At 35.7% G+C, this 71260-nt stretch overlaps 5 protein-coding genes, 1 long non-coding RNA gene and 1 pseudogene across 12 annotated transcripts; 4 read left to right on the top strand and 3 right to left on the bottom strand.

Moving 5' to 3' along the window:
- Positions 1-39: 39 nt before the first annotated feature.
- Positions 40-4566, top strand: LOC126610864 (uncharacterized). Of its 2 annotated transcripts, none has more exons than XM_050279014.1 (5): positions 40-181; positions 1155-1250; positions 3373-3457; positions 3970-4091; positions 4166-4566. In XM_050279014.1, exons 1-5 carry the CDS (start codon positions 92-94, stop codon positions 4202-4204), a joined length of 432 nt encoding a protein of 143 aa, XP_050134971.1. In that variant the 5' UTR covers positions 40-91; the 3' UTR covers positions 4205-4566. The 2 variants fall into 2 exon arrangements, with proteins under 2 accessions (XP_050134971.1, XP_050134972.1); XM_050279015.1 differs by having other exon boundaries at positions 4540-4561.
- Positions 4567-18908: 14342 nt separating this feature from the next.
- LOC126610870 (uncharacterized) lies at positions 18909-23734 on the top strand. 2 transcript variants are annotated; one of them, XR_007618634.1, is made up of 2 exons: positions 18909-19482; positions 20087-23734. It is a non-coding gene; the product is annotated as an uncharacterized LOC126610870 (long non-coding RNA). The 2 variants fall into 2 exon arrangements; XR_007618633.1 differs by having other exon boundaries at positions 20079-23734.
- Positions 23735-42432: 18698 nt separating this feature from the next.
- LOC126612150 (mannose-6-phosphate isomerase 1-like) lies at positions 42433-45855 on the top strand. Its single transcript, XM_050280477.1, has 5 exons — positions 42433-43168; positions 43291-43458; positions 44593-44805; positions 44934-45200; positions 45315-45855. Exons 1-5 carry the CDS (start codon positions 42806-42808, stop codon positions 45627-45629), a joined length of 1326 nt encoding a protein of 441 aa, XP_050136434.1. The 5' UTR covers positions 42433-42805; the 3' UTR covers positions 45630-45855.
- LOC126612151 (uncharacterized) lies at positions 45805-53039 on the bottom strand. 4 transcript variants are annotated; one of them, XM_050280479.1, is made up of 9 exons: positions 52607-53039; positions 50035-50079; positions 49775-49904; positions 49166-49235; positions 49021-49069; positions 48575-48672; positions 47731-47869; positions 47440-47606; positions 45805-46080 (listed from the first exon to the last, which is right to left on the bottom strand). In XM_050280479.1, exons 1-8 carry the CDS (start codon positions 52967-52969, stop codon positions 47448-47450), a joined length of 1053 nt encoding a protein of 350 aa, XP_050136436.1. In that variant the 5' UTR covers positions 52970-53039; the 3' UTR covers positions 45805-46080; positions 47440-47447. The 4 variants fall into 4 exon arrangements, with proteins under 4 accessions (XP_050136436.1, XP_050136438.1, XP_050136437.1 ...); XM_050280481.1 differs by having other exon boundaries at positions 45805-46067; XM_050280480.1 differs by lacking the exon at positions 45805-46080 and adding an exon at positions 47218-47302.
- Positions 53040-56572: 3533 nt separating this feature from the next.
- Positions 56573-61511, bottom strand: LOC126612617 (caffeoylshikimate esterase-like). Of its 2 annotated transcripts, XM_050281078.1 has the most exons (8): positions 61129-61510; positions 60474-60503; positions 59834-59960; positions 59596-59742; positions 58467-58597; positions 58235-58372; positions 58007-58105; positions 56573-57065 (listed from the first exon to the last, which is right to left on the bottom strand). In XM_050281078.1, exons 1-8 carry the CDS (start codon positions 61273-61275, stop codon positions 56838-56840), a joined length of 1047 nt encoding a protein of 348 aa, XP_050137035.1. In that variant the 5' UTR covers positions 61276-61510; the 3' UTR covers positions 56573-56837. The 2 variants fall into 2 exon arrangements, with proteins under 2 accessions (XP_050137035.1, XP_050137036.1); XM_050281079.1 differs by lacking the exon at positions 60474-60503 and having other exon boundaries at positions 61129-61511.
- A 2222-nt stretch (positions 61512-63733) lies between these two features.
- Positions 63734-65669, top strand: LOC126611440 (uncharacterized; annotated as a pseudogene).
- Positions 65670-68599: 2930 nt separating this feature from the next.
- Positions 68600-70002, bottom strand: LOC126610768 (ribulose bisphosphate carboxylase small subunit, chloroplastic). Its single transcript, XM_050278898.1, has 3 exons — positions 69759-70002; positions 69204-69338; positions 68600-69079 (listed from the first exon to the last, which is right to left on the bottom strand). The coding sequence occupies exons 1-3, from the start codon at positions 69930-69932 to the stop codon at positions 68849-68851; spliced, it is 540 nt and encodes a 179-aa protein (XP_050134855.1). The 5' UTR covers positions 69933-70002; the 3' UTR covers positions 68600-68848.
- Between the last annotated feature and the right edge of the window lie 1258 nt (positions 70003-71260).

Here is a 71260-nt window from a genome sequence, read left to right as displayed (position 1 = left end):
AAAGAAGAAAGTGAAGAGACAATAGAACCACCACTTTTCTGTGCCTTTCCTGCTCTTTCTCTATCTCTCTCAGGTTTCTTGGGTTTGAAGAATGCCGAATTGGGAGCTGAAGAGCTGTTGCAAGCATGACCAGGTCGTCTTCCTGGCGACTATTGGAGTCTTCACAGTTGTCATCCTCGCGGTATGCCTTACTCTCTCTTTATTTTTTCAATTCACATAAACTGTTTGTTTCCCGGGAAAGTAAACTGTAAATTGTTGAAAGAAAGCTCAAGAGTGGTCTTTCGGGTGTTTTTGTTATGGTTTCTTCAGCTTGAAACTTAAAGGGGTTATAGTCCACTTGTTGACCAGATAATTGAATTGGGATTTTAGAAATGGAAAAATTTAAGGCCCAATAATTTACTGTCCGTTTGATTTTTTTTCTTAACAGTTTGTTATATTCAACTTCTTGTTGGTTTTTAATGGTTTTGGACAAACAAGGTTGATTTCTGAAACCCCGTTTTTATTTTCTACTGGAATTTTCTTGGTTAATGATTGTTGTGGAGAAGTTATGCTTACCAACTTAATAATACATGAAGCTATGTGGTGGATAGACTTTCGGAATGGGGTTAGAACTTGTTTTAGCTTCCAAAGTAAGACTTTTCATGAGATTTGTTCTTTTCTTTTCCTTCCAAACGAAATATCACTTTGGAAATGACATTTTTGCGTGATTTTTATCTTTAAATGGTCATCAAACAAGAGTGGACATGTGTGTATATGATATTAGAATCAATGTGTGAATGAGGAATTAGCAACCAGGGAAAGATGAAGACATGCAACCAAGATGAGATTTGAGCATTGGCAATGCAGTCGGTCATGTGTAACTAGGGAATCCGTTGATAAGACCATTGGCAATGCACCTAGAGGAGTTGGGAAAGCTCATAGTGCTGTTTGAGGTTGTGCGAAGAGATTTGATGAGAATGGGGATGGATATGAATATAGCAGAATAACTTAGAATTTATTTGGCTAATCTTACATGATTTCTAGAGGGCCATGTTTATTTGGCTAAATATATCCTGCGTTATTTTTTACTTATTTTTAATCAATCTCCTTATTGGTTTAGCACTTACTTGATCCAGTTAGCCTTTTGATCAAAAAGTTTTTTCTTACTGTTAAAGCTTTGGAGGACAATACTACTCACGCCTTTTAAGCTCGTCACGGTCTTCTTGCATGAAGCAAGCCATGCAATTGCTTGCATACTCACATATGGCAAGGTAAGGAGAAGCTGATTAATGTTTTCTATTTTTTTTGCTTCTTAAATGATGTGGTCAGATCCAAAGAGAAAAGAATAACTGTTTTCTTGTATAAATTTCTATTTTCAAGGACTCCAGTTCTTCCAAAAAATTGCTTTCTTGGTGATAGACTCTATACACAAGTTCACAAAATAATAAATGTAATTGATTCACTTGTTAACAACTTCAAGCTAGGTAATAAGGATCTTTAACAGACACAGTATCATGTTGTGCTGCCAGTATCTTAGTCAAGGATCCAAGGGAAATCATTTTTTGGTGTTTATTTGTGGAGTCCATTAGAACGAAAGTCTCAGTGTCACTGACTTTGAGTGGAACTAATCTTCTGTATGACCCTGCTTTGTAGAGAAGCAAGGGACAAAGTTTGGACGATTGAGTAAAATTTAGTGTTCTTTTTCTTTGGCCTCGGTGATATTTCCTCACTAAATTTCTTTATGTGATTCAGTGTATCAGGCCTTCTGTTGTTTGATTGAATGACCGGTGGTTCAATGTACCAGGACTTCTGTTATTTAGTGTTCGTTTCACTGAATTTCTTTATGCAGTTTCGGAGTACCTACTCTCACGGAGTAAAGTCAACTATGATAACCATTAGTTTAGAACTCAGATCTTGTAATTCTCTGACCAGTCCTTGTCCTCTTCATAAAAATTATCACTTTTTATCATTACCACAGCCTTTGATCACTGATGCTCTGGGCTGTGATTAAATTTAGAGCGTTCAACCCAAACCAATTGGCAATGTTTTGAGAGGCTAAACATCTTATATATTGCTATGCTAGGTTTTAAATTTCTGATGTGGAATTATCTACACCATATAACAATTTGAAGTACTTTGTTTAGGATATCCTTAAGTAGATATGTATACTTATCCAAGTAAATATGTCTAAACCAACGTATTTTCTTGTTCTCTCTGTATTTTAGTGTGCCCTGTTTTCTCATTGGGTTGAATTCGCTCATAGGAAGCTAATCCAAGATGTGTGTAGAACCATGATAACAAAGTCTTGATGAGGGACATGAGCAGAAGGAAGGTATAATTTGAAAACAATAGGGCAACGAACGAGTTTGGGGATGGTTGTAAGAGCCCAAGGAAGGTCAAATATGATCATAATCCCACAAATTGTTGACAATGTTGTTGGTCATTTTGATTTAACAGAGCTTCTCAGCTAAAACTGCATTCAAAGATATCATTTCAGACAATCCTTGTGAAGTTCAAAGCTTTCATAGTCTTCATGCTTGCAAAGTTTTCAGTCATTCGCTGTTACCAGAGCTCTTGCACTTATCTTGATCTTCACAAATATTGGTTTTAGAACTACTAGGTTTTTCAAACAAAGTATTAATTAAGGTTGGCACCATAGGCCACCGTATTCCCTAATTGTTTCCTGTTTACAAACATCTTCGCGTCATATTTCTTACAAGTTAATATTAAAGTTTTCAAACTTGGTCTGTTGTTTTCAAAGTCGTTTGCTTGTTATGTAAGAATTCACCTCTCTTGTTGCATGAGTTTGAGTTTAAACACTTGATCACGAGTACACCGAATTCTGATTCATCAAGTCCTTAATTCATCCTGGGATTGAAAAGATCCTTAGCTGAAAAACTTATTCCTTGCTTCTCTTACAATATTTTCTCTTTAGAAGGTTGATCAATGACTCACATTTTACTTTTCTAGAAAAGCTTATCAACGGACTAAAGCTTGTTCTGCTTTGGCCCATTCTGGAATGTTGCATATCTTCAATAGGTTCATTCTCGCAATTACTGTTGTCGCTAACTTATTTTAATTCTCATCATCATAATTATGGATTGTATTATTTATGTGTTTGTTTTATTAATTTCTTTTAAATTTTCCTGTATATTTCCTATTCCTTGGTATCTCATAGGTTCCTAGGTTTTCTAAATGTCCAAACTTGCAATAGTTGAAGCTTTCTGATGGTGAATGTTAAGCATAGTTTACTAAGTGCTTCTGTTTAGAAGGCTGATATACAGTACAACACATTTTGCAAACTTGCTATCACATACCACTACATTAAATGCCCTTAGCTTCTAGGGCAGTTGTACGTCACTGATGGGTCTCATAGTTTGAATTGATTTGTAGGTGGAGGGTACCCAGGTTCACGCAGATGAGGGTGGGGTGACACAAACACGTGGCGGTATATATTGGTTGATCTTGCCTGCAGGATGTACTACACCTTTGTCCCTAAACTTTACTTTTCATTGCAATGTATCATTATTTTTGTACTTGACGAGACATCAATTATGGGCTTAAACTTTGAAATGCAATTTTAGAAGTTGTAAACATGAATACTAGTGTCTTACAAGATTTGAGCATACATAGTTCCTCATATTAAGTTTCTCACTTTCTCACACTTGCATTTGTCGTTCAGAAACTATTTTCCATCCTCAGTTTGTTATGCTTCATCTTCAATATACGATTGTCTAAGATGTGTCTCAGTTCATGAAACGAGCAGATTGTGTGTGCTGGCACTGAACATGGCATCTGATGCTAAAGTAGGACTGTTTCTCATGGTTTCATATTTCATGCATTCCGGTGTTATATGCAAACCATGTTGGCTTCAAAAATATGTATTTTTCTTACGGTCTTATTTAAATTTGGCTTTTGTGTTAAACTAACTAGTCATGACTTGTATCCAGATCTTGGTTCTCATGGTTTCGTATTTCTTTCTGCCTCCAGATCTAGGTTCATCATTTTGGGGAATGGCTTTAATACTCGCATCCACAAATCTCCTAACTGCTCGAATTGCTGCTGGTTGTTTTGGCGTTGCCCTGCTAGTTGTGCTTTTTATGGCAAAAAATGTAAGAGAGCAGTAAACATATGCAGACAATAATGTTTTAGCTCCATTCTCATATTTTTGTGTTAGAACTTTCAGGATCTTAATTTCTTCACTCTTGCGTTCAAAAAATTCTAATGTTTTATACAGTGGACACTTCGAGGACTTTGTATTGGTGAGTATCTTCGCATGCGTGCAATACGTCTTAGTTTTATATTATTCACATACTTCCACACATTACCGATCCTTGTTGATGAGTCTTTCAAGATTTATTGTATTCCTTGCTATAATATGGGTTCTGCAAGAATTTACGAAAGTCCGTGTTCTTCGCTACGTTATTCTCTTCATTGGTACATTCTTATCTTTTCAAATCTTTACTTTCTGAGATGAAGCGCTTAGTCTTGCATTGCTACATCTCTTGTGTGCAAATTGCGAAATGAAAAGTTTCTTATATTTTGCTTTTCAAATTGCAGGTGTGATGAACAGTTTGTTTTCAGTTTATGGTAATTCTCAGTGATTCTTGTTAACATATATATATATATATATATATATATATATACAAATTGCTTAAGGGAAGGGATCCCCATTTTTTGAAAAAAATGGGGATTAGGTGTGGGGCCCACTCTACATCGAATTCCAACGATCCGAACCGTCTATTTTGTTAGTCTCGATTCATAGATCATCCTTGCAAAAATTCAATTCAATCCGAAACCATTTGCCTATTTAATTATCAAAATCAAATTTCATTTTTTCTTATATAACAAAGTATTCGTTCATTTCCTTGAACCCAATTAGATGTCTTAAACATTTCCAATTTAGCTAATATTTTGCAAGGATGATCTATGAATCGAGACTAACAAAATAGATGGTTCGGATCGTTGAAATTCGATGTGGAGTAGACCCCACACCTAATCCCCATTTTTTTAAAAAATGGGGATCCCTTCCCTTAAGCAATCTGTATATATATATATATATATATATATATATATATATATATATATATATATATATATATTGAACTCGGCGAATTCAGATTGAACAGAATATACAGCTTCTCAGCAAAAATATATTGTAATATAAATATATTTTAATCTTAAGTAATCAAGGATGCCTGCGAGCTCCCAGATCAGTCTTTAATTTTCCAAATCGTCAATAGACGAGATTTCTGTAAGTCTTACTTGATTTTCAATAAATATATTTTCTTTCGAATATCAGCATCATTATTTTAAATCATCATGAATACTAAATCTATTTTAAATTTAGTTTTGTTTATATATGCTCTTGTTATAAATCCTAAAAATTTTATATTGATATTAATCAAATTCTTTGAATTCCCAAATACATATATCGGATATTTCCGACTTCATATGTTACCCTACTTCCGCACCCATTTGGTATCAGAGCCAAGTGTGGTTGGTTATACCATTAGTATCTGATTACTCTGTTTATGCCTTTAAATTTATTCAGTCTCTTTACAGCTCATCTTTTCAGTTTAATCTTTTAGTGTCTCCTGATCTCCATAAGGTCTGAGCAGTAAGGCGTCACCCAAACAGTAAGTCCCGGAGGATAGGGCCTGAGCGGCGCGCATGACCCAGAGAGCTTGGTATTTAGAAGCACTAGTAAGATTTCTTGTTAAGATTTCTGTATTTTGATTGTTTGAATTTTTAAGTATGAGTAGATTGTTTAGATCTAATTCTATGGCCAGCACTAGCTCTAGATCAAATTTAGGAACTATACCTGATATTGTCAATGAAGAACAAAAATTTGAATTTCAAACAGACAGTAGTCTAGATTTTGCTGAATGGAATATTCCAAAAATATCTTCAAAAAATATTTATAAGAAGAAATGGGCATTCGCCTCTTTTAAAACAGAACACCATGTCAAAACGGTTGAACAAGCTTATGCTCTTAGTAAAGATCATGAGACTTGCCAATTGTTTACCCCGGAGCAAATTAATTCTCATAGGAAAGATGGTCATAATTATATTCATATAGGTTTAGTGCAAATTGCAGCCAAACCATTAACACGTAGAGGTCTTAATACCTCTATCCTCTTATGTCTCCGAGATGCTAGATTCACTGATTTCAGTGATAGTATACTTGGTATGGTTGAATCCAGCCTCTGTAATGGACCTATCCACTTTGACTGCTTTCCAGACCTTACCATAAGTCTGTCCGACCCACATATGTTAAAAGCACTTACACTAAATATCAAAACTTCAGGATATAAAGTCCTAGAAGGAACACAGCCTTTGGCCTTAATTTATAGAATTTATTATAAAGTCACTGGCACTAATATGAACTTTCAGGCTTTAACCAAAAGTCCGAAGGATCATACTCTCTTGATCCAGACTGATCAAGAGAATGCCAATATTAAAATACCTCGAACCATTAGGTGGTCAGAAATCAATCTCCCTTCAGATTGGTGTCTGATAAACGAGAGTCGGCCAGTAGCCATCCAAAATAGTCTAGTTAATTTAGACAATGTAGAACAATACTTTGACGGTACGGTTAAAATTAATTTTGATCGTCCTGCTAGAAAATCCTGTGATTCCAATAGATCATTTAAATCCTTTACTTCCAATAGGAATTCTTTCTCTGGATCTATGCCAACCGATAGGCAAGGTCGAGACCAAGAATTGATCAATTCCCTAGCCAATAGGAAATTAAAATCAGTAGATACAGGCTCATCAGTCACTCAACAAGAATTAATAAATGACCTTTTAAATTTCAAACTCCAATCACTTGAGACAAATGCTCAAGTGGTCCAGCCTACCTATCATACCCCATCCATTCCTCCTAAGGAAGAACAAACATCCCCAACTGCTTCTGATTTTGATGCAGAACCAGTACACCACCAACTACTGGTTTTAACCCGACAAGAACCTTTTAAGTATGACCGTAAGAAACTCTGTAGAGACATCGAAGCCTTAGAAAATGTCCCTCGACGAAACATCTTCAGAAGTAAATATACTACTGAAGAGAAACTAGAAATCCATAAGGCTTGGAAAGACTTCATGCAAGCCAACAGACTTGAAATATTTTTCTTCGACTTCGTAGAAAAACATTATGAGTCTGAAAACCAAGTAAAGGTAATAACCAAAGAAAATTGGGTTAGAGAAGACAGGACAGTTGTCACCTCCAGTCACCCTCCACAAGAAACTATACTTATTAGTACTGCGAATACGCAAGTCCCAGCTTCGCCGTTCAAACTTCCAAAGGAAGATGCGGGTGTCAAACCTGTTATTGAACAAAACAATTTTACCAACCAAAGCCTACATATCATAGGAAAACAGTTGGATAAAATCGAAACTAAGGTTGACAATTTGTCAAATAAACCGCCTAGTAAAGAAATACCTTTAACTAGTTTTAGAGAGTCACCCTCTTTAAAAACTTCAACATCTATTAAGATAGAACAAATGCTTCATAAGCTAGAAAAGGACAAATCAGTTCGTGTGATTAATAACCCACATGATTCTGAAACACCTTCCTCAATTCCAGATTCAGAAGATGAAAGTATTGATTCCATCATTCAAATGGAGCAAGCCTTTCAGAGTCTTGAATTAAAACGTCTTAACACTAAAAGAATTAATCATACATCCTTAACCAAGAACTGGTATCCCAGGCCAACACCTCCTGATCTTCAATTTGAAGAAAGGAATCTCCAATCCCAATTCACTGTCTCATCTGATAAACTCTATGAATGGAATATAGATGGTTTATCAGAACAAGAGTTACTAAACAAACTCCAGCACATCTCCATGGTAGCAAATAGCTATATCACTAACCATGACCTTAGTCAAACCCAAATTGTCGACATCCTTGTCTCTGGATTCACAGGAATGCTTCATTCCTGGTGGGAAAAACATCTCACTGATGACTCCAGAAATCTAATAAGAAATGCTGTAAAGCAAGATGAAGAAGGAATACCTATCTTCGATGAACATCTAGGACGAGGTGTCCCAGATGCAGTCAATACCTTACTTTATACAATCATACAACATTTCATAGGAATCCCTTCCAACATCACATCTAGAATCCATGACCAACTAAGCAACTTAAGGTGTCCAACCCTAAGTGATTTTAGATGGTATAAAGATGTATTTATGTCAAGAGTTATGCTTAGAGATGATAGTAATCAACCATTTTGGAAAGAAAAATTTATAAATGGATTACCAAACCTTTTTGCACACAAAATCAGGAATACCCTAGTAAACGAAGATGGTATTATACCATATAATGATCTTACTTATGGACACATCATAAGTACTATCCAAAAAGAAGGTATGAAAATGTGCATAGATATGAAAATATCTAGACAAGCACAATCTGATAAGGCAATAGCCAAATATGAATTAGGAACATTCTGTGAGCAATACGGTTTACCACCTATAGCTCCTTCCAACCTTAAGAAAAAATCAACTACCTTCAATAGATCAAAGATTTCTAAATCACGTCCCCATTACTCCAAAAACCGTAAAGACAAGTATGCCAAACCAAACCCGTTTTATGAAAACCCTAGATCCAAGAGTTGGAAAGGAAAGAGAAAATCCTCTGGAAAATTCCATTCTAAAGACAATAGTCATAAGGGAAAATGCTACAAATGTGGCAAAGAAGGCCATTATGCCAATAAATGTAAAGTAAAGAAGACCATAAGTCAGTTGAAGATTTCTGAGGAAGAAAAGCTTCAACTTATCCAAGCCCTAGAACTCCAAAATACCGACAGTAGTCATTTATCTGAAGATGATCTAGGTTCCACCTCTTCATCCTCATACCAATCTGCCTCTAGTAAGCACTCTATCCCAAACATCAAGATCGGATGTCCTGATGCTTGTTGTAAAAATATATCAGTACTAACTAAACAAGAAAAACAAGAAGAATTACTCTTAGAACTAATAAGCAATGTTGAGGACACTGAACTCAAAAGGTTCTACCTCAAAAAGCTTAAGAACTTAGTTTCTCAAGAAGAAGTAGGCACTAGCCAACCTCAAATTCAAAAACCACAAATCTCTCTCAGTTCTACTCTAGCAAAGTTTAGTAAGCCTAAGAAAGAAATTACGGTCAGTGACCTTCAACAAGAAATTAATCAGATAAAAGAAGAAATTAAACTTCTAAAATCTGATAATCACGAGATTCGTACACAACTCACTAGAGCCAATACCCCTCCAAAAGAAGAACTATTCAGTTCCTCTTCTTCCAGTAGTCACCATGAGTCAGATTCTGATACACATTCAGAACACTTAGTTCTGAATCTTCTCCACAAAATTAGAATCCAAAAATGGTATTCTAAAGTAACAATAGTAATTGAAGACTTTCGCTTCGAAACCATTGCTTTAATTGATTCAGGCGCAGACTTGAATTGTATTCAAGAAGGATTGATCCCCACTCGGTATTTCCACAAATCCAAGGAAATCCTTAGTGCTGCTAATGAATCCCCAATGGAAATTAAATATGAACTTCCTAGAGCGCATGTTTGCCAAGATGAAGTTTGTGTCAAAACACCCTTTGTTCTAATTAAGAACTTATCTGACTCTGTCATATTAGGATTACCCTTTATAGCACTTCTCTACCCTTTTAAAACACATCATAATAGGATTACCTCAAAGGTCTTAGGACAGAAAGTCACTTTTGAGTTCTGCCTAGAAACAGACCTCAAAAAACTTAGGTATCTTCAGAAGAATAGCACTTCGCGATCCTTAAATATAATTTCTAATAAGACTAAACATCTTCAATTTTTGAAAGATGATATTCATCACAAAAGAACTGAAGAACAACTCAAACAAGAGATTATATCTCAAAAAATCCTTAAATTTGAAGAACAACTTGTTAAAGAAGTATGTTCTGATATTCCCAATGCCTTTTGGCACCGCAAACAACATATCGTTAAATTACCTTATATCAAGGAATTTAATGAGTCAAAAATCCCTACTAAGGCCAGACCCATTCAAATGAGTCAAGAAGTAATGGATTTCTGTAAGGCAGAAATACAAGACCTTCTTAATAAAGGAATTATCCGGAAAAGTAAATCACCTTGGTCGTGTCCTGCATTTTATGTTCAGAAAAGTGCAGAACTTGAGAGGGGTTCTCCCCGATTAGTTATTAACTACAAACCTTTGAATGAAGTTTTGGAATGGATTAGATATCCAATTCCCAACAAAAGAGATTTAATAAAAAGGCTTAGTAAAGCAACTATTTTCTCAAAGTTTGATATGAAATCAGGTTTTTGGCAAATTCAAATCCATGAATCTGATAAGTATAAAACTGCTTTTGTAACGCCTTTTGGCCATTATGAATGGAATGTTATGCCTTTTGGTTTGAAAAATGCACCATCTGAATTCCAGAATATTATGAATGAGATTTTTAATCAGTATAGTCATTTCACAATTGTTTATATTGATGATGTTCTTGTTTTCTCTAAATCTATAGATGAACATTGGAAACATTTACATTTGTTTACTAGGATTATTAGATCAAATGGATTGGTTGTGTCAGCCACTAAGATTAAGTTGTTTCAACTTAAGATTAGATTTTTAGGTTATAATATTCATAGGTCTACCATCCAACCTATTGACCGTGTCATCCAGTTTGCAGATAAATTTCCAGACCAGATTACTGAAAAAACCCAACTTCAAAGATTCTTAGGTTCTTTGAATTATGTTTCAGAATTTTATCCTCATTTGCGTCAACAATGTAAACCCTTGTTTGATCGCCTTAAGGAGAATCCTCATACCTGGTCTACCATTCATACTTCTATTGTCAAACAGATCAAAAATCATGTTAAGACATTGCCCTGTCTTGGCATTCCAACTCCCAACTCTTTTAAAATTGTTGAAACTGACGCCTCTGACGTTGGTTATGGAGGTATCCTCAAACAGCAAACTTCCTCCGGATCACCTGAACAAATTGTTCGTTTTCATTCAGGTGTTTGGAATCCTGCTCAAACTAATTATAGTACTATTAAAAAAGAAATACTCTCTATAGTTTTATGCATTAGTAAATTTCAAGATGATTTATTAAATCAAAAATTTCTCGTTCGAGTTGATTGCAAATCTGCAAAACATGTTTTACAACAGGATGTTCAAAATATTGCATCAAAACAGATTTTTGCACGATGGCAAGCCATATTATCAATCTTTGATTTTGAAATTGAATACATTAAAGGCAGCCATAACTGCATTCCAGATTTCCTAACCAGAGAATTTTTGCAGGGGAAGAATGTCTAATAAAAACACAACTTCTCCACAAGGCAGTAGCCAACAAAGGAGGCTTCCCGCCTCATTACCACCACCAAAACAGGAACCTATTCCCGGTTCTTCGGCCTTAGCCATTACCAATAGATTTACTCCATTAGGATCAACTCTAGGAAGTATCCGACCAAATTACCAAACAGCGTTAGTAAACCAGTATGATCCTTTCTCCTCTACCTACAGGCAATCGCCATCCCCCTCTGTAAGTTATACCAAAACATCTCCTTATATTATTAAACCATCCAAAGAATACTTATTCAGCATACCATTCAATTTCAAACATTTGAAAACACCTGAGGTCATAACCAAAAAGATGTTTCCAACCAATTCCCATTTTCAGCCAAGTGAATCTCACAAAACCCTCAAATACTATACCACTATTCTCAATGAGACTTCATCCATCACCATAAAACCTATCTTTGATAAATCCTCTGGCAACCAAAACAGAATCCTGTATCATTCCCTTACCATTAATAAATTCTTGTTAGAATCAGAATGGCAAGTTCCACTTTTCCAGCCCAAGCCTTTTAAAAGCAGTAGCTTTCCCAGTCACTCAAACCATTATACCTATTTTGATTACATTCAAGCTTGGACTAACATCTTCTTGCACCAATCCGAAGATTTTAGTCATTCATGGTTCATAACCTTTGACCGAAGTTTCAGGTTGAATTTTCCTGCATGGTTTCCCAGATGGTGGTCAGAACATGGCCTTATCTCTGACCTCATGCCTGACGAATTCAAGCAAGTCTTATCAGGCACTTTCCAGAAGAAGTTCGATAGAACACGTTTTGATGAAGGAATCCCTTTGTTCGCCCTGTTCATGGCAAAATACAAGGTCCCCTGGATCCTCCGTTGGAACTACGAGATTGAATCCAATCAAGTCTTTCGACAGAGAATGATCAAATGGTGGGACAAGTTCAACTACCAGAAGATCATTGAAGTCGTGCTCAAGGACTTTCCCATGAATGCCAGTCCAGCACCTGCAGTAGCAGCTTCTCCTGCAACGGCTTTACCAGAACCTACCAAGGAAGAAATCGATTCATTATCAGACATTAGTCCTTCTTCCTCTCTCAAGGGCAAGACCAAGTCATCCAAATCCTCAAGCAGTTCGAAGAAGAAGAAATCATCAAAGCTCAAGGCTCTAGCCAAAATCCTCATGAAGGAACTGCAAGAAGAAAATGATGATGGCTCAGACTCCGACAATTCTTCGGATGCTTCATCACAATGCGCAGTAGCCACACAAGGAAATATCTTCCCGCCTGACTCTCAAGACCCATACGAATTTTAACTTATAATAGCATGTATAGGAATTTCTAAATTCGTATGAATATGGTCTAAGTAAGATACATTGTCTCTAGACTCAGTAGAGTATTTTGTAATAGCTGCACATGAAGACAATGCCAGCCGCAAGTGAAAACAGCAGTAGCAGACAAGACACTATTCATGAATAGTAAAATCACTTTTACTATTCATCCATCATTTCATTCACAGTATTCACCCTCGTGAAAGTCTCAGTCTCCGACAGCATCTTCTGCTTTCGGCCTCTTTACAGCAGGAGCACATGCCAAGCGGGAATTCCGCTTCCAACCTTCAATCATTCCGGATTACCTCCTTCTCCTAGATAAGGACTCCCCAGCTTCAAGAGGAGGGGGCTTGAACTCGGCGAATTCAGATTGAACAGAATATACAGCTTCTCAGCAAAAATATATTGTAATATAAATATATTTTAATCTTAAGTAATCAAGGATGCCTGCGAGCTCCCAGATCAGTCTTTAATTTTCCAAATCGTCAATAGACGAGATTTCTGTAAGTCTTACTTGATTTTCAATAAATATATTTTCTTTCGAATATCAGCATCATTATTTTAAATCATCATGAATACTAAATCTATTTTAAATTTAGTTTTGTTTATATATGCTCTTGTTATAAATCCTAAAAATTTTATATTGATATTAATCAAATTCTTTGAATTCCCAAATACATATATCGGATATTTCCGACTTCATATGTTACCCTACTTCCGCACCCATTTGGTATATATATATATATATATATATATATATCAGCTATTTTGAACATTTGAATCACTGATTTTATATCGCGTGACTGTAATTGTCGCAAATATATATGATGATTTAACATCTATAAGAGTCAACTCCAGTGACGCTGAGAAGTTTGCAGAAGTTTGCCCCTGCCCCTGTAATGGGGTTGGATGGGGAGTGATTTGGTAAGTCTTATAAGCATACTGATGATTAAAACTTGAAATTCCTTATTTAAGATTTTAGATGTAATGGTAAAAAAACGTAATTGTACTGATGATTAAAACTTGACGTTTTTTGTAACATAATAATCTTTAGGGAGACTTTGGATGCGATCCCTAGTTATGAATAATCTTTGACTGAAACTTTGTTGGTTTTCAATTTTTGATCCAAGTCCCTAAAATTAATTGATAATTTATTTCTATGTACGTTACTATATTTTTTAAATTAAAAATTAAAATTTATAGTTGTTTATAGTAATGAGATTTTAAATAAAAAACATAATTTGTGGGATTAAAAATATTAAAATATAAATATACTATTGTGTGTGTGTGTGTGAACATGGGTACATTCATAAAAAATAACCAAAAAATTATTGTATCAAAACATGGGTACATTCTTCAAAATGGGTACATTTAGCAAAAATAAAAATGGGTACAATACAAATAAAACTTTAAAAAATATAGGCACAAAAAGAAATTAATATATGGGTACAAATTAAAATTGAAAGGAAAATTGGTACAAATTAAAAAAGGGTTGCAAATTAAAAATGGGTACAAACTAAAAATAAAAATATATGATAAAAAATTTAGCCATAAATATAAATATACTAATTGTAACATTTTTAATATTAAATGAATATATTTAGAAATAAAAAATATTTTATTATTGAAATAATTAATGATATTATTAATACAAAGGACCTTGATCAAAAACTGAAAAGTAATAAGGTTTTAATCAATAGAGTAGTAAAAATAAGGATGAAAACCTAATTACTCATAATCTTTATATGCAGGGGATTGATATCGTTTATATTTTTTTCTGCATCGGTGTATCTAGGGCTTGTCATTTTATCATGAGGTACAATCTTCTTCACGGAATTTATTTTACATGTGTATATTTGGTGATATTTATTTGTTTATCTTGTAAGTGAAGGTACAAAATCATTAGTTAGAATTACACTGAAACGAATCATAAATTAACTAAGACATTACTTTTTCTTCTAGATTATGCATATAAAAGAAGTTGTTTGTGGAAAGCTGCATATGTCCTTTGATTAACATCTTGAAATGTGATATTTTTAACTAAAGGTTAGATGACATGTTCGTAGGGGTAAACATGTTAGAAGATGAATTGTAACGAAAGGTTGGATGTTTTTATAACATCTCTACTGCTCTGCTCTACTGTTTTCAGGTCCAAGACATTTTTTATCAGTCTTCCCGTAACGGCATGGAGAGTCAGCTCTCACTTATTTTTTTACACAATCCATTGATGAGTAGTTAGTTTCGTAGCACTAGCCACACTTGATTCTTTCAACCCTTTTATTCTGGGTTACACACACTGTGATAGTAGTTGTGAAGTTTGTACTGGACTGGTGTATTACACTCATAACAAAGGCTTAGAAATGTGATTCTGTTTCAAAAAAAAAAAAAAAAAAAGGCTTAGAAATGTGATTTAAACAATTTATTCACGTACTGTTTGTTATGAGATCATGGAGTAATAAAATTTTGATGCTATTTGTGCAATATTTATTATGTTCAGAAAGATTGTTAAACTGATCACATGCGGATAATTAATGGGTACCCATTTAGTTAAATGCAGGTCTATTTAAGTGTAGATATGCTTTAATTATAGTGGTGAGTGATGATGTTTGTGCTTGTGATAATGATAAGGGTGATATATAGATTATAGAGTATAGATGGGCACCCGTTGATCATAATCCATCATTTCACCCATCTAGACCCGTCTGTTTTTTTATACTGGTTTGTTCAATACTTATGATTTTTTTTACAAATTTATTGACAATAGTGGTAACCACTTTCTTTTTATACAAATAAGTCTCAAATTACTGTTGATCTGTACTAAATCCCTTGGTCCAAGTACTAATGAATGACATTAATTAAACAAATTACAGCTGAACATGTCTAATCAGCTGGGCCATTTAATGTATAATCGGCTACCCAAAGTTTGCAAGAGATGGATTATCAGCCCTCCCATTTCCATATTCTCATCCATTTCTGTTTTGTGTGGTCACGGTTAAGCCACGTCAACATTTTATATTCCTATTATTTTTTGTTTTATTATTTTTATAAAAAAAAAAATATAAAATGTTGATATGGCCTAACTGTGACCACACAAATAAAAGGAAATCTAAAGAGTATGAAAATAGGATGGCAGACAACCCACCTTCAAGTTTGCAATACTAAATTGGTCTTCCCAAAGTTTGCAATCTTTTTGAGTAGTTTGAGATGCTCTCTGCTATATGGTGTGGTTGAATCTGCAAGTGGAGCATAATTAAGTAAATGCTTCATACAAAATTGGCTTTATGACCAGTTGCAAGTTGACTCTGTAGCCAACGTGTTTTAAACCACTAGAAAGTTGGCTTTTAAAAAAAATGTTGGGGGAAAAGAGTGAGGCTAAGTCGAGATTCACACTAATTTAAAAGTTCGTAACATGGCAAGCCAAGAAAATTGGAAGGCAAAGAAACAATAACCACCTGCGGAGGGAGTCATGTCACACTAATGTTGAGGAAGGCAAAGCTCATCTTGGCGGAACTATTGCGTACCAATTAATCATGGAGGAATAAAGTCATCCGAAACGGAGACAAGCTAGAACACTAGAAGAATCATTTTTCAACTTAAGTGTATGCCACCATGAACACAATGATTTAACTAGAGATACTACATGTCTCCTTACATGTAAAAAGAAATCCTTAAATGATACTGTGATCTCATTTTACCGTATCATAATCGAAACAATTAATTCTCTTAATGATTATTAAAGATCATTTAGAAACATTCAGTGAACTTGAAGACTTCTAATCATCCATATAAATCAAACTAACTAACAATACGAATTATCGTAAAAGCAATATTTTTTATCATAACCGTCAATTTTTCAATACCATAAATCATCTCTAGAAATCAATTATTTCATTTTTCAAACGTTATCAGCACAATGTATTCCAAATTGTTATATATCTCAAATCTCTCTATGGATCTGCACTTTATGGTTTACAGTCACATGCTGCTCTACAACTGGCCTGCATATAGAATTAGAAGCTGCAAAAGGTGAACTAATTTCATATCAAATCAAAACTTTGTACTTTACGAGATTTAGTGCATTCGATTATCTTCTCTTCACCAGTCGAATGAATACCATTTGGATATAAAGGGGGTGGGACACCATAGGACCCTTGTGGATATATCGGGTGTCTCGGATTGGATTCGATAATTCATTATATTCAAGCTGTGCTGAAGAAGAAACGAAAATAATTGTGTGGTTACTCATTAAGAAAACTTATTTATTCCGATAACTCATTAGATTCGATAAGTTTCTTTCATCTCTAATGCCCTTCCAATCATCCACCTATATTTCTGCAAATTTTAAGGATTCATGTTTTTATCTATTTATTTTTTTCATCCGTATCCTATCAGGGTAAAGCATGACTTACAGTTTTTAGATAGCAAGTTTTACTGCGGCAGGTGCATGCTTGCCATGTTTTACTGCAGCAGGTGCATGCTGGCCACTGGGTTTCTCACTTCACTACTTCCTGCCTTTCTGCAAGAATAATACTAAGAAAACTAAATTTGTACACTAAATTTTGAAAACTAAAGAATATGGAAGTTGATGGTTTGTTTATTATTTAAACGTTGATAAACGTGCTCATTCCTATTGGTAACACATTATTTAGTTTGCAAATTTAATCTCTTTAGCATTACCCTTTCTACAAACTTGATCAAGTTGCATGCATAAATCGTGACCAAAAATAAAAGTTTAAGAAAAAAATCTTCACCTTTAAGTTTAACTTTGGTAAATAAAGCTTCGGCTCTTCACCTTAACTTTCTTTGCAATAAAATACAAGAGATTATATTTATGTGTCCCACATTGTATCATCCAATACTTCAAAATTATATGCATTAACTAAACTAAAAAGATTTTTTTTTTTTTTTTATGAAATGTCATATATTAGCTTATACATCTTTTTGAAATGTCAAATGAACTTAGACATTTTTCAATTTGTCATATATAAACTAAAATTTTAAGCAATTTGTCATATTAACTTTTAGAAATCCTTAATTTTGTTATCTCATTCTAACTCCGTTAAGTTTTTCATTCAAAATAAGTTATATGCCTTATGTTCGAGGTTATTTCTGACGTTTGACCTCCTTTTCATTTCATTTCATTCCTCGCCATGAGCAGTAACTATATACAAATGACAAGTTTGATATTACAACTATTTTAGAGGACAACTACACTTCAAGAACGTGTGCATATGTTTTGAGGACTATATAGTTTGGAGAGAAATTCGAGTAGGATTATGTCATGTCCTTATATTAAGTTTCATATTGTACGTGTTCTAATATATCAAACATAGTCGGGTTAATTATGCGTACATCCCCCGAGGTTTCTCAGGTTTTCATAGAACCCCCTCAGATTTTGAAAGTAAAACAAACACTTCTGATGGTTTCTCAAATGTTATGCTGGATATAAATTTAGGTTTATATTTACATATTTCGTCGAAGATGAATAACTTGTATTTTTCCATTGGAGAATTTTTCAACAAAGAAAGGCATTTTGCATCTCTTATTGGTGAAGCCCTTAAGTGGATGAGAAAGCCGCAATGCTCTCTTTTATTGTGTCTTTCAAGTATCTAAAATTTGAAAACATAAGTTCTTGAATAATTAAACGGTGATGCTATCCATACACCCACTTTTAACTTTCACACATTCCTTGTTAATTTTATTTTTTAGTCCCGTTCAATTCATTCATTCCGATAGAAAAATTGAGAAGGATGTATGAAAGGTGAAAAGAAGTATGGATAGCACCACCCTAATTATATTGGTGCATTTTTGCTCACCACCCTCAAGTGGTGGTAATGTTCACCACCTTACTTATTACCACTGAATAAGTTTAAATTTTGAGATTTATTTCACCACTTCAATTGATCCACATGAAAAATGTAAACAGTAAAAATTTCCTATGTGTGCGTGTGTACAAAAAATGAAAAATAAATCAAATAAAATTACCTTGACCCTTGGGAGAGGGAATAAGTCGATCTTTATTCTCCAAACACAGAACTTTGGCTACACTGATTAAAAGGAAGTCGGTATCCATGATCTGTCGCAAAGTCAAAGGTTTAAATTTTTATGCATGTTTTCTTTTATATTTGGTTTAGGGTTTACAAAGATACCTAGCTATAAATTAATATTCGTTAAAGATCGGATTCGTTTATCAGCTTTTATATTTTCAAAAGCAACTTCAAACTTCTCAGTATTCTATATAAACCCATGCAGTGAAGGTTGGTGTCAACTGGAACTTAGTCGAGTTTTGAGTTTTGGAGAAGGTTTCAATTCCCCTCAAGGGCTTCCAACATTCCATATATATCAGTACTATGAACGATCGACGTCGAGTACGTATGGGAATGTTGGTTGCCGGAGGGAACTTTGAAGCATTGCTCCTCCGCTTTTGCTGACTCAGTGACTCTCTTCGTTTTCCAGTACAAACTCTAAACCCTAATAGACTTATTTCATATCTAGTGATTAACCCCATTATAACTGGAATGGGATATCCTTGTTGTTCATAATTACGTGTGATGTCTGTTGTAATGAGTTCAATTTGCCTCTCTTTATATATAGTTTTCTCTGCTGTTTTTCTCTCCCTCTAATTATGATTTTGTAGTGGGAAGATTTGGGGGATTGGGTGGTCAATTTGGTGGTGGAGTCTGGAGCAGGTAAAAGAGTGAAGTTGAAGAATATTACCACCAAGAAGGAACAAATGGTTTAGCTTAGATCTTACACAGCCTTACAACAATTTTCTTATACGTTTTGACAAAAGGTTGTATTTAGGACAGTGTGTGTGCAGAAGATTGCTCGACTTTGAAGGTCTGCTCGACTCTGGACTACTTCAGGTTAATTTTCAGTTTCTGATGCCATTAATAAATATATTTTCCCTTTTATTATTTCATTCCCAATTACACAATATATAGAATACATCAGTACGTAAAAAGTTCAATTACAATTAAACGACTTGAAGTGCACAGCAAGACATGTCCAACACCACTTTTATTCTTGTCGCAATTTAGGAGATTATGGAGAGAGTTGTGAAGTCGAGAGAATCTCGATAACAATACTAACACTTAATAAAGCTAATAACATCAAAATCTTCATGCTTGTGTGTATATCGATTTAAATAAACAAGGGTTTTCGGTTGTAGTTTTGAATCTGTCATGATATGTATTTCATACCTTATAGTTCTTAATTATTATCTTGAATCTATCATGGTTTTTTTAGAAGAATGGTTTTGAACTGAAACATTCATTTGGAAAACACTTTTTTCTTTTTTCTTTTTTTTTATTTCAAAAGTTAATATCAAATCAACCATTCACATACATTGTATGAGTGGATTTAATATTGGTTTCTTGAAGATTGAATGTGTCTTGAAGAAATTAATTTTAATCTAAATCTATATAGTTGCATTTCATTATCATTCATTGTTTATATGAAGAATCTCAGTGCCACAAGATGAGTTCGCGTTGATAAATTGTTGAGCTTGTGATGAATGAACTGAGTGTTGATGAGAAGAAATCGCAGGTTGCACAGAGGTACTCAATTTGCTGCTTAGATGGATCAAGGTAATTGAGCTTGATTGATAAGCCCTCTATTGAATGTTTAAATTGTCTTAGTGGATTAATTGTCTATTTATATATGGAGGACCTATGGTTTTTACCCTTGTACTATAAACAAATGACATGTCCTGTGTTGGATGCTGTGTGTCCTAAAACTAATTACAGGGATCACAAACCACTAATTATAAGATTAATCAAATATAAATATAAGAAAGAGACTTGTTTCGTATATTCTGCACCATAGCTTCTTATGTGTATCGCTTGGATCATTGAGTTACTCATTGAGACATGTAAATGTGCAATAAGGTGTCTCTAACTTTCAATAAGAAAATCAAATACTCTACGACAGTGATTTGGAAATGTTGGAGAAAAGTTTGCAGCATGTGGGTTATATATGGTTATATGAAAAATGAAAGATGAGTTAATTACATATACACTCCTTGAGATTTCTCGGGTTTTCAGAAAACCCCATCATGTTTTGAAAGTAACGCAAACAACCCCTGACGTTTCAAAATCATTTCACAAACTCCCTCCATGACAAGAAAACCCACCCAGATGTGAAATAAGTGGTAAAAAAAATACTAAAAATCCCTTATGGCGTTAAAATAGTGTTTGGCTACAAGTTTGGTTAGCCCTATGCCTATCATAACAGAACAAAAACAAAACAACAACAAAAAAACCATTAATATCAAGCATATAAGGTTTTGTAGTAAATTTTGTTTTCCTTTCCCTTCTTGTGTTAAAATCAACAATCGCCAAAAAAAACTGAAGAATTCTACGAGCAAACAATGTGGTATCAATCTCTTCTTCTATTCTTCTTTTTCCCGCTTATCATGCTGTAGAAAGAACGGATGACGATCATGAGAACTCAAATACTGCTCAACAAAGTACCAATTGCAGTTACAGAACAAAACATAGATGGCCTAGTTCTACTTGTACGATGCGCAAGGCCATAGTTGTATGTAGAAGATAGTGGCTCAAAGACTTGTATCCTCCAATTTCCTTTTAATTAGTACATAGATAAAAGTAAATCAGTATTTACTTTTTAGATTTTACAAATACAAACCTCATGCTCATGCTTCGTGGACACTGGCCATTATGATTTTCCGAATGTTCTGCGGAAAATTTAAATGAATTGCACAAAGTGATCAGCTTCCTAGCTAGTTAAATTATGGTTATCCCTTACCTAGAAAAAATGAACAGAGGCCAGAAAGGAATCATCTTCCCAGTTAAAAAGAAGTAAACAATTAAACTAGTTTTATATTTTTTCGATTGTATTTGAAAATAACCTGCTCTTATTCTATGTCATAGAAAAAATCTCATGTATAAAACCAAAAAAACCCAGAAATTCAAGTTTTGGAAAAGCGATGGAACTTGTGATACAACCCAGAAACCTAGAAAAACATATCAATATAGTTTTAAGTGATTTTGAGTCATAGAAAAACTTTTTTAAAATGCTTCTTCAAGAGGATAAAATGTTTAATAAGTACTTTTAGCAAAAACGCTTTTACTACAAATGTTTTTTGTAAAAAAGTCAATTTCAAACTGGAGAGATTTTAGAAACCATATCTTTGGAGTCAATTTCAAAATGGATGACAAGGCTTCAATTTTTTCACAATGAACCAAGAGGTTTTGCACTCGTATTAGTTTGTCTTTGTCAATTTGATTGTTGGAGTTCGTTTCTTCTTTGATATACCCTTGTATGTCTCATTAGAATAAGGAACTCATAGCCACTCTTTTTTCCCCACAAAGGTGTCCATTAATCATGTGTTGTAAGGGCCAAAATCTAATACACCTTAATTGTTAAGAGTGCTTATAAAGTGGTGTATGGGTTGAATTTTCTTTGTGTTCGTCAGGGTCTATCTCTACTATATGGGGAGTAATCTGGCATGTGAATGTTTTGATGTGGTTGAGTTCTTAGAGAATCTCTAAAGAAGATGCCAAAATGTACACATCAGTTATAATAGTAAAAAAAAAAGACCACACTAATATTCTCCAGCCAAAGTATCAAATCCTGTGTGGCGATGACATGGATTGGCAGCAAAAGAGGTTGTTGTCAAATTTGACAGCAGCTTCAAATGTTTTTTTATTAATTATTAAATCTATTTTATTAATTTTTAATTAGTTTAATCATTTATTATAATTAATGTTGAGTTGACCGATGCAATTATCTTACTTTTTTCTTCTTTTCAATAAAAAAAGGTGAACAGATTACTGATTAAACTTTAAATGTCCTTTATTAAATTTTAATTAGTTTAATAATTTATTTTATAAAATAATAATTTAATTTAACATATCGGTTGAAGAACAAAACTTTAAAAATTGTCAAAGTGCCACATAAGCTGTCAAAATTTAAATTTTATGTTCAAACTTTGACATCTCCTTTGAAGATGGTCTTAGGAGCGAGAGGACCAAGTTGTATCAAGTTGGTCCAGGCAATTGGTTGCTTAAGGGCGGATTCCTCTCCTTTGATTCCTGCTATTGACGATGTTAAAATTGATTTCTACTAATTTTGCAACTCACAGATTGATCAAAAGCGTTTTTGGAACCAATCTGCAGTAAAAATATAAGTGAATCTTGAAAAAAAAAACTTAAATGCTTTTTACAAGAAGCACATAACTAGTGTTTTTTAAATAAAACAGTTCAAGTACTTTTGGAACAAAAAACATTTTCTCATAAAACAATTTCAGTTATTTAAAGAATAAACTTTCAAACCAGCCCTATAAAGTTCCGATTTTTCGTAAATCAATAATGTTCCCAAACAGGTCAACAACCTTTTGAATATAAGTCAACAATTTTAGTTAAAATGGACATTGGATTTTTAGATGTAATGGTAAAAAACGTAATTGTACTGATGATTAAAACTTGACATTTTTCGTAACATAATAATCTTTATATGCAAGGGATTGGTATCGTTTATATTTCTTTCTGCATCGCTGTATTTAGGGTTTGTCATTTTATCTTGAGGTACAATCTTCTTCATGGAATTTATTTTACATGTGCATATTTGGTGAGATTTATTTGTTTATCTTGTAAGTGAAAGTATAAAGTCATTAGTTAGAATTACACTGAAACGAATTATAAATTAACAAAGATATTGCTTTTTCTTCTAGATTATGCATATAAAAGAAGTTGTTTGTGGGAAGCTGCATATGTCCTATGTTTAACATCTTGAAATGTGACATTTTTAACGAAAGGTTAGATGACACGTTCGTAGGGGGTAAACATGTTCGAAGATGAATTGTAACCAAAGGTTGGATGTTTTTATAACATCTCTACTGCTCTGCTCTACTGTTTTCAGGTCCAAGAGATTTTTTATCAGTCTTCCCGTATCGGCATGGAGAGTCAGCTCTCACTTATTTTTTTACACTATCCATTGATGAGTAGTTAGTTTCATAGCATTAGCCACACTTGATTCTTTCAACCCTTTTATTCTGGGTTACACACACTGTGATAGTAGTTGTAAAGTTTCTACTGGACTGGTGTATTACGCTCATAACAAAGGCTTAGAAATGTGATTTAAACAATTTATTCACATACTGTTTGTTATGAGATCATGGAGTAATATAATTGACACCAATAATGCTATTTGTGCAATATTTACTATGTTTAGAAATATTGTTAAACTGATCACTGCGGATGATCAATGGGTACCTATTTAGTTAAATACAGGTTTATTTTAGTGTAGATATGCTTTAATTATAGTGGTGAGTGGTGATGTTTGTGTTTGTAATGGTGATAAGGGTGGTATATGAAGTATCCATAGGACCATCCATAATCCATCATTTAACCCATAAAGACCGTTCTTGTCCAAAAAAAAACCCATATAGACCCGTCATGTTTTATATTAGTTTGTTCAGTACTTATGATTTTTTTATAAATTTACTTGACAATAGGGATAACTAACTTTTTAATACAGATAAGTCTCAAATTACGGTTTATCTGTCAGAATGAATCCCTTGATCCAAGTACCAGTGAATGACATTAATTAAACAAATTACAGTTGAACGCGTCTAATGAGTTGGGTCATTGGATGTCTAATCCGCTCCCAAAAGTTTGCAATCTTATATTGGTCATCCCTTAGGTCTCCAACTGAAGGGTCCAGAGGACCAGATGGTCGAAAATAGTTCGAAAACTATCTCCAACCGAGGGCTAGGCCAGAGGGCTGTGGAATCTGAGAGGGTCCCACAGAATCGGAAAGGGCCAAAGGGCTAGAAGGCTGGCCACTTCCAGCCAGCTAGCCAACCCTGGGCTGGCCAGAATTTTTTAAAATGTGTCGGATTTCTTGTCGGTTATTGTGGAGCAAAAAATAATCACAAAGCGACACGTGGATTTTTTGTTGAAAATGACAAATTTACCCTCGAGGCATACCGGGTCTCCTACACTCGAGCAGTGGAGAATCATCCATCAACCAAATCAGGAGTACCCAAAATAGGTAACAAGTTCAAATTTGTCTCATCCATCCTCATTCCATAACCTCCAAAAACATCCCAAAACATTTCTTTTATTATGATAATTAGCCAATTAATATATTTATACATAATTAATATATTAATTGCTAATTGAATCACCAAATAACACCCCAAATAACACACCCCGATCCTAGAATCAAGGCATGCTGGCCGTCACGTGAGCGTGACGTAACCAAAAGTGCGACGCGGAAGCAATAGATAAGAACATACGAGTAATAAAAACTAGATACTAGTAGAATAACCAAGTAACGTGCTAGAATAAGTTTAAGTGTGAAACACACATATTCAAAGCCTAAGAACTAGGTGCAGTCAAGTAGGACCATAACTAGATTACAACACCCGCAGGTGAGTCCTACATTTAGGTAGTCTGTCAGTATGTCGTGGGGATCCTCGTGGGCCACCAACGCTGCTAACTAGAACCTGGAGGAGTGCAAAACAAAATTGAGTGGGTCAGTAAAACCAAAGTTTTCCAAAACATTTCATTTAAAACATTTCTAACCCCTCACTGTAAAACTTGTATACTTTCCCAGAAAATAACATAATAGCATAATATTTGATCAAATCTCTCAAAACATTAATCTTTACCAAAATCCAGCAAGTATGCCATGCAATAATGTCAATGACAGAATATGGATGCATCAATATAACAGGTGATATAATGAAACAACCGGAGACCCCGCAGTTGGTCATGTACGGTTCATTCTATAGCTCAATATCCAACCCAGCCGGAGTCACCACGGTAACCTGTACGGCACTACTCTGCACATAAATCGAAACTACCTAAAGTAGTATGTACGATAAAAAAGGTGTAAGAATACGCTCTAGTGCTTCTCTCATCAATCATCTGCGCGCATAATCTAAGGTCACCTACTAGTCGGAACCACCTCTAGTGATCTATATGACTAGCATGTCGGAACCCTCACATGGTCTGTACGACATGCACCTACTTGGATCCAAGGTGAGCGTGCGGTGCGGTGAATAATTTAAGCACTAAAACCAAGGGTGCAGGTTATGAGCTCTCAACGCAATTCGCATTATAATAAATCGTATGAATAACATAAAACTCACCTGATACTCACCTGTGCGCCTACAGCACCAATTCACATATATATATGCATCAAATATCAATTCATATAATTCACAATATGCATGCATGGCATTTTAAAACATACCTTCATTTAAATTTAATTTCTGGGAAAATCAATAGTATAAAGGTAAATACAGAAAATAACTGCCCACTCACTGGTAAGTTGATGGGTCGTAACCCCCGTGACGTCCCTGGATGCGCTCGTCCTCGGGATAGGTGTCACCTATATGCGAAACAACTAAAACAACGTTATTTAAAGCACATAACCAACAATTCGTAATAACTTCTCATACGGTGCTCAAATTGGGTATATGAATATACCACATCGACCTACTCGACGTCACGAACGTCGAGAAATTTTTTAAAAAAAATTCTGAGGCTGCACGCGCCCCTATGCGCCTGGACAGGCACGAGTCCACGCGCCCCCCACGCGCGTCTCCTACCTTGGGCTCGTCGGACTGGTTTTTCCGGTGGCCGGAAAATTGGAGATTTTTCAATCTCCTTGTTCTCCGTCATTTCTCAACCATTTTCTTCATATTTTATATCAAAATGAAGCCCTAAGCATGTAGTTTCACATTACACTACTTTAAGGCTCTAAAAACTACAAAATCTCACCGGAGAAATTCCAAGAAAACCGGCCAATTTCGAACTCAATGATCCCGACGTCCAAAACCTTCAAACGAAGCACTCCAAGCTTCCTTGGGACCTCACTAAGCTCATTATAAGCTTAGAATTCCCTGAAAATCAACATATCACGAATGCATGAACAGTGACATAAAACTGGGGTTCAGGTTTCACGTGATTTCGAAGGTTTCTCGTTCTAAAACTAGTACCAAACGACTCAGGAGGTCGAAAGGATGAAGAACCTTACCTTTTTGGCGTCGATCCGTGAAAGTTCGAGGGTATTTGGTCTCGTCCATACGGTTTCGAGAAGGAGAGAGTGAGACTGAAACGGAAAGGAGAGAAAGAGAGAGGGCACGGGGGAAAGGAAAGGGGAGTCCCGTGTGTGTGTTGTGTGGTCCACCCAAAAACAAGTCACAACATCATTCCTTAACCACACAAATTTACAACCCAATTTTAATCCAACTTAATAATTTTCCAAAAGCTTATGAAATATGTGTATTTAGTCCAAATAATATGTCACACACACACATACCTTAATACCCGTCAAGGGTAATTCCGTCATTTCACGTCTCCGATATATAGAATCCCGGGACGGGCTGTGACACCAAAACACACTTAAAGGCCGGCCACACCCCATTCCCTATATATATGACCCTATTTCTTCTAAAAAGCTAAGTTGATACTCTTGCAAAACTCCCAAAAATCCTCTAAACACTTTTTCTCTCTAAATTCTAACTTTGGCATCAAAGGTTCTTGGACCAAAGCCCCCATTCATTCATCGTGGGCGCGTGAGGTTCTTGACCTTGACCAAAGGTGTTGATTGTTTTGTAGGTGCAATTTTGTCCAAAAAGAAGAAGGCGGAAATTTGCATCCACAAATGGGTGCTTTCATTGAGAGTTGAGATTCACACTAGTAGAAGATTCTCGCACAAAAAGGTTTTTTCTCTATTTTCTCTATTTACTAGTCCATTTGTATTTTTCGTACGTTCTTATTATTAGAAATTTTTATTTGCAAATATTCTTTGATAAAACGTGAAAGAGAAATACAATGGCTAGAAATTTAGAAAATTCCACAAGTGAAAATTCCAATATTTAAGAAATGGGACCGCGGTGATCCACAAAACTAAATGTGATCTTAGGGGGAACGGCACCGCCACCACAAGGCTCAACCATGGCAACCACCACGGTGGCCACCATGGCATTCACCCACGGCGAGGTCCATGACTCCACCACCACGGCCCGAGCCATGTCACTCCATGCCCAACGCAAGCCCTATGCGTTGCCAAGCCGAGCTCAAGCCTCACATTCACGAGCATCACAAGTCGAGCAGCCTACTCCGTGGCCTAGCCTGTTCTCGACGAGCAGCCCACTCTCATGGCCTAACCTGTTCCAGACGAGCAGCCTACTCCCGTGGCACAACTTGCTCTCGTGGCCCAGCGTGCTCCAACTGAGCAGCCCGTTCTCGTGGCCTAGCCTGCTCCCGACGAGCAGCTCACTCTCGTAGCTCAAATCGGTCCAAGATTAGTTCAACCATCCCGGTTTTAAATTTTTGGGCTTACGATCGAACCGGAGGTATTCTCACCACATTTCTCTACGGATTTGACATTTCCCAACTCAAATCTCGTGCCCGGAGTCTACCACATTTCCATTGCTTAAGGAGGCACATTCCTTCCAAGCTCTTCCAATCCAAATGGTGAACAACACTTGTCTCGACAAGTCATAGAGTTGACAAACGCCCTAGCACAGCAAACGACCTTGGTGAACCAGCTCTTACAGCGCACCAAGATGTAATGTGCCCCAAACGAGGTGTCCCAAAGTAGGACAAAGGCAGAAAAAGAACCTCTCCAGCAGCATCCCAGCAAGCAGCGACTCGACCATCCACGAACCGAGCGTTTGGATAGAGTACACTCCCGATTGGGCCCCCAAGATAATGTATACTCCCGTCTTAGCGCGCAGAGGAGCGTGCACTATCGACTAGGCCCACGGACGAGCATACACTCACGGTTGATGATGCACTCTGATAATCAACATGAGTAGCCTTCCAAGCGAAGTATTCATTCATGGCTAGGCCCGTAAGAAGTATCCTCCACATTACATCGGAGCAGGCAGCATAGCAGACGGAAAGAACCAGTTACTTAATCCGACTCAAGTTCAACCAGCAGCCTGTGAGTTACATGGTCGCCTGCTAGGAACATACCACACCCACCGCAGCCGCGACATAGATGAGTCGAACATATGGAAGAACAGCTTAGACCAACACATCACGATCGGGGGCAGTCGAGAGCTCTGCCACCCCAATAAAGGAAAATTCAGGAAGAAATAGAAAGGCTCATGACCAAGCGATTGCGCAATTTCTCGCGCCAACTAAGCCTCAAAAAGGTCTACTCTCCAATGCGAAATGATAAACTAATTGCTCTCCAGTGTGAGAGGGTAAACCAATTCCCCGACACCCAAAAGGGTCTGCACTCCAGTGCGAGAGGATAAACTAATTGCTCTCCAGTGGGAGAAGGTAAACCAATTCCCCGACACCTAAAAGGGTCCACTCTCCAGTGTGAGAGGATAAACTAATTGCTCTCCAGTGCAAGAGGGTAAACCAATTCCCCGACACCCAAATGGGTCTGCTCGCAAGTGCGAGAGGATAAACTAATTGCTCTCCAGTTCGAGAGGGTAAACCAATTCCCCGACACCCATATGGGTTTGCTCTCCAGTGTGAAATGATAAACTAATTGTTCTCTAGTGCAAGAGGGTAAACTAAATCCCTGATGCCCATCTGAGTAAGCTCTTTAGTGCAAGAAGGCCACATAGTTCAAAAGATCAAATGCTTGAAAATCAACCAAGCAACAAATGCTGAAAAATCAAACTCAAACAGTTTCTTCATTTTCAGCAGGCAGCCTAGACGTGGCAGCCCAAACAATTGCCTATCCCACGCCATTTCCTCGCCCTATGCCGAACCAATCCTTGGCTAGAATCAAGCCAAGCTGCTCAAGCAATGGCCCCTGCCACATCACCTCATTGGCCCATGCCAAGTCGACTCCTGGCCCCTGCTAGCCGACGTGCCGCACCACCTCGACGATTGCCCCGTGGCAGCACCACCTAAGAAAAAGACAAGAAGAAATTAAGTTTTTATTACATTGGTGCGGCACGGAGAAGACGAAGAAAGCTACGAAAGACGGTCATTTGTACGGGTAAGATGTAGAAGATTGCTAGAGAAGGAGGAACAAATATCCTCTAAGCTCTCTCTCTCTTGTAGGGTAGAATAAATCACTCTCCAAAGTTGATTTAATAACCCACTTAAGGTGGACTTGAATAGGCGAGAAATTTATTTCATTTTCCTAGAAGGATCTAATTTCATATTAAAGAGGGAATCTACATCAAAACAGGAAGCAGTCCTAAGTTTCCTAGAGCAAGAAGACCTCTACACCTGCTGCACTTTCCTACGAGCAGCCCAGCAGATGTGGGGGCATTTGTGGAGCCAAAAATAATCACAAAGCAAAACGTGGATTTTTGGGTGAAGATGACAAATTTACTCTCGAGGCATACCGGGTCTCCTACACTCGAGCAGTGGAGAATCATCCATCAACCAAATCAGGAGTACCCAAAATCGGTAACAAGTTCAAATTTGTCTCATCCATCCTTATTCCATAACCTCCAAAAACATCCCAAAACATTTCTTTTATTATGATAATTAGCCAATTAATATATTTATACCTAATTAATATATTAATTACTAATTGAATCACCAAATAACACCCCAAAACACACTTAAAGGCCGGCCACGCCCCATTCCCTATATATATGACCCTATTTCTTCTAAAAAGTTGATACTCTTGCAAAACTCCCAAAAATCCTCTAAACAAATTTTCTCGCTAAATTCTAATTTTGGCATCGAAGGTTCTTCGGCCAAAGCCCCCCCCATTCATCGTGAGCGTGTGAGGTTCTTGGCCTTGACCAAAGGTGTTGATTGTTTTGTAGGTGCAATTTTGTCCAAGAAGAAGAATGCGGAAATTTGCATCCACAGTTATAACCAACAAGATTTCTTAAGGAAAAAATCAAATGCAACGGCTAGCCATTGCATTTGAATATTTTTTTTTTTACAATTTTATTATTTTTTTTTATTTACAAAATTTTTCATGTAACTTCTATTTTTTCCTATAACTTTTATTTTACAAAATTTGTTTCATATTTTTTTAAAATTCCATTTTTTCCTATAACTTCTATTTCACAAAATTTGTTTCATTTTATTTTAAATTCTTTTTTTTTTTCCTATAACTTCTATTTCACAAAATGTGTTCGATTTTATTTTAAATTTTATTTTTTCCTATAACTTCTATTTCACAAAATTTGTTTCATATTTTTTTTTAAATTATAATTTTTTCCTATAACTTCCTAAGCCATTATACAACATTAAATTAAATTAAGTAACATGAAACAACATTAAACAATATGAAACAACATTAAGTTGTAGTTTTTAAATAATAAATTATGTTTGGCCTTATAACCCTCTAGCCCTCGGTTGAAGGCGGTTTTTTGTGACAGGGCTAAAACGAGTCATCTGGCCCTTTGGCCCTCTGACCCCTCGGTTGGATACGGAGGCAAATATGGTACTGTACTGTTTATTAAAATATTAATATCTTGGAGAATCTTGGAGGGTCAGAGGGCTAAAACAAGCCCTCTAAGGCCATCTCCAACTGAATGGTCCAGAGGGCCAGAGGGCCGAAAATAGTCCTAAAACCGTTTCCAACCGAGGGCTAGGCCAGAGGGCTCGGGAATCTGGGAGGGCCCCAAGGAATTTCAAAGGGCCAAAGGGCCGAATGCTGGCTGGCTATTTTTTTTTTATAGTTTTACTATTGTTGTCGGTTATAACCGACAACATTAAGGAAAGATTTTTTAATATTGTCGGTTCTAACCGGCAGTAATAGGTATTCATAGGCATTTTTTTTTTTACTATTAGTGTCGGTTATAACCGACACTAATAGTTTGAATTTTTTTTTAATATAACGGCTAGCTGAGTCAGCTAGCCGTTGGGTTTTCCTTCAATATATTTTCCAATATTTCCTTCTTCAATATTTTCCAATATTTCCTTCAATATATTTCTCAATATTTCCTTCAATATATTTTCCAATATTTCCTTCATCTATAATATTTGTTTCAATTTTTCAATAATTTCCTTCAATATTTTTTCAATAATTTCATTCATTTTTTTCCTATAACTTATATTTCACAAAATTTGTTTCATATTTTTTTTAAATTCCATTTTTTTCTATAACTTCTATTTCACAAAATTTGTTTCATATTTTTTTTTAATTCTATTTATTTTTCCTATAACTTCCTAAGCCATTATACAACATTAAATTAAATTAAGCAACATGAAACAACATTAAACAATATGAAACAACATTAAATAAGATTAACCAACATAAAAATTATACAACATGAAACTTAAACAACGTTTTTAAAAACATTTAAAAACATAAAACGTAAGTGCCTACTCAATGCTTCTTTGGGCCCAAAGATGTGCAACAAGATCTTGTTGTAGGTACCTCTTTGTGGTTGGATTTGAATTTAAGTTGTAGTTTTTAAATAATAACTTATGTTTGGCCCTATGGCCTTTTGGCCCTCGGTTGGAGACGGTTTTATGTAAAAGGGCTAAAACGAGCCCTCTGACCCTCTGGCCCTCGGTTGGAGACAGAGGCAAATATGACCCTGTACTGTTCATTAAAATATTAATATCTTGAAGAATCTTAGAGGCCAGAGGGCTAAAACGAGCCATCTGGCCAGCCATTGGTTGGAGATGGCCTAACCAGTCATCGGTTGGAGATGACCTTACATTCTTTTTTAGTAGTCTGAGATGCTCTCTGCTATATGGTGTGATTGAATCTGCAAGTGGAGTATAATTAAGTAAATGTTTCATATAAAATTGGCTTTATGGCCACTAGCAAGTTGACTTTGTAGCCAACGTGTTTAAAACCACTTGTTGGGGATAAAATGAAAATCACATATCAGAAGAGTGATACACTGATACTAACTTGTAATTCGAGATTTACATTAATTTAAAATTTAGAAACAAGGCATGCCAAGAAAATTTGAAGGTAAAGAAACAAAAACCACCTGCGGAGGGAGTCATGTCACATCATTGTTGAGGGAGGCAAGCTCATCTTAGCGGAACTATTGCGTACCAATTAATCATGGAGGAATAAAGTCATCCGTACGGAGAGACAAGCTATGGAAGAATCACTTTTTAATAAAAGTGTATGCCACCATAACATAATGATTTAACCAGAGATATTGATTCACTCCTTACATATAAAGAGAACATCTTTACATGACATCGTGATAGTATTTTACCGTATCATAATTTAAAAGAAAAACTAATAAAAAATTCAAAAAAACTTTAGTTTTAATGAAAAATAACAAATAAAGGTGTAGTGAATAGCATTAGAGAAAGGTAAAATGTGGTTTTTCGTTAAAATTGAACAGTACCAGAAGTGTTTTTTTAAAACTCCCTAATCTAAATTGTTCATTTTTTTAATCATTATCTAAATGTCATCTAGAAAAATTCAGTGGACTTAAAGACTTTTAGTTATCTATATGAATCAAACAAACTCGAATTATCATAAAAGCAATATTTTTATATTGTAACGGTCGATTTTTTTGATACTGCGAATCACGTATAGAAATCAATTATTTCATTTTTCAAACGTTATCAGCACAATGTATTACAAATAGTCATATATCTCAAATCTCTACAACTGGCCTGCGTATAGAATTAGAAGCTGTAAAAGGTGAACTAATTTCAATATCAAATCAAAACTTTGTACTTTTTACGAAGATTTAGCGCATTCGATTATCCTCTCTTCACCAGTCGAATGAATACCATTTGGATATAAAGGGGGTGGGACACCATAGGACCCTTGTGGATATATCTGGCGTCTCAGATTGGATTCGATAATTCATTATACTCAAGTTGTGCTGATGAAGAAACGAAAAAAAATTATGTAATTACTCATTAAAGAAACTTATTTATTCCAATAACTCATTAGATTCGATAAGTTTCTTTCATCTCTAATGCCCTTCCAATCATCCACCTATATTTCTGAAAATTTTAAGGATTCATGTTTTTATCTATTTACTTTTTTCATCCGTATACTAAATTCCTATTAGGTTAAAGCATGACTTACAGTTTTTAGATAGCAAGTTTTACTGCAGCAGGTGCATGGTTGCCACTGGGCTTTCTCACTGCACTACTTCCTGCATTTCTACATACTTGATAAAGTTGCATGCATAAATCGTGACCAAAAATAAAAGATTAAAAAAAGAGAACTTTAATGAAAAATTCTCGATGCTGTTCACTTTAACGAAAAATCACATTTTTACACTAAAAAGTCAATCATGATACTATTTTGTAACGTCCCACATCGTCCAGGGTAGTGGATCTTGTAAGCCTTATATGTATATTCTCATCTCTACCTAGCACGAGGTCTTTTGGGAGCTCACTGGCTTCAGAGTTCATCTGAACTCCAAAGTTAAGCGAGTTCGCACGAGAGCAATCCCAGGATGGGTGAACCACTGAGAAGTTGTCGTGTGAGTTCTCAGAAACAAAACCGTGAGGGCGTGGCCGGGCCCAAAGCGGACAATATCGTGCTACGGCGGAGTCGAGCCGGGGATGTGGTGGGGATCCAAGTCGGGATGTGACAATTTGGTATCAGAGTCAATCCCTGGCCGGTTGTGTGCCAACGAGGACGTCGGGCCCCTAAGGGAGTGGATTGTAACATCTCACATTGCCCAGGGAAGTGGATCATGTAAGCCTTATATGTATATTTTCATCTCTACCTAGCACAAGGCATTTTGGGAGCTCACTGGCTTCAGAGTTCATCGGAATTCCGAAGTTAAGCGAGTTCGCACGAGAGAAATCCCAGGATGGGTGACCCATTGGAAAGTTCTCGTGTGAGTTCCCAGAAACAAAACCGTGAGAGCGTGGTCGGGGCCCAAAATAGACAATATCGTGCTATGCCGGAGTTGAGCCCGGGATGTGGTAGGGGCCCAGGCCGGGATGTGATAATTCACTTTACCCTTTATTTTGTCATTTTCGTTAAACTCAAAATTTTCAAGTCATTTTCATTAAACTCAAAATTTTCAAACCATTTTCATTAGTTTTCCTTAACAAAAAAACCTCTTCACCTTAAATTTCTTTGCAATAAAATACAAGATATTACATTTATGTGTATCACATTTTATCATTCCATACTTCAAAATTATATGCATTAACTAAACTAATAAGATTTTTTTTTTTTTTGAAATGTCATATATTAACTTTTACATCTTTTTGAAATGTCAAATGAACTTACACATTTTTCAATTTGTCATATAAACTAAAATTTTAAGCAAATTATCATAATATCAACTTTTCAAAATCATTTTGCCATCTTCAACCGAGCCAGCCAAAGAGCTATAGGTCAAAACATAGCCTGTTTTGACACAAAATTCATCTCGAATGGAGGGTTGTGCCAAAAAAAACTTGGGACCCACTAGGCCAAAATATAGCCAAATGGCCAGACGGCTGGGCAAACATAGCCAACCTTGAAAGTTAGGCCCAGCTGTGTTGCTAGCCGACACCATGTAGGCTTTTTTTTTTTTTTTTTTCTAAAGAAGAAATTAAAAAAAATTCTAATTTTTTCCTATAAATACCTAAGCCATTTCTCACATCCTTTTCACCCTTCCATACTATCTTACCTCATTTTAATATTTAAGTTGTTAGCATGCAAGTAAAATTAAAATATTTTTAATAACATGAAACTTAAAACAACGTTTAGCTACAAGTGACCCTCAAAATATGTCTGAAAACCTTATATTAATATGGTAGTTTAATTCAAATATTAATTGATATAATTAAATAACAAACTTAAAATAATAAAGTAGTAAGTGGGCTAAAACATAGACAAAGTAGTAAGAGGGCTAAAACATAGACCCTTCATTTGGACACTGTTCATTAAAAAACAATTTCTTACAGGGTTATAATCTGGACGAGGGCTAAACATAGCCCATTTGGTTGGAGATGGCCTTAATTTGTTATCTCATTCTAACTCCGTTAAATTTTTCATTCAAAATAAGTTATATGCCTTATGTTCAAGGTTATTTCGGTTGTTTGACCTCCTTTTCATTTCATTTCATTCCTTGCCATGAGCAGGAACTATATAAAAATGACAAGTTTGATATTACAACTATTTCAGAGGACAACTACATACACTTCAAGAACATGTACATATGTTTTGATTAGGATTATGTCATGTCATTGACTCATTATAGTAAGTTTCATCGTGTTCTAATATATCAAACATATTATTCCATAGCCGGGTTAATTATGCATACATCCCCTGAGGTTTCTCAGGTTTTTATAGAACCCCCTCAGATTTTGAAAGTAACACAAACACCTTTGACGTTTCTCAAATGTTATGCTGGATATAAATTTAGGTTTATATTTACATATTTCGTTGAAGATGAATAATTTGCATTTTGCCATCGGAGAATTTTCCAACAAAGAAAAGATATAAAATGCACATTGCAAAAGCATTTTGCATCTCTTATTGGAGAAGCCCTTAGGTGGATGAGAAAGCCACAATGCTCTCTTTTATTGTGTTTTTCAGATATCTAAACTTTGAAAGTATAAGTTCTTGAATAACTAAACGGTGGTGCTATCCACACACCCACTTTACCTTTCACACTCTTTGTTAATTTTTGTCCTTTAGTCATGTTCAATCCATTCAATCCGACAGGAAAATTGAGAAAGATGTATGAAAGGTAAAAAAAAAGTATCAATCTAGCACCTCCCTAATTATATTGGGTGTATTTCTGCTCACTACCCTTAAGTGGTAAATGCTCACTACCCTTAAGTGGTAAATGATCACCACCTTACTTATTACCGTTAAATGATTTTAAATTTTGAGATTTATTTCACCACCCTCAATTGAATCACATGAAAATTTTAAACACTAGACATTTCCTATGTGTGCGTGTGTACAAAAAATGAAAAATAAAAAAAATAAAAAATTCCCTCGACCCTTGGGAGAGGGAATAAGTCTATCTTTGTTCTCCAAACAAACAATTTTAGGTACACTGATTAAAAAGAAGTCGGTATCCACGATCTGTCGCAAAGTCAAAGGTTTAATTTTTTTTTGCATGTTTTATTTTATATTTGGTTTAGGGTTACAAAGAATCCAGATCCTCTTTGTGAAGATCCTAGGAATCCGTAAATCGTATCCGTTCATTGTATATCATGCGATCAGTTTTTCTTAGATGTTGTTTGTATTTAATTTTAAATAATAAAATTTAAAATGATTTCTAACAGCATGATGTACGATGATCGGACAAGATACACGGATCGCCAAGAGGATCCTTATTCGTTTACAAAGACACCTAGCTATAAATTAATATTCGTTAAAGATCGGATTCGTTTGTCAGCTTCTAAATTTTCAAAAGCAACTTCTCAGTATTATTATATAAACCCATCCAGTGAAGGTTGGTGTCAACTGGAAAGTAGTCAAGTTTGGTGAGATTGAGTTTTGGAGAAGGTTTCAACTTCCCTCAAGGGCTTCCAATATTCCATATCAGTACTATGATCGATCAACGTCGAGTATGGAAATGTTGGAAGCCTGAGGGAACTTTGAAGCATTGCTCCTCCACTTTTGCTGACTCAGTGACTCTCTTCGTTTTCCAGTATAAACTTAAACCCTAATCGACTTATTTCATATCTAGTGATTAACCCCATTAATTGGAATGGGATATCCTTGTTGTTCATAATTACGTGTGATTTCTTTTGTAATGAGTTCAATTTGCCTCTATTTATATATAGTTTTCTCTGCTGTTTTTCTCTCCCACTAATTGTGATTTTGTAGTGGGAAGATTAGGGAGATTGGATGGTTAATTTGGTGGTGGAGTCTGGAGCAGGTAAAAGAGTGAAGTTGAAGAATATTACCACCAAGAAGGAACAAATGGTTCAGCTAGATCTTGCACAGCCTTACAACTATTTTCCTATACGTTTTAGCAAAAGGTTGTATCTAGGACAGTGAGTGTGCAGAAGATTGCTCGACTTTGCAGGTCTGCTCGACTCTTGACTACTTCAGGTTAATTAGTTAATAATCAGTTTCTGACACCATTAACAAAAATAATTTCCTTTTTATTATTTCATTCCCAATTACACAATATATATATATATATATATATATATATATATATGTATGTATGTATGTATGTATAATATATCAATACAAAGTTTACTTACAATTAACGACTTGGAGTGCACAGTAAGACATGTCCAACGCCACTTTCTATTCTTGACGCAATCTAGGAGATTATGGAGAGATTTACGAAGATGAGAGAATCTTGATAACAATACAATTAAAACTTAATAAAGCTAACAACGTCAAAATCTGCGTGCTTGTGTGTATATCGATTTAAATAAACTAGGGTTTTGGGTTGTAGTTTTGAATCTGTACGTCATGATATATTTCATATCTTATAGTTCTAAATTTAGTTTCATGGTGATTTCAAGCAGTGTCACTAGCGAAAGTGCCCCCGCACGATGCTGCAGGTTTTAGAACCATATAAAACATGTAAAAAGTGATAAATATATATACATCTAACTCCTAACCGAAATATATGCACGCAACATTAAGAAAGTTTGAAATTAATATTATTTGTATTCTTGTCAATCTTCTCATAGTAAACCTTCATTCTGAACACATAAATTATTAGGAAGCACAACCCAAGAATGGTCAGTGGATTTAAGTTTATTTGTACTCTTGTCAATCTTCACATGGTAAACCTTTAGGACAAAATCAGCTCTAATTATATAAGTTAGAGTTTCTATGTGAGTTAGGAATATGTTGGTGTGTAGAAGATGAAGGCAAACCACAATCCAATTAACATCAAAACAAAGGAAATTAATATTTAAAAAGTGGAACCAACAGATGAGTAAAAACTTTTGAATTTGCAATGTTATGGTAGGTGAGTGAAAACTTGTGCAGCAACTCTACATGGTTGGAGGGTAGTGAAAACTTGATCTAAAATGCTGCTAAGGATGAGGACTCTTCCAAACTAAAAAATACGGTGAGTGGTTCGGAGGAAGAGAGAGATGGACTTTTAGAGAGAGGGAGTGGGCATTTGAGAAAGAGAAGAAGAGAAACCAGAGTGCATCGAGAAGGAAGAGAGAAAAGGAAGGAAAAAATATTCAGCACTGTGCTTATGAATAGTTCGAGTTGATAAATTGTTGTGCTTGTGATGAATGAACTGAGTGTTGATGAGAAGAAATCGCAGGTTGCACAGAGGTATCCAACTTGCTGCTTAGTTGTATCTAGGTAATTGAGCTTGATTGAGAAGTCCTCTATTGAATGTTTAATTTGTCCTAGTGGATTGTCTAGTTATATATGGAGAACCTATGGTTTTTACCCATGTACTAAAAACTAATGTCATGTCCTGTGTTGGATGTGTGTCCTAAAACTATTACAGGGATGATAAAAGTTTTAGAAAGATATTAATCGAAAAACTAATCATTTGGACAAACCACTAATTATGAGATTAATGAAATATAAATATAAGAAGGAGACTTGTTTCGTGTATTGATTGGATCACTGAGTTACCCATTGAGACATGTAAATGTAATACAACAAGGTATCTCTGGCTTTCAAAACCAAATACTCTAGGACAATGATTTGGAAATGTTGGAGAAAAATTGTAGCATGTGGGACCTGTGGATTATGGTTATAATGAAGAATGAATGAGTTAATTACATATACACTCCTGAGATTTCTCGATTTTTACAAAACCCTATCAGATTTTGAAAGTGAAACAAACAACAAAACCCCCTCCACGATCAATAAAAAATAAAATAAAAAACCCTACCAGATGTGAAAATAAGGGGTGAAAAAAATACCAAAAATCACTTATATATGGCGCTAAAATAGTGTTTGGCTACAAGTTTTGGTTAGCCCTATACCTATCACATCAGGGAAAAAAAAAAAAAAAGCCTATTACTATCAAGCATATTGGTTTTGTCGTAAATTTATTTTCCTTTACCCTCTTGTGTTAAAATGATCAACAATGAGGATAAAGCACACAATCGCCACAAAATTGAAGAATTCTACGAGCAAACAATGTGGTATCATTCTTTTCTTCTGTTCTTCTTTTTTCCGCTTATGCTATACAAAGAACGGATGAAAATCATGAGAGCTCAAAATACTGCTCAACAAAGTACCAATTGCAGTTGCAGAACAAAACATAGATTCCTTAGTTCTACTTGTACGATGTGCAAGGCCATAGTTGTATGTAGAACATGGTGGCTCAATTGCTTGTATCCTCAAATTTATTTTTAATTAGTAAATTGATAAAAGTAAATTCTGATTTACTTGTCACAAATAGAAATATCATGTTAATGCTTTGTGGACACTGCCCTTTGTGATTTTGCAAAATGCTCTGCGGAAAATTTAAATGAACCGCACAAAGAGATCAGCTCCCTAGTTAAATTATGGTTATCCTTTACCTAGAAAAAATGAACAGAGGCCAGAAAGGAATCATTTTCCCAGTTAAAAAGAAGTAACTAATTCAACTAGGTTTTTATTTTTTTCGATTGTATTTGAAAATAACCTGCTCTTATTCTATCTCATAGAAAAATTCACATGCATAAAACCAGAAAAACCCATAATTCCAAGTTTTGGAAAAGCGATGGAACTTGTGAAACAACCCAGAACCCAGAAAAACATATCAATATAGTTTTAAGTGTTTTTGAGTCATAACAAACTTTTTAAAAATGCTTCTTCACGAGCATAAAAGGTTTAATAAGCACTTTTAGCAAAAAGTACTTTTACCAGAAATGGGGTTGAATTTGTTAAATTTCAAGTAGACGGGTCATGGGCCCACTCCAACAACACCGATACTATCCCCACTTGACCACTTGCTCAATCCGTCAGGTATGGGGTTTTAATACAAAATACCTTGGTGATAGTTAGAATGAGGTAATTCTATATAAAGGACTTGCTCTCAAACCTTCTGGCCAACGTGGGATAGAGGAATTCTAACAAATTTTCTTTATGTTCGTCGGGGTCTATCTCTACTATATGGGGAACAATCTGGCATGCGAATGTTCTGAACTTCATGTCGTTGAGTTCTTAGCAGGGAGAGGACCAAGTTGTATCAGGTTGGTCCAGGCAGTTGGTTGCTGAAGGGCGGATTCCTATCCTTTGATTCCGGTTGTTGAGGATGTTAAAATTGATTTTTACTAATTTTGCAACTCACAGATTGACCAAAAGCATTTTTGATGAAAATATTTTTGAAACCAATCTTTAGTAAAAATTTAATGAATCCTTAAAAAGTACTTAAATGTTTCTTTAAAAAGCACCAGTTTCTTACAAAAAGCACATAACCGATGCTTCTTGAAGAAAACACTTCAAATATTTTTAGAACTAAAAACCTTTTTTCATAAAACGATTTCAGTCATTTAAAGAAAAAACTTTCAAACAAGCGCTATAAAGTTTCGAACTTTTTGTCAATCAATACTTAATATTCCCAAACAACAAGTCAACAACCTTTTGAACATAAGTCAACAATTTTAGTTAAAATGGACAATGGATTTTTTTTCTTCTTCTTCTTGTTTGGTCCAGGCAACACTTCGCCAGATAAATGGGCAACCCCTATCAAACTCTTAAGCCTTAACTTGCCCACTACGACATCAGACAAAGTTCATGCGATTCCCGTTCGAAACGCATTAAGTGGAGCCAAAGTTTTTGTACCAAAAAGAAGGGAAAGGAGCAATGGTGCCCAACTGCTTTGACGTAGAAACTTGAAAGCACACCACGTGACAATACATGTCACATGACAGATATCACAATTTTCCCTTTAAAATCTCAGAATAAAAAAATCTCAAGAAAAATAAAAATAAGTCCAACATTTATTAATTATGTTTTGACCCAAAAAAAAAAATATTTACAAAAAAACAACTTACATAATACTCTATTATGTGCCGTTTTATGTCAATAAAACAAAGATATATGAACAGAAAATAAACGTGTTTTTTTATTTTATTAGCACATAACGCAACTTAACGGTAAATACATATCATATAAGCTCTTTTTATAAGCATAAAAATTATACGCTTAACATATGAGTTTATCAATTGTTGTCAAGCATATTAAGATATGGGACCCACCCAAATGTTAACATAAAAATCCACCGACGATTGGCGTTTACAGACGGCGTTGTTCGATTCTCATTCGCCGAGCGGGAAATCCGAAGGCTTTTGTTGTTTTGTCGAATTTGGGGTTGTTCGGTTTGATGCCCTCCGTTCGAATAGTGGCCATAAGTTAAATATGTCATCGTATCTAACGTGGCTTTCTCCCTACCATTTTTCCTCACACCTACCAAATCTTAGACTTTATCAAATTTATCAATCACATTCCACCTTCTTAAATTCCATCTAAATTTCTTGTGATATTGATAAGGAAAAGTCTTTTGTTCCATGTGGATACAAAAAAAAATTAGCAAGCTGTGCTAATTGACCTTTCATTTCCTTATGTATTCTCCTCATTTTTATTAACGGAAGAATATTTCAGATTCTTCTTAAATAGATAACAGAGATAAATATATATTAATTACGCACACATATACCACCAACATAATGCCCCTAGATCGTAATCAGCACATCTGCCGTATTGCCGTCAAGGACATGTAATCGACAAATCCCAAATACAACAACTATTCCTCGATCCAAACCCAAAAATTGTGTAATTGTTAAAATAAAATAAAAAAACTAAAAACTATGTAAAAAGCACGTGATATTTTATACATTAATATGTTGCCTAAGTTACTTTAATACATTGATACCAAACTCATTAAATTATAAAGAGAATTAAATCTAATTTTTCGCACAATATTTATAGAAAATAAATATTACTGGATCGTAATAATCGAGGTTAAGGATCTTGATAAAAAAGAATTCTAGGAAGGTTCCTGCAAGTACAAAAAACCAGCGTGTATTTAATCTGACAGGGAAAGAATTGAGGGCATTGGGAAGGACGACTGGAAACCTTTTCTGGATAGTCATGAGACTCAGAGCCGTGCAGACCCCACTGCCACTTTCCTCCTCTATCTCTTTCTCTTAACTTCCCCTTCACTCTCTCCCTTACATTCTCTCTCTCTCTCTCTAGTAATTTCCCTCTCTCTCTCCCCATTCAAACGCTTTGAAAAGCAGCAACTTGTCCTTCAAATCCCTCCCTCACGGCCACCATCATCTTATGCGCATCTCATTCGCATTCCCTTCATTTCTCTTAGCCTTCATTTGCACACTCTGTTCGCCCTTTCTCCATTTTTGTTATAATAAAGCTGAGGCGAAAGGATAGCAGTTTTATTACAACAAGCTTGACTGAATTGTCCAATCATTCATGGACTCCGTCATCAAGAAATCAATGAAGCATCAAAACCAGAGGACTGGTTCGCTTCAGCGGCTGAGATGCTCCGTTCAGAACTACGATTGGGGGAAGAGGGGACAAGATTCCCAAGTGGCCAGGCTCTCTGCTTTCAACTCTGGTTCTGGGATCAACCCAGAAAAATCATATGCGGAATTTTGGATGGGAACCCATGAGTCCGGACCTTCCTTTTTGATTCAGAATTCGGATGAGAATAATGGGTTTTTCCCAATTGGGTCTCAGATTCTATCTCTCAAAGATTGGATTTCCAAAAACCCAAATGTGCTTGGTGAGAAGGTGATCCAAAAATGGGGCTCTGACCTCCCTTTTTTGTTCAAGGTAACCTATCGTTTTTTGATTTTTTTTTATTTTTGGGTTTTTTTGTTTAAAATTTGGGGCTGTGGACTCTGGTGTGGAGTTTTCTTTGTTTGGTTTTTGTGTGTGTGTTGTGTGTGTTTTAGGTGCTTTCTGTGGGGAAGGCATTGTCGATACAGGCACACCCAGATAAGGATTTGGCCAAGATTTTGCACAAGTTGAAGCCAAATGTTTACAAGGATGCTAATCACAAGCCTGAGATGGCCCTAGCCACAACCCACTTTGAGGCTCTGTGTGGTTTCATCACTCCTCAGGTAAAGATCATTTTCATGTGTTCATTTAAATCTCAGAAACGATAACAATCTTAAAATAATTTTTGACTAAAGAGAGCTGTATATTCCCTTCTTAATATCTCTGTCCTATGCCTACTATGCATAATTTTCCTAGACATTGGGTTGGTTTGAATTGTTTGGTTGCTGAGTCTTTTCACGAAAATCATTAGCACTTTTGAATGTTTACGTGCCTCCTTTTATTGTGTTTATTTTGATATTAAACAAAGGTAAACAAATGCCTTGTTCCAAAAAATAAAAAAATAAAAAATAAAAAAACAAGGGTAAACAAATGAGTTGTAATCTTGTCTGGGGCCCATTGAATAATTGGCCATTTACCTTGTCAAAATCAGAATCATGAGGACTATTTAGGCAGATAATGATATAATACCAAATGAGTTAAAAAATTACTTTTTCTCATTCCAACTGTTTAGAAATCAAACCATTTATTTTTGCTTTAATTGGTAAAAAAATCAATAAAATTATTTGCACAGGAAGGCACACAGTTTTTTAATACAAGGGGCTCAAATTTAATAATAAAAAAATACTACGTAAACCATATTATATAAATCACATGATGTGTCGGTTGATGGTTTGATATTTTCATTAATAATTTAAACAATGAATTCACCATCAATTACCACATCATGTTACAAAATATGAATCAAGCAGATTGTCTCTCTAGCATCATCCCAAATTTTTATATATGAACTTCACCTGAATAAACAAAAGTGTCGACAAATGTAATCGGTCATATTTTTTTTTTAAGATCTATTTGTACACACAAAACTTAAATATCTGCTGATGCCCTCTCCAATACTCTACGATAAATAAATAAAACCCGAAATCATAATGCAATCGATTCCATCACTAGTTGAAGTATTAACTTCTATTTCATTAATTAAACTGAGATTATATTTTATAATTGAGGTCAAGAGCAGGTGTAGTGTTACTTTTCACGTTGAGTATCTCTTGCTAGGATACCTTTTTCTTCCCAATTTGTTTTTCTTTTCTCAAGGAATATTGCCTTCTGTATGGGGATCTATGTGGCATTCCAACTAATTTTAATTATAATTACACGTTTAATTACAATTATAATTTTTCTATCTTTTTTGACAGGAGCTTAAAGTTGTGCTTGCTAATGTCCCTGAGATTGAAGAACTAATTGGCAGTGAAGAAGCAAAAAAAGTTTCCGGAATCACTGATCAAGACAAGGAGGAGAAAGTAACGTCCGCTCTGCGTTCGGTTTTCACCCACCTCATGTTAGCCAGCAAGGAGATGATAACCACAGTTATTACTAAAATGAAGGATCGTTTACACATCGAAAGTCAGGTTGGTTGATGTGTTTTTCTTCAATGTAACTGTCAAATTATGTTTTTTCTTCGCCCGTAGGATGATCTGATTGAAGATCCTGCTATGCTCATTCTGGATTTGTGTAACAGTTTTCGCTATTTTGGCAGGCGAGGCGTTTGACAGAGAAGGAACAGCTGGTATTGCAGTTGGTAAAGCAATATCCAACTGATGTGGGTGTTATATCTGCCTTCTTCATGAACCATGTGAAGCTTAATCCCGGAGAAGCGCTGTACATCGGGGCTAATGAACCCCACGCCTACATATTTGGTGAGTGCGTTGAGTGCATGGCAACCTCAGACAACGTAGTGAGGGCTGGCCTTACTCCAAAGCATATGGATGTTCAAACCCTTTGTTCTATGCTCACATACAAGCAGGTAAAATACAGCATCCCCGCCGTGGAATTAACACTCTTAACGTCAACTTGTTTGGTGCGGATTTTCCTTGCATTTCGCATGCATGTCTGAAATTTAACGTCTTTTCTTTTGCAGGGGTATCCTGACATTCTGCAAGGAGTTGCAGTAGGTCCTTATGTGACAAGGTATCTCCCGCCTTTCGATGAGTTTGAGGTTGATCGCTGCCAACTTCCGCAGGGAGAATCAGCGGAATTCCCTGCAGCACCAGGGCCTTCGATTTTTGTGGTCACGTTCGGGGAGGGAATTATATACGCAAGCGATGTTCAAGGGGATGTAATTACAGAAGGAGACGTTCTTTTTGCACCAGCAAACACTCGGATTCGCATAACAGGCGCATCCGAGTTGCAGATATATCGAGCGGGTGTGAGCAGCCTGTTCTTCCAAGCCTGATGAACTTCATTACGCAGTTGCACATCTTTGCTTTAGTGCAAACCACACAAATTATTAATTTTGCATTTTTTCATTTTTTTTACAATAAGCGTATGTAATATGTAATATTAGCACTGTCATGAGAATGCCTGTGCTAGTGTGCCATGAAATGGAGTAAAAATATACGAATAAAAAATATATCAATTTTAGTAGTTTTTATAAATAAGATCAATTTTTTATACATCAATATATTTATATTACGAGGTGGAAAAATAAATAAGGGTCGAACTCATCATTTATGAGCTTCTAACATTAAACCTTTTACAACCCACCAGTAGTTGGGAGCAAATTTCAAGCCTGTATTCCACTCGGCACACCTTGGGTTCGACTCCTAACGCTGTTGAATCATACGATGGTGGCTAAAGGAGGTTGAAATGCCTCTGTCAGTCTTCTCACCCCCTGGAAGGGTGGACTGCCATAGAGAAGTCACAAGATGGTACCCTTAAATAAATAAAATAAAAAAACTAAAATATCTCATTTACAAGTGAAGAAAAATAGTAGTAGACTATAGTAGTACTAACTAACATAAATAAGATGGATTTCAATCGTTGGTTAAAGAAGTTAAAAAAAAAAACAATGAAGTCAATTTTTCTGTACGCGATGGTTTGATGACTATTAGGTCTGTAATAATTTACAAACGGGCTAGTAAAATAATAAGCATGCGGCCCAATACTTTGATCTAGTGGGATCATTCTACAGCAGTCCCAATCTAGCAGTTAGTATATAAGTAACAAGTTTTGCTGACTCGCATGTTTTTCTTTTCATGAGTGAACAGTTGAGATTTAACTAAATCTCAATTAGTAAGTCTCAATCGTTCACTCATGCACAAAAAATGTGTAGAGGAGAATTTCCAATAAGTATAAATAGCCAATCTCAAAAATGGTTAAATTCAAGTTCAAATTAAAAGAGAATTTAGAGTTCATTTAGTGCATCGGAATTTTGGTAAAAGTGCTTCTATAAAAAACACATCAACATTTTAAATAAAAATCCAAGTGTTTCCCATAAAGCAATGAAAGTGCTTTCTAAAATCTAGCAGGTGCTTTGCCAAAAAATACTTATATAAACACTTTCTTTTCTTTTTTCTTTTTTTTCTTTTTTTTTTTTGCTAAATGCAATCGAAAGTGCATTTGATTATCGTAAAGTGATTTTAGCCATTTCAAAAACAAAATCAAAGTCTAGAAGACTCAGTTAAATAGAAGATTTATTGTATGTAACAAGAAAACCTTGTAGGGCAAGAATTACTGATGCCAACTGAGATGAGTTAGTGTTAAACATTACAGAAAGACTAAGCAGCCAGAAATGCGGTTTAAAGGTGGAGAAACTCTAGTTAAACAGAACCGGTGAATCCCACTCGACGTAATGTCCATGAAGAAAATAAGGAATGCCATGAGGGAGACAAAAGAAAGTGCAGAAATCACTTCATATTTTATCACGTCATTCCCCTGCACTGCATTGAGTTATGTTAGGCTTTAATATTCATTAGTATTTTGGGACTTTTGTAACATGGAGTGCTTTAGCAGTGGACTCACTTTGTGCAACGATGTTAAAATGGCCAAAAACGTCTTAGTAATTAGAATTAGGCCCAAAGTATCCCGAAGGAGAGACCTGTAACGAGTACTTGTGATTCCGTCTTTCTACAGGTTCATATATAAAATTCAAAATTTCAGATTTCTTAATTTCGCTGCCACAACGTATGAATTTTCCTTCTAGTTAAAAGGTACGAGTAAGAACTTAGATCTGCACTGGCAAAAATGACACTGAATACAGTTACCTTCGTAATCATCTAAGTTGCTCTCTCTTCAAATCTTCGAGCCATGATAGGATAGCTTTTGCACCCTTCTCCCGTAAACAATCCAACATCATGTCATGGGCAACCCCTTTAACACAGATAGGAGAGACACCATAAAACCTGCCTGTCTCGTTGAGGCCTTCAGCATCCTTGTACAGGGAAAAACAATAGCGGAAAACAGAAATAAGCAAGCAAATAGTGGAAATTACAGACCAACATGTTTACATTGACAACATTAAAGAAAGAATCAAGTAGTATGTATAAGGAGTTTACCACAATGAAATCATCATTTGCACCCAACAAGAGGAGTTCAATAGCTGATTTTGGCACTGAAGGAACTGGCAGCGATGCATTGAGCTTCCGCAGATCAAACAATGGCATTCTTGAACTTTCCTTCATTAGCTCTTGATAGCTGAAAGACAAATAGAACTTTATAAGTTATCTTCACAAACAAAGACATTTTGGGAAGGAAATTTGTATTTTATGAAAAATCCCACAAAACTGCATAGAAGAAGTATCAAGCAATTAACAAAGACAAAGGGAACCAAAAAGAAACAAACAAGACTACGTGGTTCAGTAAACTTGCCCCTACGTCCATGAGATTACATGGTTCGGTAAACTTGATTACAAGATTACGTGTCACGATACACCCCCGCCCCCTGAACTATCAAGTTCCTCACTCCATCTATTGTTTTGTGGTTCATTTGTAACTAATTTATCCTATTTCCCATGGTATTTGAAAATTCCTCAACCAAACATAGTGCTTAGTAGTTCTAGTCCTCTGTAGACAACCACCCTCTCTTGGTGTGGACGTTTCTTTTGACACAGACACTCTTGCCTCCTTTAGTGCCTTTATTGCACCCATTTTTAAAAATACACTTCTTAAGTTTTCTGTTCTGATGAGGCTCAGTGTACAGATACACAGTTTATGGGAACTTCAAGCAGAAATATAATTAAGCCGTAGTACCAGGGCAAATTGACTGAATGTGTATGAAATTACTCCATTTCCCGTGCACAAACTAATGCTTAAACTTAATACTAGATATATAATGTTGAACGTCATCTGTCATTTTATGAAATGTGTAAATGACTTGAAAAGAATTGCTGGCAAACAAACCGTAAAACGAGGTGATCCTCCATTGTTGCAGAAAAAAATGTCTCCTTACAAAGAGAGAGAGATGTTTGAAACCCTTTAGCTGCCAAGCTGCGTGTAACCTACTCAAAAGTTCAAACAAAGAATGCCTTAATAATACGTAAAATTAACCTCTATGTCTACTGTTTACACATGAGAAAGCTGAAAGTATTGCAGAAAAGAGTATCACATTTTCTATTTAGATATCCATGAAAACAGTGGTGAACAGCTGTCCAAAGAATGTAAGGGATGATAGGTTGAACAGACTGAGTACGAGTATAAATGAAAAGATGCAACCTCAGAGATATTTAGTCAAAAATGGAACCAGAGTTATGAAGGAAGATATATAATTAAGGCGTAAAAAATCTATTAACTAAAGTTTTGTGTAGCAATTTTCCAGTATGAATATGGTATAAAAGAAAGATCAAAACCTTAAAAGCAGCAATAGGTTTGGTGAAGAGATAACGCCACACTAAGCCACTGGAGAAAATCAGAAATGTCAGTCTGGACTAATTACATTCAAATTGAAAGAAAGAAAGGAACAAATAATCAGACAAAGGAAAGTACGTTAGTTACCTATTACCCGAAGGAGGTACGGAGCAGACAAGCACAGCACCAGTAAGCTTAGGGAACAAATCTCTCTTGTCTAGAATAAGCCAAACAGCACAGAAAAAGAATATATAAGAAATAACCTTGCAAGTAAGAAAAATACTACATAAGATGAAATTCGATGTGCTTATAAGCTATACCACAGCCCAAGTCAGGAAGGAAACTTGATAGTGCATTCAGTTAAAGTTTGAGTATCAAATATCAAAGTGTGCATTATGGTATCAGCCTATCAGGCAGAGTTAAACTTATCATGATAGAACCCAAAATTACTTGTCTATGATATAATCCGAAAAAAAATTGTAAAAACTATTCAGAATAAACAAAATAATGAGTTACATAGATTATCGCTGTAGGCCGACAGAGCAGTTTTACTATAAAATTAAAGGAGATACAAAGAGAAGCCACAAACCTAAACTCTATCATAATGTGTTTAAATACTTTGTAAGTTTTCAATGTTTATTGAGGGCTTTTTCACCCCTCCTGCAATACATGATTTAGCCAAACCACATTAAACGTTATGGCTCATGTCTCATCAATCTGGAGATTTTATTCTACGTAGTTAAAAGTAGAAGTTACCTGAAATCTGGTTAGTTTTAGCGTTTGCAATATAGTATTGAATAATAAGCCCTCCAAAAGAGTGTCCAATCAATACTGGTGGAAGCGTGAGTTTCTTGCAGATGAAATCAGCAACATCACTTGCATGCGTCTACTGCAGAATATGCAGTGAACAGGAATAAGAACAGCATTTTGAGTATGGAAACCATTAGACACAGGCATGCACATACTAGTGAATTCCTATTAAAAGAAGTCTTTTTTCTAGCGGAAAACTACTATACCTGGAGAGTACCAGAAACAGAAGCGCTGGGTGCATCACTTTCACCCTGATAAATCAAAGGAGTACTACAAGTCAGAAGCAGACTAGTATAGAAACAATACAACGATGCCAACTCAACGTATCACCCAGATACATGCTACTATGTGAAAGGTATAACAACAACCAAGCCTTATCCCACTAAGTGGGGTCGGCTGTATGAATCCTAGAAAGCCATTGCGCTCAATTTTGTGCCAAGTCAATGGTATAGATTAAGAATTTAAAAATCAGGATGAAGAAAATAAGAATTTATCTTAGTAATAATTGGGTGTTTGATGGGCATGTTTTGCAGCTTGAAGATCTGTAATTTCGTGAATATAATTATCATACTCCTTTTTTTTTCTTAGCCGTTAGATTAAACAAATCAAAATAAAAAGAAAGAAAAGATAGTGCAAAATTTATTTTCCTTAATTACTAAAAAGGTTTTGGACTAAGAATCTAAGAATCCTATGTTTATTAGACCAGTGATTTGGTAAAAACTCTTCAACGAGTGAGACTTTGTCCTACTGGTCCTGTATAAAGTTAGGTCTGTTTTCTCACAACAATAAACTTTTAAAGTAATCCAGGGTTGCAGAGAGCAGAAAGCTTTGCTTTTGATTCGCTATCTCATGACACTAGGTATTTGTTCTCTTTCATATACTTGATTAAAAGGTTATATTTTTGTTTTTGTTTGTGTTACGAATCAAATATCATATTAATTTACATAAAGTTTACATGTTCTATCAAAGCCATCGCTCTCAATTTGAGATCCAGAAATAATATTTTAAGTTCATATTTTTGTTTAGCAGAAGCCAATTAGGGTTTTGTTTTTTGCGCCTATAAGTTAACGGGAAGTGATTTCTGCGCACTCTTTTGTTTGGTTACACACCTTCGTTTGTATAATCCCTAACCCTAAAGCCCACAACGTGTACAGTCTTACCGTACCTTTTCAAAACGTGTACAGTTATGTTTTCTGATTGATTTTTGGGTTAGGGTATAACACTTTTAAGAACAATTGAAAATTATTATGTATATGTTTCTTCTTTTTCTTGTAATGCATGTTATTTACATGGTCTTAATGTGTATTGATTTTGTTTTTCCAGTTTCTGCTATGGATTCTTCTTCCGTTGAGACTTTGACTAGGAACAATTTTGCAAAGTGGAAGCTGGACATAGAATTTGCTCTTGGAATCAGGGATCTCGACTTAGCACTAAGGGAAGATGAACCTCCTAAGCCGACTGAGGATAGCTCTGAAGAACAAAGAGAAAAGTATGAAAAATGGGAAAGATCTAATCGCTTGTCTATATTGATTATGAAGAGATTCATGTCTGAGACTGTTCCTGGAAGAATTCCTAGTTGTGACAATGCAAAACACTTCTTAGATACTGTGGAACAAAACGTCAGAGAGTCTGAAAAGGCTGAAACCGGAAACTTAATGAGTTCTTTAACGACTATGAGGTATGATGGCAACAGCAATGTTCGCGAGCACATCTTGAAGATGATAGGTATGGCCAATAAGTTGAAACATTTGGATATTCATATCCCGGATCCCTTTTTAGTTCATATCACTCTTAACTCTCTTCCGCTACAGTTTGGACAACTTAAGACCACTTATAGTGCCCAAAAACAAAAGTGGGAGTTGGATGATTTGATATATATGAGTGTTTTGGAGGAGGAAAGACTTTGTCGTGAGAAGAGACAAGGGGAAAATCTTGTGTTCAATAGGTAAGGTAATCAATCCTTAAGAGCAAAGAAGACTATCAAGTTCAAGTGCTTTTCTGCAAAAGTGAAGACCAAAGGAAGAGGTATTGTCACTAGTATAAAAACTTGGCTCAACAATAGAAAAGGAATTGAAAGAAAGAAGGTACGAATGATATATATATGATGATGATGATGATGACATGAAAGTTTGAAGTTTGAATTTTAGGTTAAGTGTGTTTTGTTTTCTTATTTTTTGCTATAAATATTTGATAAGTTTTTGTTTTTCGTTTCCAAACTTTACGTGTTTTTTTTTTTTTTGAAGTGAACGATAAGGGGAGGGGATGGGCTTAGCCTCACAATGGGCTAGCAATAATGTGGTTTATTCAAACCTAAGACCTTTCATTTACAAGTGAAGAGGAATATCACTAGACTGTAGTATTATATGACTCAAACTTTAGTTTACTCATTGCTTCTTCCTTAACTTTTGGAATTAAAACTTGACTCATAACTACCACAGGCTGATGCTAGTAGTGTCGATGAAGAACATTTTTTTACCAAACCCCTAAAAAAGTTACGACGGTAAACCCATAAATCATAATTCACCAAAAGAAATAAACTCTATCCCCTTATTGTGGTCAGTGTTTCCATATAATACCTGTCATCTATAATCCAAAATTCAATACAAAAACAAAAATTTCAGCATATAAGAATCCACGTAATCAAATTCTTACAGACTACTCTGATCAAATAAACATTCAAGTTATGGAATTGACAACCACAAATGACACATCTAATCAGACAGGAAAAAATATGGCAATTAATCAACAGAGCGGAGCATAAAAATGGAAGGCACTCACCTGACCCAACAAGCTAACTGCATAGCAATCATACCCAGAAGCCGAAAAGAAAGGGAGCCAGTGCTCAGCCCAGCACCAAGCAGCGTGGTAGCTTCCATGGACGAAAACGAGAGGTGGGTTTTCACTTGGTCTCTCTTTTTCCTCGTCTGATTGCTTTTCTGCAACTCTTTTGTGCACGATTACCTCCATGTTCAGGCCGGAGGGGAGCCGGTGGAAAAGACGGGATTGTTCCTGTTTGAGCTGGTAAGGGACTCGCATTCTGCGGGCTCCATGGAGGGCGGCCCTGGGCTTTATGGTAACCCTCCGGGAAGAGAGGTTGGGATGAAGTTGGGAGATAGTGCGGAGGGAGAGGACAGCAGCCATTCACGTGAAACTGATCTCGCCCCTTCGACTTCGAGAGACTTGGCACTGGTTTGGTGATTTTAAACAATCTCATAAGAACATTTCCAACCTTCGGTTAAAAATCAAATTTTTAAGCTCGAAAAATTTGGCTTTTAGTCCAAAAATATTTTTTCTGCTCCAATCCTTTTAGCCTAAAATTTTAACTTGGAAATATTAAAAAATGAACTTAGGCTAATTTTTTTCTTAAATCAATTTTTTTTTTAAATAAATATGTAGACTATTGTAAATTAATTTTATTAACATTTTAATCTAAAAAAATTTAAATTCCGATAAATATTGAAAAATCATTAAATTTTTCACAAAGCAAGCTTTCAACTTTCACCAATCTTAATTAATAAGACATAAATTTAATAAAGTACATAAACCACATAATAAACAACATAAACTTAATACAAACGACAATTAATAAACTTAATTAATAAAACACATAATTCATACACTACATAAACTTAACAATCATATCCACCATCTTCACTTGGTGATGGACTTTGTTGAAATGTTGGGATATAGGGTTCAGAGGATTCATCATCTTGAAATATACTCCTTGAGGCAGACTTTCGCATAATTTTCTTTTGCTTATCACGTAAGAACTTCTTCCTCTCTGGAGTGTATTTGCTGAGGTCCTTCATCATGAATTCAATTTCAATCCTATTTTCCTCCCTATCTGAGATTTCCTTCATTTGCAAACGCATTCGGGCCACTTCTTCTTGGCTAGCGCTATGAGTTTCGTGCAATTTTGCAATTCCGATAGCAAAGTCTCCCCTCGTCGAATCTTGGGCCTTCCCTTTTCTCTTTGCTTCCTTTTGCTTATCTCTTCCTGGGGGCCTAGCTAAAGAAGGAGATGGGGTCATTTCATCGACACCTTCATCAACACCTTCATTTCTCGGTGCGGCTTCACGTTGAAATAATCTTCCCCATTGTTGGTTTGCATCGATTGCCCACCTTGGACAATCCTTGAGGACGTCCCAAGCATGTTGCAACTTAAAAACTTGATTTTTTGGTGTTACTCTTGTCTTGTAAATTTCCATTGCTTTGTCACCCTATGCAAAAAATACATAAAAATAATTAGTTGCAAAATAATATTATGTACATGACAAATAAAATATCAAGAAAAAAACTCACAATTTCTATGGCGCTCCTTTCACTAGGCATGCCAACCATGGCTCTCTCCAAGTTTCCCTTCCATAAAGTGCATGCTTTGTTGATAGTCTTCCACCGATCATAAACACCACCACCATCCCGCCTGCCGCCGTTGCAGTTTTCTTGAAACTTTGCAATGATTTTATCCCACAAAACCTTTTTATTTTGATTTGTGTCAACTGCACCATCTTCACTAACAGAAACCCATGCCAAGTATAAAGAAACATCTTCCTCAAAGGTCCAATTATGACCTCTAACATGCTCTCTTGCCATGTTGAACAATTTGGAAATGGAAAGAAATGATAGAAAGATAAATTGGAAGAATTGTAGGAGAAAATTGAATTTTGTGATGTTTGAAAAAATACATAGGTATTTATAGAGTTTTTGGGTAAATTTTGTGTTAAATAAATTTATTTAATTATTTTAGCCGTTGGATTTTAATTTGGGCCGTTAGATCTTTTTTTTTTACTGTTAGATTTGAGTATATTCAATCTCAACCGTTGGATTCAATGTATTTTAAAATAACATATTTTTTAAAAATGAAATTTGAATCTAGACCGTTGGATCAACCAACGATCCTTAAACAATGGTCGTCAGATGCGGAAAAGAGCCGTTGGGCTCGGGCAAGTGGCCGACATGGCCCTGATGCTAGGTCCCACGCTGTCGGGAACGAAACGCAGGCGCTCCGCGTGGGGCGCGTTGGAGTGTGAACGGGCCGAGAGTGGCCCAAAGGCCAGCGAGTCCAATCGCGCAAGGGAAGAAAGCTGGGGGGGGGGTATTTGGCCCAGAAATAACATTTGGCATTTAGCTCAAAATTTTAACATGGGTTGGAGAGTGTTTGGAGGGGGTAATTTGGCTTTTAGCCCAGGTTTGGAGTTGGTCTAAAGGTGTTAAAAATTAATTATTTTCATAGTTTTGGGTAAAAGAAGAACGTGAAGTAGCAAAAAATGAGCTTATTCTCACATCATAACAGAAGTAGTTTTTTTTCAAAGCACAGCAATACCAAACTAGTCCTACCTTTCATCTTGAACGAGACTGCAACCATATCCCAAACTAATAATTAACCGTCAAAGAGAAAAATTAAGGGCTTATTATATTAATAATCTACAAATTGTTGAATAAACTTCACATATTTAATACACCTCATATTTGCTTTTTCAATGGAAAATTATCTTAATACACCCCACGTGCTTCCCCATAATACCCTCACACCTCACATTTTCAATATACACCTTATATTTTCTACATGCACCCCATATTTTTTATACACCCCACATTCTCAAATCTTATAAAGCTTTTAATTTGGACAAAAAATGCCGACTGGAATTTTGACAAAAAATGTCGCCTAAGATTTAAAGCATATGTGGGTTGTTCTCAATTCCACCATTAAAACTCATGTTGTCTGTTTTTAATATTTGGTGGTAATTTTAGGTGTTTAATTCTTTATGTAATCCCCTGTGACCCCTAAAAGATGAATATGAACATAGAAGCTTGAATAACGCAGCAAAAACAAGATTAAATAATTATCGATGTCGTCAAAATCACTAAAACAATAAAGAATATGAACTCTTACCTCATGTGAAGCTTCCGAAACATCGATTTCATGTTTTATTCGTCAAAAATAATTTTTCTCAATCAACATGTTTGTAGTTTCATTGATTAGGGTTTTGTTCAACAATGGAGGGTCGGAGAGATTTTGATAGTTAAAGAAGATAAATAATATGTTAAAAGTGATTTGGGGTGTATTTAGAATTTTTTTTTTATAAACCTAATAAGGTCAAAATTACCATTGCTTAGTAGGGTAAATAAGTAATTTAATATTAAATTTTAATGTGAGGTGCATTCAAAATTTTGTGGGGTGCTAATATAAAAAGCAAAATATTATGAATACTTTTTATTTATTTATAGGACTAGTTTGTGGATAGTTTGTGGTTTTGGGACTGCAGTCCATTCTTTCAGGTGTTAAAAAAATTCACATAGGTATTTCAGTCTTTTTTGGGCATTATCGTATGATTTACCAGCAATAAGAATCAAACTCAGAACGTGTGATTCAACAGCTTGCCCCTAGCCACAAGCCTTCCCCTTAGCCATCATCGTGACTCAGAGGCATTCAGCCTCTCCTGACCACCATCGTGTGACTCACCATTTGGTAAATTGGTATGCAACTCATTCCTGGCTAAGAAAGTTAGCATTCCCTGCAGCCCGCTTGTACTGCGTTTGTTTTTACCTTTCTGAGTGGACCAAAGAAAGGAAGAAAAATGACAATTCATAAATTGAACAGGTCTTTCGTTCCTCAAAGCTACCATAAAATACAAACCATATTGAACAGGTTCTGATAAAATGAAATTCCAGTTTTAATTAAATCAACCAGCAATTAAACTAACCATAATCTTATAGGCGGATGTGGCTTCAGTGCTACGCAACTTCTAGAAAAAAAAGTGAGAATTTCATTCACCAAGCAAGAGGAAAGCAAATTTCAAAAGCTCCAGCCTCTCGTATGAAAATGGAGGAATAGAGTTTGCAGTGTGCCATAAATAATACAATAATCCAATGTTATTCACCAAAGAGTCTGCATATTCACAATAGACGAATCCAGTGCTCCTTTTTCTTCCCCCCCCCCCCCCTACCCCTTTTCTGAAACACACGTCAAGAACATGAATGCGGGTGCTCACAAATGCGCACGGAGAAGTTAGCTGCCTGTTAATTTTTCACTGTGCTCACTAAGCCATGAAAGGATGTCGCTAAAAACTCGATTTATCATTGCATCTGACTCACCCTCCAGAAGGGAATGCCATGCATCCATGTAAAGGATGAGCTTCTTGTCGGAACTGCTTGCTTTCTCATACAGGGCCTTACTTACAGATGGATCAGTTACAATATCAGCCTCTCCATGCAGGATTAATAATGGAAGAGAGACCTGGAATGAGATTTAATATAAGTGACCCAATAAAGTTAGAATTCTATGTGCTACTGCTGCTAAATTATACTGAAATCAACTGAACTTTTCGGGTAAAACATAATATCTGAAATTTCAAATAAATTTGTGTATTTGTTGAAAAGACAGTCAACTAACACCGTTGTCCAGTCCCCAGCACCATCCTGAAATGATAAGAAACTACCAACTTTCATACAGTTTTGCGTTTCACTAACATATATTGAATCTACCGGAAATTTCATAAAGATGTATAGGGCTTTGTTGACAGAAAGATAATAGCATAGATTTACTGGCTGTGAAGGTCCTAAGTAGTAGTACGTCTTGGTTCTAGAGTTAAATAGGGGTCTACAAGCAAGACTCAGGTCTGTTCTGAGTGCAATACCATCGATTTTCATTGGTCTAAAAGAAATGAAGCCCAACCGGAAATTTCACTAAGCCAAAGCTGAACCAAATAGGGTTATGTCAAGCTGGATACAGAAGAATGGTTTCTACGAAAACACATCACCAATGGTCCATGGAAATGTGGTGTATTTGTCTTGTGCTACTTCGTATCACAAATCACGATCTACAAGAGCTGTAGGTTGTATATGAAAATATTAAAGTCGTTTTTTATTTCTTCTTTGAATTTGTAATCCAGTCAAACTGTACTGAGTTGAAGTTATTTCAAATTCAGATCCAACCAAACATCCGAGGATTCCGCTTAATAAGAATTACCACCTAGTTATGTAGACGCCTGAACTGTTAACGGCCTCAAAGAACAAAGAAGAGATTAGGAATATGCAGCAATAGGCGTTACTTATTAAGGGAAAAGGTTCACACTGAATATACTGGATAGAACTTGATGCAATCAAAGAATATTAAAATGGTGATTCAGTTGATTTAGAAATTAACTGTAATAAAAGAGGAGTCATGGATTAGCATACTTCTTCCAATCGGCGTTCTATCTCTTCAGTAGTTCGGAGCATTTCTAAAGCAGTCTGCAGGCGTGGTTTATCCTTGTAGGAAATAACATTGTAGGCTGTCTGCATTCAGGATAATGAACAACTTGTCAGCCACAGTTTACCACCCATCTTATGAACATCAGATGATTCAGACCTTCCATATTTTTAATTTTTTACTGCTTGAAATTATTCATCAAAGAAAAGACTAACCATTTCTCTTTTCTTCAGGTCTTTAAATGCTGCCTCAGCCAGATTCTTTTGCGGAACCAATTTTTTCTTTGGAAGGAACTTAGCCACACCAATCAGGATTTGTGTTAGTATCCATGGTGGAACCATGTCCTCCGAAATCTACAAAAACAAAAAATAAAATGGAGAATGTCCACCATTTAGTAAAAGAAGGTAAAAACCAATGGAAAACATTGCTCCTAATGCTAACACTTACCTTGCACATCGGTGCAACTAGTATTGCGCCATTCCATGCACTAGGTTGTTTTAGGTGAGCCTTCAGAGCTACAGCTCCACCCAAGGACTGTCCAAAGAGAAAGGTCGGGAGCCCACGTAACTCAGGCTGCTCTGCGGTCCAAACCAAAGAATGTATATATTGAAATGAAGATGCTATTTTGTATATTTCTTGTTTGAATAGACAGACCAGACATTATATACAGCATAATAAATTGTGTACAGATCCTTCAGTCTCTATCACTTGATTGTCGGATGGGAAATAAAGCAAAGGATCTGTCACCAGCCAAGGAGTTCAATTCCCTATTTCAGATGCAAAGTACAAAAGAATAAGTAGCTGAGCAGAGCTACAGTAATTCAGAAGAAATTTTTTTCCCTGAATTCGTTTTTTTCACATCACTGCTATTCTTGTGGGCTGGATGAGGGCATGAGAGAGCAAATTGATTTTTCGTATGTTAAGTTAACTTGACACAAAATTTGCCCTCATTGCATTTGTTATCAACCGTTAATAGTCAAATAAAGTAGTTGAGAAATTTTCCCTTGCCCTCTCTACTCCCAACATCTCTGCGAAGGGGAGCATTTTTTATTATAGATGCTCTCCTGTCAAATTCTCTGCAACTGTGCCTTTTTATACTAGTAAATGATCACAATACTATCCCGAATATTGGTCAAGGCAGCGTGGTGAGGTTGACAAGATGCGTACAGGCTACAAATACCAACTACCAAGGGATTTATGCTAGATTAGAAAGAAATGCACTGCGAAATATTAGATAGATTGAAATGCTAGACGCAGTGCACGAGGCATTTATAATTGACTACTTGAAACGAGTCGTTTCAAAATCCTTTGTGTAGTGGCTTTGTAATGCCCATGTACTGCAGTTTCAATCCCTCTATCTAACGTTTTCTAGTGCATTTCTTACTAATGTATCCTAATCCCTTTGTACTTGGAAATCTCTCGTCCAAACACACCATTAGAGTTCATCTGACAATCAGATTTTCAGGTTCATGCTTCTCAGTTCCAAACGCGGTGCAGGTTTGAAGGACCAATATGGTACAACAATTTCTCACCTTAGAAAGTTCAAACAAGAAAGTTAATAACTTATTCAGCACACCTTTGACTTTTGAGTAATGCTCAATGACATCATCTACAAGTCTGTCAAAGCTGGGAATATGGCCATGTAGACCTTCTGAGAGACCAAAGCCAGGGTAATCCATTGCAAAAACTCCGTAACCATTTGATGCCAACTTCCTCGCAATTCCTGCAGATATCATGAAATGATTAGGTTCCACAAAGAAGCATGTTAAACACAGAAATTTGGTCAGCAAATACTCTGATCACAGGTTACATGCCTTCAAAGAAAAAAGTGCAAGTATCCCCGTAGCCATGACAGTAACACACTATTGCTTTGGGACGAGATGTCGCTGGAAGCCAACTCTTGCAGAATATTTTCAATCCCCTGGAGTTCACCTCATATGACTACACAATAGAATATGATGTGATCATCTTCATACGAAAAGTAGAGAGCAGAAACTTCGGAAATCTAAAGAGGGAGGCCCAATGCATTTGAATAACGTATCCTAGCATTATACATGATCGCTTAAACTTAATTATAGGAAAGCGGGGAAACTTGAAATGACATATACAACAACAACAACAAAGCCTTTTTCCACTAAGTGGGGTCGACTATATGAATCCTAGAACGCTATTGCGCTCGGTTTTGTGTCATGTCCTCCGTTAGATCCAAGTACTCTAAGTCTTTTCTTAGAGTCTCTTCCAAAGTTTCTTAGGTCTTCCTCTACCCCTTCGGCCCTAACCTCTGTCCCGTAGTCGCATCTTCTAACCGAAGCATCAGTAGGCCTTCTTTGCACATGTCCAATCCACCGTAACCGATTTTCTCTCATATTTCCTTCAATTTCGGCTACTCCTAGTTTACATATGAACGAATGAAATAAAAATGCAAGTTGATTACCCTCATAAAAGAGTTATTACCTCCTCCATTTTCAATCCATCGGTCGGTGTCTGCAAATTAACCAAAAAGTAAAACAATAAACATCACTAAGAAAATCTTCCAAGCATGTATTACAAAATGTCTGCAATGTCACCCTAACAATTACATAACATCCTGAACTCGAAATACCATTTAAGAAACATGACCAAAAAAACCAAAGCAAAATAGTATAAATAGCAAGTTTCAGTATCGGTTCGTGCTGCCGTGTGTACTGCAAGACTGAACTAAAAATCAAACTCAGGGACAAATTTTTTGAGCAGCAGTAATTATGTCAATGTAAAGAAAACAAATTTACGTCGAAAAATAGTTCATCCATTCATCCCAACCACTTACTGTCATTGACCTATTTAAAAGTTTCAGTGTAAATCATCATCAACCCACCACAAAACCTAATTACACTCTCTCAAATCACAACTTGCACGAATTTTTTGAGCCATATTCTAAACTAATCTAAACTACGCGGGATTCGACGTTGCGTGCAGGGCAATCACGCTGCACTAGCGAACTTGGCTACGCAACAACTCAATCTAACTAAAACAGCCCCACAAAAAATAATAAAATAAAAAGTTCAGTTTATGAATACCATAAATAAACAGACAAAGCAAAACAGCCGAATGGATTAAAGAAACAAAATACCTTGAATAGAATATGGTCAATCCCAAGCTGAATTTCCTTGAAGGCCTCACGAGCCCGCCTTCTGGCGGGAGCTTCATCCATGTTTGCATCCAGAAGCTTCTGCAGTTTCTCGTCGACGCCTGGCAGCTGCCGCTTCTTGGGCGCCATTGCTGCTGCCTCCGTGCTCTTCCTCCTCTTTGTAATTCGGAAACAAAAGCTGACCGCCCTCAGCTCTGAAACGTTGGAGTTTCTTGTAAGAGTTGGAAACGAGAGCAACCAAATGAGATATGAATTGGAGCAGGAAGGAAGGAAGCTCAATTGTTCCGGGAAGGGAGGAAAGGGTGGCGACTGTATGGCTAGCCGAGTTTCAACGCCATCTGGGATTCTGTTCAAAAGTAATGATTAATAATTACTCCAAGTAAATGAAGGGCCCGGAAAGGAGGAAGCAAATAGGAATTAATTTTTTTTTTTTTGGCTAAAAGCAAATGGGAATATTGACCATAGAAAAATTAAAATAATTAAAAGTAAACGCCACTTGGTACTACAATCCAATGATATTCACCTTCATTTGTAAGTGATAGGTTTTAGTGATTCTCGTTAAAGAAAAATTCAAACCACATTATTGTTAGTCCATTATGAGGCTAAGCCCACCCCTAGTATAAATAATAGCGTTTGTTCAAAAAAAAAAAAAAGGAGAGAAATGTTAAACAGGCTTTCTTAAAGTGAGACTCGATGTGGACTCTATGTTACCTCATAATTTAATGTCAATTCTCGTGTCATTATTGCAAAACATTGTGGCAAAAACATGAGGAGTCCATAAAATGTCACACTTTTGAGAGAATCTCCTCTGACATTACTCTTAAAAGTAATATACACTTACTATATTTTTCAACCATGTTTGCATCAGCTTCCTAATAAAGATAAAGTTCATCAACATATATGAGTCTCACAATGATATAAAAGTAGTAAGGAAAGTGTGATAAGAGTAGAATATTTTTGTTTATTAATTAATTTAAAGAGCAAGTGTTGAATGCAGTGTTGGAGATGCGATCTAATTAGAGATAAACGTTTTAATGGATTTGAAACACAATTTGATACACCATGTATTAACACTCGAGTTAAAAAGCTTATCGATATTCTTCTTCATACGTGAGTGAGAGGTCTTAGGTTCGATTTTCGTTAAAGACGAGTTTGAACCATATTATTGTTAATTCATCATGAGGCTAAGTCCACCTCCTCTCTTAATAAAAATAATATCGGTTATTAAAAAATAAAAAATAAAACTTATCACAATTATATTATGACACGCAATAAAAAGAAAAAAAAAAGGAAATTGGTCGATTTATTAGTGGGAAGGTTTTGGCACGCACGCAACTTTGGGTTGAAAGTTCAAGTGTTGAACGACAACGATATCATTTTCAAATCCTTATAAGTCAAGGAGATCGTTTTAGTTTATTGCTTTTAAGATAGTCATCGTGGGTCAAGTACAAAACTAACAACCAACTGGTTTAGTATGTGGAATGAGAACTTCTATCACATATTTGGAACACAAGCTGATAAATTATGTATTATAATATAAGTGGACAAAAGTTTTTTTAAGTGACCATCAACTTGTATCATGTGGTATGATGGCTCGTGTTTTGAGTATATTTTTTTTGTGTAGAAGAGCAACTTGCATGAAAGTAATAAATCATCATTATATATAGCTTTATGTAATAATAATATAATGTTATGTGTACCAAATTTTATATATGTCATTGTACTGTATGTGATATGCCATCATGACTTCCAACTAAATTTTTACCGTTAACTAAAGATTGGATACAAATGCTTGTATCAAACTTTGATACGTGTTAGTTAGTATTACGATCTAGGGGTATTTCTCTTCACTTGTAAGTGAGAGGTTTTAGATTTGATTCTCGTTAAAGACGAATTTGAACCATATTATTTTTAACCTATTGTGAGATTTAGCCCACTCCTCTATTCCTCTAGTGTAGACGATATCGGTTGTTAAAAAAAAAGTTTTTGCCATCTAAACCTTGAAATATAGTCTCCTAGTACCAATGTCTACTGATATTCTTTTTCATTTGTTAGTGAGAAGTCTTAGATTTAATTATCACCAAAAGATAATTTGAACTACATTATTGTTAAGTTATTGTGAAGCTTAACCACTCTCTCACCCTTTTAATGTAGATATTATCGAGGCTTCATTTGTCTGACAAGGTGAAGGAGGTTACTGAAATTGAGAAAATGACGGTAGAGGCGGCTCAGTTTTATGACTACTCTATTACCACATGTCTAATAATCTATTTAGGGTAAAAATAAATGAGAATTTTAACGAAAAGCTCATGGTACTATTTATTTTAACGAAAAATCATATTTTTACATTAAAAAGTCAATCCTGATACTATTCATTTATCTTTTATTTTATTCTTATCGTTAAAACTTAAAATTTTCGATCAATTTTTTCTTAATAAATTATGCTTTTCTTTGTAAACAGAAACAAATCGTCGTTTGCATCGGGAAACAAATGCACGCGGATTCGTAGCTGTGATCTGGTAGACAATTTAAAGATAAAAGAGGAAACAAATTCACGCGGATTCAGATAAAACAAAGTCAAGAAACAAATCACGTGGATGAAATGATGTCGTTTCACCTTCGCCACCACTGTTACTTCACCACTATAAAATGAATCCCAGATCCCCTCACCACCACCCACCCTCCTTCCTTCCGCCACTGCCCCTCCCCCCCTCGCCTTCTTTCTCCGGAGGATTCCCGCCAGGTATCTCTCTCTCTACAAACTCCGATAGTAGCTGGCCTAGTGGTTGTTTCAGATCTGGAGCTTTTAATTTTTAGCCGTTATTATTTCCCTAATTTTAGTCAATAACCCACAAACTGATCCGACCCAAATGTTGGTTGGATTTGATTTTTTTTTTTTTCTGAATTATATCTTTTGTAATTTGTGGAAGACTGAAGAATTTTGTGGTCGAATATTGTTTTGCAAAATCGGGTTGAGCTGTATTTACTATTCGCAAAACCAATTTTAAACCCCTGATTCTGATGCGATTTTGGGCGATTCCGAGGAAATCGAAACCGTCTCAGCTTGGGTTTTTTTTTATGTGAGCAGTTACGGCCTTTTGGGGTGTTTTGTTCTCGAATTGGTGTATGTAACTGAGGAAATCTCCGTTTTCGCGGAGGTGTGATATATTAGATGTGAAATTTTCTATCTTCCTGTTTGGTTGCCTAGAAAGTCCAAGAAAGTAGAGAATGATCGATCAAACAATTTAGAGGGGGGATAAAGTTTCTGGGATTGATTTTGTTCTGTGTTTGTTTCTGATTTAGTAAACTTAATCAAATTTTTAGCTCGTTTCTACAGAACATATGTGTGCGTGTGACTTTGATTAATAATTTGGGAAACTTTTGTTTTCCAATTAAAATGAGGTTCAGTGTGTAAGATGAACAATTTTAAGGTTTTCCTTGGATCTGGAAGATTGATGGGAAAGTTGTTCTGATTCGTGTTTTTCTTTGGTGGTGCTGTGTGTTTATGGACAGGCGTTCTTTTGTGGAACAGGAACGGTTTCGAAAATGAACCATTTCAATGTTCAGCAGCAGAACGCCTCTTTCGTGGGCTGTGAAGGCATCAGAGGTCCTGCCTTGATGTCTGACACCAAGGAGCCTGTGGTTTGCCCCAAGCCCAGGCGAGTCGGGATTTTGTCTAACAACCCCATTATGCCCTTGAGATGGCAGATGAGGTACTTTTACTTCTCCAGTGTTGTCCCTTCCACCTTACGTTGGTTATTATGCTTTATTTATAGGTGATGATAACATGTATTTTCTCATCTTTGCAAATTAGCAGTCATCAACCCGAGTTATGCGACTCAAAGGCTGGGGCAGAACTTCTGGACCTTATTCTCAGGAAGGTAAACTTGTTATTTCCAATGATGATATGGATTCAGTTCATGCACATATACGTTTAAGTGATGCATCAAATTTGGAGCTGCAAGCTATTTGATCTTGAGCGTTTTGCTTTTTCTTGTATGGTAAATTGTGTAGATATCTGTTGCACAAACAGTATTTCTGTATAATATTTTTTTCCGAAATGACTACAACCATGGTGATGTTATTGTTTTGTACTTGATGTTATGATATTACAATTGGCTAACATGTTGGCATCTACAGGAGGGTTATGGGTTGGAGCAATCATCTACCGAGGTTGCCTTATCGCCCCCATATTTTTGCGTTTCTCCTCCCAGTAGGGCTGCTAACCCATTAATTCAAGATGCTCGATTTGGAGATGAGAAGACCACTCCTGTTTCGGCATTGCCTGTTCCATCTCCATCAACTTTATCGTCGCCACGCAAAGCAGGTTGTGTGAGAGTGAAGTATGGGCTTAAACCTGCTGCAGTTAGAGTAGAGGGATTTGATTGTCTCAATAGGGATCGCCAAAACTCCCGCATCCCAGCATTTGCCTAAACTTCATCAAAGTAAGTGTACATATAAGAAGGAAAGCTAAAGCCACCATAGCTCACAAGTACAGCGGACTTATCAAGAAGAGCGAATTTTGACAATTTTTTGGAGAAATTGAGATCTACTAGTACTGTATATAGCGTTTGTTGTCGTCGATGATCATCTAAGTTGCTAATATCTACAAGTATCGTGATGGAACATCACGAGAGAGTGTCAAACTGTCAAGCCTTGTGTTCTGGAGAAAGGGCTTGTATATGTTTAAAGCCTTTTGCTCTGTTGTAATATTAAGATGGGTCTTGATTTTTCTGGTAATCACCAGGAAGAGTGTATAAAAACTTATCGGTGATATAGATTGGTGTATTCATCTGTAAATGTGTTTTCGTCATATTTTTGGAGATAAATGGGTTCTGGTTATTTGTCAGTTACGATGTCTTGGTCTTGCCCATGTATCGATCTTATTTTTATATTTCGAACTGAGATCTCTATGAATTGGAATTCTAATGCATATAGATACAAATGGTCCAATGGGAGTAAGAATTTACAAGAACATTTTATTTCTAAGCAGAAGAGCCGTTTTCATTTTCAATAAGTGTTTGATCCAGTTCCTATATATTTACACCATAAAGGTAGATGAATAAATTAGTTGTGAACTCGCTGATAGACACGTAGCTATGACATTTGTTACCCTATTATTTATATTTGCTAGTGGTTCATTCAAATTATTTGGAGCTAAATTACCATACTTTTGTAATTTACAAGTATAAAGACGTGTGTTGGTAAAAAGTTGAATTTGACAAGGTCTTAACACGTTCATTATGTTTTAGTCTTCCTATTCACGTTGGCTTTATCTATTTAATTAATTATTATTTTATTTTTGGGTTGAAGACCAATTGGTGTGATTTCTATTTATTTGGACCAACAGCTGGTGCGCCTATGTGAGTTGTTTTCAACTTACAAAGAAGGGCTTTTCAACTTCACACAAAGATAAACTACGAATTACATTTTCCAGCTCGATTCCAAGCGGTGGGAATTTCTAGAATCATCATGACTCTTAGCTAAAACTAAGGCCACTGGTGAGCTAGCATGGGATCATCGATTGCTTTTGATTCTAACAACTTTAAAAACTTCGTGTATAGTTGGTTTTGTATTGTATTGAATCTTTTAAATGACTAAGCAAATTAAACTACAACCTTCTCCTCTTACTTCTATCGTATTTGTCTTTATTGTCTCTCTTTTTGTATGCTTGATGAAATACCTTAGTTTGTGTGGCTTCCTTGAAAATGACATGACCAAGTTGATAAGTATTTAATTTGTTTTTCACTATGCGTAATTGAATTTCTGCTTGTTTGTGTATGTTGGACTATGGATATATAGATGGTAGGAATAGTTGAATTTAAGCCTGATCCCATTAAAATTCACATCTCTTTGGGAAATTATTGGCATGTGTACTTAACCATAGACTCATGCACGACAGTTCTTTTTGTTAATCGCATGGAAGTTTTTGTTAATTTGACAATTCATGAGCTGACAATTGGATACTAGGGTATGACAGCTAGTAGTGGAACCAACTTAGTGTTTTTTTTCTTTGGTTTCAATCATACTTTTGTTTAATCATTGTTTAATTTTTATTCTTCTTCGAAACAAATCCAATCTTTATTTCATTTAGTTAATAAACAGTGATAGGATTCAATAGTTAATTCAACCCAGGTGGATTCGATATCGTATTTACATATTTCTATTACAATTGATTCATGTAGTTGCGAGATAATTAGTTTGAATTAATCTATTATTTAGGTTAGTTTAAATACACATCACTCGCTAATATTGTCATCTCTCATTTACAAGTGAAGGATACCATAAGGCCATTACGAAGTGGCTTTTCGATACTTAAAGTTAGACTTAAAGATGAATGAAAAATCAAGAGTTTAGTGTTTCTTAGCGGAGGAACGGTTACCTCTCATGGTGGAAAGGCCATGTCCTTTTATACTGGTAGGGTTGAGTATGATGTTGCCCATGATGGTGCACACGGCGTCCTCTAATTGGTATGTTTGAGAGAGAAACCAAAAAACTGTTGAAAGCTAGCCTCACTAACTAATCAGTAGCATAATTTCTTTGCTTGTGGACTTGAGTAACACTACAAAAGCACCCAAACAGCGACCCAAAAGTGCTTCAGCCTTGAGCAATTAACTGCAGGAATATGAATGCATGAAGTTTTTGACTGCGGCAACTTTGAAAAGAGCAGCTTATCCGTTTGTTTATCTGAACAAATGCATGTCCATACGTGTAGCTATCAATGGTGGATGATACAACAAAATCGGCCGCTCAATTATGAAATATGCAAAAAGGAATTGTGGCTCTTGATAACATGCTTTGTAGATGATTTGTGGCTATTAATTAAGCTATCTACAACCTACAAAGGGAATATTTTACAACCTAATTAATTTCCCAACGAGTTGAAAAATTAGAAGAAAGAAAGACAAATTGAAGGAATAACTGCGTTGCATAACATTTAATTATGTTTAAACGAATTTAATTAACATAAAAAAGCCGATTGGCACATTGAATTATGAAGTAAATTATTCAAGTGATTAAATCAATCTCGGTGGAAAATTTTGAAAAGCAACCAAATTTCTATCATGTGTCTTGCAGCCTATTTTCTTTCTTCAAATTTTAGGGTTTTAACCACTTAATGAGTTTGGTTACACTACCCTAAGGTCCTCGATCGAGTGGGATTCAAGCATTTCACAATAATCTCGAATGCTCGAGTGATCATTTTTCTAAATCTCAAAAACAGAGGTTAAAAGTTTGTGATGTGTGTAAAGAAGGTTTGAATTTGTAATTAGAAATAGTAAAATAATAAGAGTCAAAGAAAATGCTAATAGTAAAACAATAAAAAAAATTGTATATTATTTATGAATTACATTGTTGAACAATCTTCTTAAATAAAGAGATTTATATACACAATGGTATGTGGAAGATATAATAAATAATATAATCAGTAAATATAATACATTACTCGTCCAAATAAAAATAAAATACGGATCTCATTGAATCATGAATTTCTCAATCAACACCATCTTGAATCCGATAAAACACCAAATTCGAAAACAAACGAGAGTGCCTCGAAAAAGGGACAGAGAATTAAAGAAACAAATAGACAGAGGTCTTGAAAGCCCTAATCAAATACAAACTTAAACAGACCACCGGGACCCTTGGCTAAGAGCCACAATGGTACATACAACAACAACATTATTTATGAAAATTGTAGAACAACTTAGACGCCTGGAGGCTTGTAAGCGATGAAACTGATGCACTGCACTTGACGGACATTGTCGAATCCGATGATACGGATGAAGGATTGGGGGTAGGCCTTCTTGGCCTCTTCCAGCTCTTTCAACACCTGGGAAGAGTCGGTGCATCCGAACATGGGCAGCTTCCACATTGTCCAGTACCTTCCATCATAGTATCCTGGGGATCTGTGGTTCTCACGGTACACGAATCCATGCTATATGTTTATCACAATTTTTTACAAGAGAATTAAGTTAGCAAACGATTAAGTACGTTACCACGTCAAATCATTAATTTAACAAACTAATATATATATATATACAAGGTTCGAAATTATTAACCTCCAACTCAAATTCCAAGCAGGGAACCCAGTTTTTGCGGAGGAGGTAGTCAACTTCCTTGGCCAAGGACTCGGTAGAAAGGGGAGGAAGGTAAGAGAGGGTCTCGAACTTCTTCAGTCCAAGTGGAGGCCACACCTGTATTCATCAAAATAATTGATAAACTGAATTTGTACTTCGGTAAGTACCTTTTGTTTTGCCAAAAAACAAGACGAGATATATGTATTATTTCGGCCTAATTATACAAAATAATACATATAAGTACCTTAGATATAAAAAATAATTTGCAAAGAATCTGACCCGAAAGTATATATGCATATATATTTGCAAAGATATTTTTATGTTAAATTATCAAACTCCTAATAATAATTTATTTATAGGTTGATAGATGATGTAGTAACTCTGTACTAACTAATTTTTTAGGAGCGAAAGCGAAACAATAGAACTTTGTACTAATTAATTATGAAAATGTATTTGATTAGTAGTTTTTCAATTTAATTAAATGTATTAATATATTTTTAAGGGATTAGTAATTTATTAGTATCGATTAATTCTTACCTGCATGCATTGCACTCTTCCTCCATTGCTTGCAATAGAGGTAATGTCATTGCTTTTTCTGGTGACAGGGAAAGCTGAGGAGGACTTGAGGCCGGTGAATGGAGCAACCATTCTGGCTTGAGCGGGGGCGGAAACTGTAGCCACGGTACCGGAGGAAATCATGGAGGAAGCCATTGCTCTCTCTCTCTGCTTTCTCTTCTTTGAGTGCTTTACTTCTTTTGGTTGAGATACGCAGCTCCTATTCTGCCTTCCTATATATAGTGCTCTGACTACCCTTGTCCTATCCTACGGTCCTGATCCCATGAACATTTTACCAGCAAACACAGACCGTTGGATGATGTACCTGATGACATTACAGCATATAGACCACATGAAGCAGAGGAACAATTTGAAAGTTAGCCTTATCACTAGGCACCACTATGACCTTGCCACGTGGAAGGAGATCCATTATCTTATCTAATCCAAGGGAGAAGGTGAATGTGTGATGGTGGTTGGCCTCTTGTTTTGGTCAGTCTCTTCCCTGCGGTCGGTTTCGCCCCATGCCCCCTCATCATCCTAGTGTCTTGTCTTTATTTCTGGACCCCCTTCCTCCTTTCGAAATATTTACATGCAGACGTAGGTAAATTTTCACTTGTTACAGCAGAGCAGACGGCCTTTCGCTCAAGTGTTTCTTCGGCAATGGAACAAACAAGTTGTGTTTTTTAGGTCGTATTATAACCATAGTAGTTTAGGCTAGCTAAGGTCTTTGATCATAACCTCATGATTTCTAATAATGGTTACGCAAATGTTTATTAGGGTGTCAATGAAGAAATTGATTATGTATGTAATTCTTTACTTTGGAAGGTGTTATGTAAAGTTTGTCAAGATTTAAAATGTCAGGTCAACAGTTCATTATTAATTATATTGATATTGTCTCAATTTAACCACTTGCATAACTTAACAGATTTTGAATTTTATTACAAAATGTCTCAAGTGAAACCACATTTAGTATCATTTATCCAATGTGAGATTTTTCAACACTCCCCATCATGTGTGCAACCAATTCTACTTTGAGAACCTCCTCTCTTTTTTTCTCAAGTAGCAGAAGATTGTTCGCTAGTTTAGGATCTTGTTCACGTAAGCAGTCAATTTGGAGGGAACCCGCTTTGATACCATGTCAACATTTTAGAGTCAAGCCAGCTATTGACTACCACACTAACTATCCCAACTTAACCACCTAATCGTCCAACAAGTGTTGAATTTTATCACAAAATGTCTCTTTGCAATAAGGAGCATAACCATTAAAATTTATCCTATTAAGTTTCCAATGTGGAATGGCATTCTTTAACAAAGTTGTGGTCTTAAACTGTTGTATTTTGTTGTTTTTTTAGACAAAAATGATTTATCACCGTCATTATTGTGCGAAACGAATTTCCCACAAACATAAAATTAAAGAGACATGTGATGAGAGAAAAATGATTTATCACCGTCATTGTTGTCTTGCCCATTTAGGAAACAATTGA

The sequence above is a fragment of the Malus sylvestris genome, chromosome 17 (genome assembly GCF_916048215.2).
Source record: "Malus sylvestris chromosome 17, drMalSylv7.2, whole genome shotgun sequence".
In the NCBI taxonomy this organism is placed as follows: domain Eukaryota; kingdom Viridiplantae; phylum Streptophyta; class Magnoliopsida; order Rosales; family Rosaceae; genus Malus; species Malus sylvestris.
Note: the sequence above shows the minus strand (reverse complement) of the source record. Positions and strands in the feature narration are given on the sequence as shown.

Excerpts from the sequence above, each read along its gene's own strand:
- LOC126610768 (XM_050278898.1), bottom strand. The coding sequence starts at position 69,932 with ATGGCTTCCTCCATGATTTCCTCCGGTACCGTGGCTACAGTTTCCGCC. Across the intron at positions 69,339-69,758 it reads GAAGAGTGCAATGCATGCAG|GTGTGGCCTCCACTTGGACT; the intron begins GTAAGAATTAAT and ends TGATGAATACAG. Across the intron at positions 69,080-69,203 it reads GCTTGGAATTTGAGTTGGAG|CATGGATTCGTGTACCGTGA; the intron begins GTTAATAATTTC and ends ATAAACATATAG.
- LOC126612151 (XM_050280479.1), bottom strand. The coding sequence starts at position 52,969 with ATGGCTGCTGTCCTCTCCCTCCGCACTATCTCCCAACTTCATCCCAAC. Across the intron at positions 50,080-52,606 it reads CAGTTAGCTTGTTGGGTCAG|GGTGAAAGTGATGCACCCAG; the intron begins GTGAGTGCCTTC and ends TTGATTTATCAG. Across the intron at positions 48,673-49,020 it reads AACCTATTGCTGCTTTTAAG|GTTACACGCAGCTTGGCAGC; the intron begins GTTTTGATCTTT and ends ACTTTTGAGTAG.
- LOC126612617 (XM_050281078.1), bottom strand. The coding sequence starts at position 61,275 with ATGGCGCCCAAGAAGCGGCAGCTGCCAGGCGTCGACGAGAAACTGCAG. Across the intron at positions 60,504-61,128 it reads TTGACCATATTCTATTCAAG|ACACCGACCGATGGATTGAA; the intron begins GTATTTTGTTTC and ends GTTAATTTGCAG. Across the intron at positions 58,106-58,234 it reads ACCTGAAGAAAAGAGAAATG|ACAGCCTACAATGTTATTTC; the intron begins GTTAGTCTTTTC and ends TCCTGAATGCAG.
- LOC126610864 (XM_050279014.1), top strand. The coding sequence starts at position 92 with ATGCCGAATTGGGAGCTGAAGAGCTGTTGCAAGCATGACCAGGTCGTC. Across the intron at positions 1,251-3,372 it reads GCATACTCACATATGGCAAG|GTGGAGGGTACCCAGGTTCA; the intron begins GTAAGGAGAAGC and ends ATTGATTTGTAG. Across the intron at positions 3,458-3,969 it reads GTTGATCTTGCCTGCAGGAT|ATCTAGGTTCATCATTTTGG; the intron begins GTACTACACCTT and ends TTCTGCCTCCAG.
- LOC126612150 (XM_050280477.1), top strand. The coding sequence starts at position 42,806 with ATGGACTCCGTCATCAAGAAATCAATGAAGCATCAAAACCAGAGGACT. Across the intron at positions 43,169-43,290 it reads ACCTCCCTTTTTTGTTCAAG|GTGCTTTCTGTGGGGAAGGC; the intron begins GTAACCTATCGT and ends TGTGTGTTTTAG. Across the intron at positions 45,201-45,314 it reads CTATGCTCACATACAAGCAG|GGGTATCCTGACATTCTGCA; the intron begins GTAAAATACAGC and ends TTTCTTTTGCAG.